At 36.9% G+C, this 72,089-nt stretch overlaps 3 protein-coding genes across 5 annotated transcripts; all 3 read right to left on the bottom strand.

Moving 5' to 3' along the window:
• Nucleotides 1–16,241: 16,241 nt before the first annotated feature.
• LOC18995734 (putative WRKY transcription factor 9) lies at nt 16,242–19,197 on the bottom strand. The gene is made up of 5 exons (XM_020668643.2): nt 18,747–19,197; nt 18,433–18,597; nt 18,006–18,329; nt 17,784–17,897; nt 16,242–17,037 (listed from the first exon to the last, which is right to left on the bottom strand). The coding sequence occupies exons 1-5, from the start codon at nt 18,945–18,947 to the stop codon at nt 16,561–16,563; spliced, it is 1,281 nt and encodes a 426-aa protein (XP_020524302.1). The 5' UTR covers nt 18,948–19,197; the 3' UTR covers nt 16,242–16,560.
• Nucleotides 19,198–30,334: 11,137 nt separating this feature from the next.
• On the bottom strand, nt 30,335–32,829 carry LOC105420821 (pentatricopeptide repeat-containing protein At4g21065). Its single transcript, XM_011625948.3, has one exon. The coding sequence runs from the start codon at nt 32,257–32,259 to the stop codon at nt 30,439–30,441; it is 1,821 nt and encodes a 606-aa protein (XP_011624250.2). The 5' UTR covers nt 32,260–32,829; the 3' UTR covers nt 30,335–30,438.
• Nucleotides 32,830–34,690: 1,861 nt separating this feature from the next.
• LOC18995729 (uncharacterized) lies at nt 34,691–60,833 on the bottom strand. 3 transcript variants are annotated; one of them, XM_006846553.4, is made up of 11 exons: nt 58,870–60,833; nt 58,589–58,766; nt 49,574–49,657; nt 49,354–49,458; nt 48,473–49,230; nt 48,281–48,329; nt 48,078–48,203; nt 41,826–41,930; nt 41,619–41,710; nt 41,377–41,530; nt 34,691–35,154 (listed from the first exon to the last, which is right to left on the bottom strand). In XM_006846553.4, exons 1-11 carry the CDS (start codon nt 59,184–59,186, stop codon nt 34,885–34,887), a joined length of 2,238 nt encoding a protein of 745 aa, XP_006846616.2. In that variant the 5' UTR covers nt 59,187–60,833; the 3' UTR covers nt 34,691–34,884. The 3 variants fall into 3 exon arrangements, with proteins under 3 accessions (XP_006846616.2, XP_088721462.1, XP_088721463.1); XM_088865336.1 differs by lacking the exon at nt 49,574–49,657; XM_088865337.1 differs by lacking the exons at nt 49,354–49,458; nt 49,574–49,657.
• Nucleotides 60,834–72,089: the final 11,256 nt, after the last annotated feature.

Genomic DNA, 72,089 nt, shown 5'->3' with positions numbered 1-72,089 from the left:
ATTTTACAAGTTCTATCATCACCAATATAGACAAGCCACCATCCACGTTTATGTAGGATGAAAATATGATATTTCTGAAAAAAAAATGAAATGAAGCACTGGACTACAATACCTAACTATCTTTATTAGACAGTGTTGTACAAGCAATACTAAAAGTGACACCATCTTCACCATCATATATCGTACTTGCTTCGACATGACCATCCTTGCCCTTGGCCTTCTGCTTTTCCTTCAAAGCATAACAATCTTTTCTTGTAAGACCAGGTTTCTTGCAATACCAGCAAGTAACTTGCTTGCCCTGTGACTTGAATTTGACTCTGCTATGAGATTTACCCTTATTAAATTTATAGGGTTATCTCTATGTTGGGTTCTTCCTCTATCTCCTGCTGCCAATGCTTCATTTGATTCAACAAGCATTTGTGTGGATATCTTTCTAGTCTCTTCATTTAATAATGAAGCAATAACATCTTTCAAATTAAATTTTTTACCCATTATATTTGTCACAGTGGCAACCAAGGTATCCTAATTAGTAGGTAAAAAACTCAGCAAAAGCAAACATAAAACTTCTTCATCTAAATTCACATTCAGAGACCTCAATTGTTCCCAAATAGAATTAAATTTATTCACATGCGATCTAATTGTAACACATTTTTTCATTTTTAAAAGAAATAACTTTTTTATCGCATGCATTTTATTAGCCTTAGGGTTGCTTAAAAGATTGTTCTAAAGATTGCCAAAGCTCTGCAGATGTCTTACATTGACAAACATCAAATAAAATTGATGGTAAAATACATGGTCTAATAGCTGCTAAACATTTTCGATCAAGAATATCTCATTCTCGATCTCCCATTCCATCAGGCATAGCCTCTTTTCCTCGAAGTGGACAATCAAGTTCTTTCACAATAAGATAATCTTCCATATTAGCCAATTACTTTGATTTAGTTTTTCAAATTCTATTTTAAGGAAAATACAAGAAATAGCTACAATAACAAAAAATCACTTTATTCACAAACACAAAGAATAGCAAACCCTAGGTACCGATACCTTGCGATCGATTGATATGAAATCAACAGGGATTTATAACATTGATAGCCATTATGCATTCATATCAATATAAACAAGCAATGTAAATAACATGACATCAAAAGAACATCATGGAATAAAAAATACAGCAGCATACGATTCACAGAGCACAAAGATTTAACGTGATTCAATCACAAAACATGACCTACATCTAGGACAGAATGGTGCGAGACTTTACTCAATAATTTCGGAAGATTACAAGAAAGATCGTGTTTCAAAGCTCCAATTTCCAGCAACTTTATTTCTCTCTAAACAGGGCCCAAAATAGGGTCCAAATACAATACAAAAGTGTACTTTCTCTCTCTAAAATAGGGCCTACAACAAGGTCCCGAAAACACCCAAGTGGTTGCCCAAAAATCTCCACTTTCTCTCGCTACAAAGTGGGGAAAAACCACGGCCAGCAGTAAACCCTACATGTGCTCTCCTTTTTTTTCCTTCTCTCTTTCTTTTCTCTCTCTCTCTCTCTAAAACAAGAAGCAAAAGTCCCTTTAAAGATGAAAGTTCCTACAGCCTCACAATCTTTGGATTAGAAGCTAATTCAATGGTTTAGAATATAAAGCCCAAAACTTACATGTGTGATTTGCCTTCACACATAACAAATACATGGTCAAAAAATGGGCCATACAATTCTCAAAATAGAACTAATACCTTAATGAAAGACGACGTTCTTCTCCCTTTTCATTGCACCTTGTTACTCAATGAATTGATAGCACAATTCATTGAGCTAATCAATGTGTGAATATGTGTTCAGTCTCTTTAGTAGTAGGCTGACTATACCTAAAACCCATTGAGCTCGTGAACTACTTCGAAGCTTGAAATCCCCAATGTTTCTCGGGACACGCTGATCGAGCCACGTTTCTTAACCCATGCCTTAGTTTTTTAGGGCCAGGCTGATCAGGCAGGGTCACCCGTTGCCACCCCTAGGCTCAACTACTAAATAAATATCATTAAGGATGAGTTTAACAAATAAATATAGGTGAAATTCAAGCTTCAAATTGCGACCGTAGTTTGTGTTTGAAGAGACGCAGCATAGTCCAGGAGTTTGTAATATAAAAGAGCAATGAAGGTGTAAGTGTAGAGAGAACAACTGAAGTTTCCCTAAGACAAGAGGTCAGTAAGAACTAAGAAATCATAAAGAACTCGATTAGAGTGGGAACAAGGAAAAAGTAAGAGATTTGGTGAGGAAAAACTCCGATAGGTATACCGATCGGGTTTACTTTATTCATGTTTACTGAGAGGTCAGTAGTTGATCGGTTAGCCAAATTCAGAATATCTTTATCTTTTTTGTCTATTTTTTATGCTTTGATTCCAATTGTGTAATATGATGCTAATTCAACATTCTTTCAATAAAAGTTTGTCAAATAAAAAAAAAAAAAAAAAAAAAAAAACTTTGATAGGTATATGACTTGGAGAGAAATTGTGGATCCTTGCAAAAACGGTGGAGAGACCTTAAAACAGGGGAGGAAATTTTTGGGTCTAAAGGGTTGTTGACTTTGAGAGAGTATGAGGCAATATAAAGAGAACACTAAAAATGTCGATGCCCTAATTAGGGAATGCCATAACTAGAAAATAGACTTTCAATATTGACATTTATCGTGAAAGAAAAAATAATCTTTTAATTTAAGAGCCTTTTTTTTTTGTCTAAATTGTCTTGTCATATGGACTTGCACAATACATGAAGACCGAAGGTAATATCAACATTCAGTTCAACTAGGGGTGGCAATGGACTCGGACTTACCCTTACCCGTTGGGTATACCCGACTCATACCCGCTGGGTATTCCTGACACAGATCCGGGTATGGGTCCAAGTTATAGACATCCGGGTTCAATAAAGGATACCGGATTATCCCGAGTCGGGGTACGGGTACGGGTCCTGTTATATCCGACCCGACGGATACCCAAACCTGAATTTTTAGTTTACGCAAAGTCCAAAGTCCCAACCCTAAAATCATTTCAGTACTTTTGGTCTTTCATGGTTCTCCAAGTGGCCAAACTCCATAGCCATCCTCCCTCTCTCAATTTCATGGAGATATAGCTCTCTCTCTAGATCTCGAATGTCTCTCTATCTCTCTCTCTCTCTCTCTCTCTCAAAATGCCGATCCCTCAAAAATCGGTTATTAATTTTTACCATTGTAGGCTACAAAAAAAGAAACTCATAGTGAGGGTGGCAATGGACCACCCGGGACCCGACGGGTGCAGGTATGGTCAAACTTTTAGACCCGATGGGGTTGGGTCCGGATCCAAAACTTGGACCAGAATATATTCGGGTTTGGGTCGGGGTCCTGGTCCGGGTCCAGCTCTTGCTGGACCTGACCCATACCCGACCCGTTGCCCCCCTATATTCAACTAATTAATCGATAAAGACAAGGTCAACAATTAAGGAAAGAACGTAAGATCATTTTTGTTTGGGGTAAATTTGCTAGGAAAGAGTCCCCTGCTCATTTTCATTAATAATAATAATAGAGATTTACATCAAGTACACTGTGAAGCCCTTAGGAGGGGATCTTCGCAACATTAGAAATTGGATGGGTTTTCTATGAGTCAGCAAACTCATATGTACACGTGCTAAAGATGGATTTTTGATCCAAAATTTTAGGGGTTCATCATCTAAGCCAAGCTGATTATAAATATGATAATTTTTATTTTTTAAACTTTACATTTGTTTTTTGGTTTTTGTTTTTGGAATGTTTTTGGCACCGTCCATATCTAATTTGACCCCGTGCGATGTCTATCTTTAAAGATGGGCATTAAAGAGTCAGCAGGATCTTGCACCCGCTAACTCATAGGACAATTTTCCTTAGAAATTAAAAGAAAGTTTTAAAAATCAGGCCATCTGACACGCCGAACTATAGTCATTGAGGACCAAGGTCCATTAGTGACCTGGTTACCTTCTCAATATACATGCTTGATGGACCATTGGTACTCATAGAGACACCATAAATAGTTATGATGAGCATATCTTTGAAATTAAACATGTGTTTCCTGCAATCTAGGCATATTTGAAGAAGGTTATCACCAACAAGGAGAGCTCTTCCACATCTAAGGTCGGTGGATTTCCAAAGGATTGGTATAGTTATAGGCCAGCATCAAGTGATTTACTGATTCCTCTTGGCTCAAACAAAGTGGGCATCTGGAAACCAAATTCAGCCCCAAGATTGAAGCAACTTAGTTGCAGGAAGTCTTCCATGAAGTGCAAGCTATGTGTACCAATCGGCTCGATGATGCACATGCGGTTTTGATACCACCCTCAAACCAGGCCTAATGGCCCCTTTGTGCTCATGAATTGGCATGCATCTTTAATAGAGAATGTCCCAAAATGAGAATGGAGCCCAATAAGATGGTCTTACATAGGTAAGGTTGGAAGATTGTACAATCTTATAGCATTCCTTATTTGTAAGAGTGACCCAAAGTTTGGGGTGCGTAACGCACATAATTGAGGGGATACTTGAATGAAGGTTTCAACTTTTATGTTTGAATTTAGTTCTATTTCTCTATGTAGATTAAGTCTAGGACATCCCATGAGCTTCCCTCTGAAAACTAAGGATCCGACGAAAAGTCCACGAATTTACCATTACCAATTATCTATTGGATGTGTATGGCCTTTCAGGGCCTTCACACCTTGGACTCCTACTCGTAGTGGACTTTAAGCTCCAGTGGGAGCACAAGCTCCTTAAGGGGATGAAGTTGGATGTAGCGGTAGGCTATGGGTTCATCTGATATAGTGGACTCACCGGTGGCGGACTAGGCCATAAAAATGGTGTCTTTAGGTCACAAAACCTGTGATCATGGGTATGGGAATGTGGTGTGTGAGAGTAAGGTTGTTCTATGATCGAGGTGTAAGATACCCATGGTGTTGGCCAAAAGATAGTGTGTGTTTGCTCTTGCATGGGGAGGCAACTCTGTGAGGATAAGGCCAAAGTCTCCATACATGTCATGTGCATATAACAACCGCATTTAGAAAAGCTATCTTTCTTAGATGATGCCCATTGAAAGATGTGTATGTGATTGAAGAGGAACCCCCGCACCCTTAAATTGGTGCTCTGTGGACTTATCCTTCGGGTGCACCTGGAATTCACTAGACTCAAGACTCTATTGCTTCTTGGTTAGCTTTGATAGGCTAATTATGAATTCAAAGATGAGATTATGTGTTATGGGTTTTGGTAGGTCACTTTGAGAGTGTGGTTGAGACACAGAGTACCCTACCATCGAGAGTTCCAAACCATATGGTACCTAGTTTCTCTTTAAAAAATTTTAATAGTTCAAATTATTTTAATTTAGTAAAATAAAGTGAAAAATAAATTTTAATGCGCGGTACTTGCCGGTGGAGTGATTAGGCAGGCAACCCATCCCTAGGGATCCTGGTAAATGGGAGCTGGGGGAGAGGTCTAGTAGGCATGTTCACTCACGGAACAAGAGTTGAGTCAGCAGATCACAGGTGGTGAGCCGGACCAATGTGGTGGGTTGCCTTCAAGGGAGTACGTGGAGTGGTATGGTCAAGTATCTAAATCGAGCGTTCATAACCCTGCATTGGAGTAATCGGATGTTCATAACCCTGCATTTTTGGTTTATGTTTTGAGCAATTTACATACGCACACAAAAAAGAAAAAGAAAAATATGAAATGGGCTAATTTTGGGAGAAAATTAGGTGAAAGATTGGTTAACCCGTGTTTTTTATTTTTTCAAAATTGCCCAAATCAGTTAAGGATGTCATCTTCGGACTACTTTTTATTTATTTATTTTTGTTAGTAAGGTAGTGCCCTAGTGTGAGGGGTAGAGCGCAGTCCAAAAGGCAATCTTAGGTTGGCATCCTTGGACTGCCTTATTTCTTAGCTAACAATGAGCTAATGCAATCAGAGAATTCTAACATTGGACCGCCCTGAAGAGCACTAAAGAAGGCAGTCGGAGAATGGGTAGCTCAGACCACCTCTGAATACAAAGTCAATCTTTGTAGTGCGAGGATGCCAACCTCATACCGCTTTGAAGAACACCACAAAAGGTAGTTTGATGATGCTAACATCCGATCGACTGGGCACTGCCCCAAATGTTAGGGCACAACCCTAACATAAAAAAAAACTCAAAAAACAATAATTTGAAATGCAGACTGAGGATGGCATCATTGGACTGAGGGGCTTGTTGAAAAAAATAAAAAATCTCAGGTTGACTGACCTTCCGCTTAATTTGAACCCAATTGACTCATTTTATATTTTAGTGTTTGCTTTTGTGTCAGTATATAATTCACACTTATTTTTTTTCTATTATATCTAGACAAGAAACAAATATTTTTCCTTAACTTGATTGTTTCAGAATACAATGACCATTGGAATACAAAAAACAGGTGGTTGAAAAATGTTGGTCTTACTCAAGGTGCAGAAGAACGTGATTGGGGATGCAATTTTGGTTCTCTCACTCTCCCCCTTTCCAATAATCTCTATACAAGAAGCAATTATTTTGCCTTAAGCTGATATTTTTGGACTATGATGATTCTTGGAACACAAGAAATATGTGGTTGTAATATGTTGGTCTTTATTGATTTCACGTTGCATTGTAAATTACAAGATGGTTGTGAAATGTTGGTCTTACACAAATAGTTGTAATTTAATCATCCATGTCCTTTTTTCTAACTGATTTCTTGCTAGTCCTTTAATGGAGTCTTGTTGGAGGATAGCTTCACATGGTTCACTTCGTATGGTTCCTTTTTCTGATTGATGTCTTACTAGTCCTTCAATGGAGTCTTCTTTGTGAATTTATTCTATCTCAATTTTCTCTCAATTTGTGAATTTAGTTAGATTAGTCCTCATATTTAGAGATAAATAAAAGGGAAAGCTTCCTATGTTCCCCTACAACAGAGAAGTTCGGTCCTCCCCCTTATCTAACCGTCCATTTTTTAATGAAAGGCTAAGATTGCTCCAATCACAATGTCACGTCTCTACACTATTTTATTTTTAATTTTTTTTATAAACTATTTTGACACCAAATTTTGGACGTCCGTTCCTCTATTAAACTTGCACTAATGAAAATGTAAAAAAAATATTTTCATTACTTTTCAAGAGGTATTTTGGTCATTACTTTTTATCGAAAAATTATTGTTAATATTTTTTATAGGTGCGTCCCAATGAGAAGATGACATGTACCAAATTTCATATTCAGAAAATTTGTATTAAAAAAACTAAAAATAAAATACTTTGAAATGTCGGATCTAACATCAAACGGTGAGTAGCTCTCTTGATAAAAATGGGCGGCTGGATGATAGGGGGAGGATAGAACTTCTATGTAATAGGGGGAGCATAGATGAAAATACGGTCCAATTTCTCAAACTCAGATCAATCTTTGGATTGTGAGTAAGCATCATGATGAAAATGTGTTGCATATGGCCTACCATTGATTGAACATCATCTTACGAGGATCAGCCTTTTACCTTGGCAACATACGTAGATATGAAGAGAACTTCAAATGGTCTTGAAAATATACTGAGCTCACCTATTTAACTATTGCATCTGGCACAAAGAAGATGTAAAGAAAGTCGGATGCCATAATACTGGAATAATCTGCTTCTCAATTAGTGTAACAATGTCACACTAGCCCAAGACTCACAACCAAATAGAAAGAAGAAGAAGAACCAAGATGAGGTGGAAGAAAAACATTCATTAAAGAAAAACATGGGATACACAAAGGCATTACAATCTTGACACCCAATATTAACCTTAAACATGTGTCCCCTGGGTACACAAAGGCATTGCAATCTTGATACCCAAGACTAAACTTAAAACATATGACCCCATTTTCTCACCACACACCTCTCTTTAAATAGAGGTTTTTTACAACCATATTTACTACGAAAACTACCCACTTGCAACAACAACTACTAACCACTTAGTAGTTTCGTAACTTCATACTATACAAACTTACAAGTACAACCTCACTACATCACTCATAATAAACTAACATAAAAACTAATATACTTTCTAAAAAATACACTTTAACAATTTTAACAGAGGACACAACTTTGCAAAATGGCCACATACATAGCATTGTTCTATAAGGAGTATCCCTCTTTATTGGTTGTTCTACCATTAAATATAAAGACCAAAAGAGCAAGATAAATAGAGGAAGAGAATGCATCAATATGTGCTATTTTCAAGTTCTTTTTATTTATGTGTCTAAAGAGTATAAGAAGCAACCAATGCATTGATACCATTGTAATGAGAGTTTATCTTAAGGAAAATTGTTTCATGCGAGCTGGATCGCATTTCTACATATGCCGTCTAGAAAGTGTAAAGCATCCATATTAAATATGGATGCAAGTAGGTGTTCCATCTAAAAACAATGGAAACTAAAGGTCCAAATGTTTTCTTATTAGAATTATTATTTTTAGTTTTTAAAATTTATTTATTTATTCATATTCATGATCTCCATGTTAAAGATTACACGTCCTTAAAAATTAAGACTTAAAATTCATCTAAAAAATCGATTTATTAAGAAGCCCGCATTTCTACATATGTGGCTTGGCCGCATAGAAACCCGGTCCTTTTATTAAAGGCACTAGATTCACAAAACGTTGCAGTCCAAGGTCTTGAACCTTGAATCTATCCTTGGACTATGAATTCACAATCTAGAGATTGGTATGGGGTTTATGACCTCAGGGCGCAAGGCTCTCAGGATTCTCACGTGAGCCATGTTGTTTGAGGTTTAGGAACTTGTATCATCCCCTAGACCATTATATTCATGGTTTAGGAAGGAGTCTGAGGTCTTAAAACTTGGACTAGTCTCTGGACTGAAAATTGACGGTTCAGAGACTAATCCAAGGTTTGAGACCTCAAATCACAAGGCTCGCATGATTATCTTGCGTTTGTGGTCTAAGGTCTGGAACCTCAAACTGCTCGCCGAATGGTGATATTCAAAATCTAGGGAGCTCTCTAAGGTCAGTGAACTAGGACCATGACGGTTGTGTGAGAAGCCTATGAGCCTTGCAATCCAAGGTCTTGAACCATGGACTAGTCTCTGGATTGTGAATGGTCCAGGAAGTGGTCCAAGGTTCGAGACCTCGAATCGCGAGTCTATTGTGAGAAACTTGCTACCCTTATAGTGCAAGGTCGTGAACCTTGGCCTGGTCTCTGGACTGGAAAGCCATGTCTAGAGACCTATACCAGACATCAAACTTCAATGCTTGTAAAATTATCATGTGAGTGTCACAGTTCGAAGTCACATACCTCAGACTGCTCCCTAAGCTGTGAATTTCACAGTCCAGGGAGTGGTATGAGGTTCTAGAATTTGGACTGCACGGTGTACAAGTTAATCCAGCAAGCCTTGTGGTCTGATGTCTAGAACCTTGAATCGGTCCCTAGATTGTGAATTTCTAGTCTAGAGAGCAGTCTGAGGTTCACAACCTCGTATCGTGAGACTGGCAGGCTTCTCACACGAGCCTTGTGGCCCGAGGTCTAATTCACACTCTAGAGATTAGTCTGACGTTCGAGACATGAAAATTCAAGATTTGTGTGAGAAGCATGTGGGCCTCACGGTCCGAGATCGTAAACGCTAGAATGCTCTTTGGATTGTGACCTGTATGAGGTTCTAGATCTCAAACAACCTAGACCTCCTTAACCCTAAGAAAAAAAAAGTGGCTACTTGCCTTTTAGATTAGTAATTTTTTTCCATCATTATCATCAGATCTTTTTTCCACCTCATGGGGGTTGAATACACAAATCCTGATCCGTCATTCTAAACTATCAAGGGTCATACCCTCAGTGAGGCCATAAGTCACCATATTTTTTCTTACTACTTCTAATTGTGTTCTTTTGGACCTACCCCCTGTCTTTTTTTACCTTTCTACTTGAACTAACTCGCACCTCCTAATAACTGTTGTACTGGGTATGCGCTACACATAACTGGCCCACTTAAGTCTACTTTATCTCATCTTATTACCAATTGATACCATACTAAATTTTTCTGAATGTGTTCATTAGTAATTTGTTTCTACAGTTATTATAAAAATTAAAATACTAACCTTCATCATCTTGATTTGCTTTCACTAAAAGATGTATATAAAGACTCGGAAACACTAACCTGTGATACATTAAAAGAAATTGCATTATATTTTCCATAGCTTTATAAATGCACTTAATTACATACATTAATCTAGAGCTTCCAATCCAAGGAACCACAAATTAAATAAGTTTGAATGTCTTGCCACATTTTAAAAAATACAAGAATATAGGCAAAGGCTTGTAAAAAATATTAAGACCGTGATTTAATACACAAACATGACTTTGAAGTCTTATTCGCACTACGAACTACTCTTGACAGATGCCTCGGACCACTTACTTGGGAAGCTGTTTCTGGCCTCCTACCAAGAATTGGTTCTTTGCATGTCTTTTTATTGTGGCCCTTTACCCCACAATGCTGATAGAAGTAAGTTTATCTGTCTCTTACTTTTATCCGTTTATGCTACTTTTGTCATTCAAGGACTCACACTATCTTTAGGGGTAGCACCATCCTGTTGAACCCTCCATTCAAAGGTATATAGTTCGATGTAGAGAGGAAGGAAATTGAATGAAACATCTTAAATATTCAACATTGAAATACGGCCGACAAAAGTTGGTTTCTTGAACGCGACTGCGGTTATAGGAATGTTGTATGATTACAAGGCAACTCACTATGTTTTCACACCATACATGTGCAAGTATAATGACTGAGATCTACAACATACCTCCTATCATCGAGGGTCTCACTTCTTGTCCATTGCTCACAAAACTTGGTGCAAATTGTGACTTCTCTATCCGCTCATTTATTATTTCTTATGGGTACGACACTAGAATGCCACTATACGTTTCTACCTTGTGCATTCTCTACAAATTTCTTCATCAGCTTTACTCTAATGCTTTCACATAATGCAATAATGGGCTTATCACGATCATTTAATATCCAGTTGCTAAATGACTCTGCAATATTTAATGTGAGGTGAATGTATCTCATCCCTGAGAAAAAGGCATATGTTGAGAATTCTTGTGGGTGTTGCATTATCTATTCATATGCCTTTTCATCTGCTTCATGTGGTTTTGACATCTCTTCCCCAAAATCTTTTGCCTTTAGTACATGGGCAGCCTATTGGGTGAGCGTGGTCATTAAAGGTCTTATGAGTGTTTGTAATAAACATTTTGATATAATGGAACATGAATTCACTGAGAGTATGGTCCTTCATGGACCACACTAAGCGAATAACATTTGCTGATACTGAACTGAGCTTTACGAACTAGGCCCGACAGTTGGAAAAAAACCTACGTTACCTAGGCATAGAAAACTAATCGATAAGGGTTTTAATGGACCTTCCCTCGAAGAGGTCGGAGTACCCTTGATCTAAAAAATCATATAAATTTTAATTAATTTATTTTTGAATGGGAGGACCAATAAGCATATGGGCCCACTATTACAATGTGGGTGGGATCAAGTTTTTGTGAGATCAAGTTTTGGCTTGAAGATAAAGTTATGTGATGTTTTAGAAAAAGCCTTTGCCTTGAGGAAGCTTTGAATGGATTTTTGGAAAGCATGAGAAGACTTCTACATAATTTTGGTAAGCACAATATTATGATTGAAATTAATTTATTTAATTTCTATTGATAGAAAAATGATTTAGGAAGAATGGAGAGCTCAAATCTCTCACCCCACAAGTCACCCAAAATCAATTGTGCATATTCAATCTCACAAGAAGAGGCAAGCCATGGAAAACCCTAAAAAACCTTAATCCTATTTTTGCACTATAAATAGAGGACCCCGTGCCTATAAATCTCTATACCTAAATCTATCATCTCTCTCTAAATATTTCTCTCTTGTTGTTAAATTTAGGGGGCTTGCCCCAACCTAGAAGGTCTCTCTCTCTCTCTCTAGTTTTTGGTAAGGGGCACGCCCACTTAGATCATCTCTCTTTCTCTCTAAAGCTATCTTAGGGGGCACACCCCAACCTGAGTTGGTATTTATCTCTCTCTCTCTCTCTCTCTCTCTCTCTCTCATATTGTGTTATGTTGATCCTAAGGGTTGGGTAGAAGCAAGTAGATGCTATATCTCTTAAATTAGGTTTTATGGGTTGTACCTAAGTTTAAGATTTGTGATAAAGAGGAGTTCAAAGTTCCATTGGAGGGTTTGACCTAAACTTACTTTCTCCTTTAGTAGTTGATCATTTATCTCGTGCCATCAGATGGTGATGAACCAGTGTGGGGTGTAATAAGCCCGATTGAGGTAATCTTCGGCACTCTCTTTTTGTTTCTTATCATATTTAATTATATTGTCTTTATATTCTCAAGCATAAGAATTGTAGTTATTTTTTTTGTTTAAAGAAAATTGGTTTAGTGGCTTTAAGATTTTTAAGATCTTAGATTTGCTAGTTTTATTTTCTTTGAAGCAAAAGTTTATTGTAATAAGACTACTTATAAGTGAGCTTTGCCAAAAGAAAAAAAGAAAGAAAAAAATGGGTGAAAAAAAAGAAGAAAAGAAAAATAAATCTCCCAATAAGATCACATTAGTCTTTCTTTCATAGCCACCCAGAATATCCACATTAACACAGAGTTCCTCAGTTGCCTCTTGAACTTCCGGTCAATGGCACATGCAATACCTTGAATTACAGTTTGGGAATACATGTTCATGTACCCTTCCTGGGAGTCCAATATAATTATCAATGAGGCATGTATGTTGTTGATAGGACAACTCCTCTAAATTGCTCAAAAACCATATCCAAGTTTCTAGGCCTTTTTCTCCACCATGGCACTCACAAATTAGGAAAATGATAACATTAGCGTCTACACCAACAGTGCACAACAAGATCGCCATGTTTGTTTCTTCAAAGCGTCCCCATCTAAGCCTATGAGAGGTCCACACCGATACAAAGATCCTAGAGTAATGTTGGCATATGTAGAAAGAATCTGTTTGTATGTAGCTTACACTTCGGGGATTGGTGAGTTGTAGCTTCTCAAAGTATAAGGTACTCCTTATGTAGCCTCTGCATCACTTTTGCTGCAACTTTTTTGCCGCAACTTTTTTGCCTGCCACACTTGCATATATGATATGTTAGGATATAGATATTTTGGGTTCATATTGATATATATAATTATGAATGTATATGTATATATCTCTTGATAAGGTTAGGTATCTAGAAGATAGAGACCAAGTTACTTGGTCATCAAGTTATCATACCATATTTATCTCATGGAATTGTGTGATGTCCTCTATATATAGAGGTACTTATTGATGTAAACATTCATCCAAAATAATGAAGATGTCGCTAGTTAGGCTTTGGATTAGTGGACGTAAGGCTTCGGCCTAAACCACGTAAATGTTGTATTCTTTCTTCTTCTCTCTCTATTCTATGCTCTCACAAATTCTAACATGGTATCAGAGCCATAGACTCCTCGGCTCAAATATTGGGAAATTTCAAGACTATCTGCAACAACCGATCCTTGTTGATGTGTTGGTAGCATGACCTTTATTCTCCCATGGTGTCCGAGGATCGAGTTGGTAAAAAGAGGGAGAGAGACGTGTTGGTGATTCCAGGGTTGTGAACGATGGTAATGTGAAGCGATGGCGATGTGCAGGATGACGATGTGAAGCGAGTGCTGAATATTATCCATGGTCTCAAATTTCAACTGCAACCCTTGACCTCCAAATCATTAGCATGGATTAATTTGCTATAGTGGAAGATTTGGGTTTTCTTATTAAAGATTACTTACCTTGTAAGAATCTCATTCTTTCAATGAAAGAAGTCCTAGTCAAATTCCTTCAACGTAATACATGCTTTGAGGCTGTCTTGGAGCTTGTACCGATGAATCCTTACCATTGCATGCTTCTGCATCATCTTGCACAGATTTTTGTGTTAGCACTTGAATCTGTTGGTGAAGGAGATGATCGCCATTTAAATCTGGATTTAAATGATATTTTTTTTAAGATGTGGGCTTTTGTCTAGAAGCCCAATTTCATTGGCATTTTTTTTTGATATGGTTGTACTTAAAAGGAAAGAAGTTGTATTTTGCAAGTTGGGTTTTTCTTCGCATCCACACCCAACTTGAGGGGGAGAGTATAGGAGATATGAAGATGAGATGTATAGGAGATATGGAGATGAGATGAGTAGAGATGAAGTCAACATCTTTAATGTAACCGCTATGTGGACAAGAAAATCTAGATCCTGGATCAGTCCAATTACTATGCAAAGGGAAGTTATGGTTAGTGATCAAGAGTTCTATCTACAGATGAGGAGATGAAGATGATCGAATTTCACAGTCCTGGTTGTTGATCAAGAGTTCCGTCTCCAGATGAGGAGATGAAGATGATCGAATTTCACGATCTTGATTGATGATCAAGTTTTCTATTTCTTGATCTTGTTTGATGATAGAGTTTTTCGTTGCTCCATCTTGTGTGATAATCGTCGAGTTTTTCGTTACTCGATCTCGGATGTTCCGAAGAGAGAAAGAAAAATCATTTTCTTTTAGAGAGAGAAAGCCTCTAGAAATAAAAGAAGCCTCTAAAGAGAGAAATCTTCAAAGGGAGAGAAAGAAAAATATTTTTTTTTAGAGAGAGAAAGTCTCTAGAAAGAAGAGAAGCCTCTGAAGAGAGAGATCTTCAGAGAAGAAAGTAGAGAGCCCAAAAAAGGTTGTTTCTTGGAAGACCTTAGAGAGAGAGTCTCTAGAAGGAAGTAGAGAGCCTAAGAAAGTTTATTTCTTGGAAGACTATGGTAACATGTGATTTTTTTTTTTTTTTTTATGAGGTTAGGTATCTAGAAGATAGAGACCAAGTTACTTGGTCAAGTTATCATACCATATTTATCTCATGTAATTGTGTGATTGTCCTCTATATATAAATGTACTTATTGATGTAAACATTCATCCAAAATAATGAAGATGTTGCTAGTTAGGCTGTGGATCCGTAGACGTAAGGCTTCGGCCTGAACCACGTAAATGTTGTGTTCTCTCTTCTTCTCTCTCCATTCTATGCTCCCACAAATTCTAACATGATAAAGAGATATCATGCTCACGTTGAAACAAATGAACACTACCCAATTTCTAAGTGATTAGCATAGGTAAATTCTATATGGAAATTAGGATTTTCATTTGGATAAACATACCCTAAATATAAAGGAAAAAAAATCATAAAATAATGTCCCATATTCATATACAAAACCAACACCACAAAACCCACATCTCTATTTAGAATTATAGGAGCCACAGATAAGTAGAAAAAATCGGAATTAAATCCCAAAATAGGTTACCCATTTCCATGAAAACCATAAAATCGAAATAACCACAACAATGTCCATAACAGACATCAAAACAAAACCCATGGAGATCACACAACCAAATTCACATAAGTAATAATAGAAATCCTGAATCTCATGTTCAAGCATTAGAAATCAAAGTACACCACAGAGTGAATCACCTTTTCAATTGGATAGAAGATCTCAGAATAGAAAGGAAATCATCAAAACATAATAGCTCAGAATCACATAGAGAAAACACCACAAAACCCACCTCTACAATCAAGTAAGCCACATAGAAAATGAAAACAACTAGAAATAAAAAGACCTACCTGATCCTGAGAGCTTGCATAGAGTGAGACGGAGAGAGGGCTTGGGGGATGAGAATTCGGGGGTAGGGGAAGAAACAGAAGGGGGGGGGGGGAAGAGAGGACTGAGTGAGAGGTTAGGGTGCTTTGATATGGGGATTTTATGTTGCATATCGATTGCACCATCGGCGGTGAAAAAAAAGTTGCAAAACACCTATATGATGTCCCAAATATTGGAGTGCATTGTTTAGAAAAGCGTTCCGATGTTGAGAAAAGCGGACAGTATGAAAATGCAAATAAATAGTAAAGAGGTCGGTCCGATATTTCCAACATCGTACCGACTCAAAATAACAGATACAACGATGTCCATTGTGTCACACATCGAAATGGCCTACTTCATGGCTATTCGATGTCTGACATATTGGATCACCCCCATATAATCGCCCCCACTGAATCAATTGCTCTACAACTTTATTAAATTAAAAAAAGTAAAATTCAAAATCGATCAGAATATCAGATCATGTTTCGAATATCAGACTGAGGAGCAAAATTACAAAAAATATTTTAAAAAATCATTGTGGGGCTTAGAATCTAGACGTCAACGTAAAACAACCAATACCGTATTTTACTTGGGATATGGACGTCATTTTAATTTCTAGGGCACGGTGTTACATTTGGAATTCATGTCCTGCTCTACCGAGGATATGCCTCCCGCTTAAAAGCATAGGGACTATCGACTAGTATGATATCCCGCTTAAAAGCATAGGGACATACGCAAATGTAGAAATCACAACAACAATCGCAACAAATTTTAATCATCCTTAAAAAACACAGACGACGGACCTCATAGAGACCTCTCAAATGATGCTAGAGACATATTGGGCCTCTTGCTGTATTCCTTTCAATATACATCCATGCATGAACACCTTAAACGTGGCTCATCTACTCCAAACGCTGGGTCCGGGTTGGCTCAGCGAAGACCGGTTGGCCTGCTCGGTCCACCGGACTGCCTTGTTCCATGAAAGAAGAGAGCGCAGCAGCCAATGCAACCCTAAACTTGGGGTCCGAAGCCACTGCACTCACATTGTCCACTAAGCACTGGTCCATTGAACCCTGATAATGAACCGAGCTGAGATATGGGCTCGAGCCCATGTCAAAGTGGGGAGGCTGAGGCCTCGTTAGGTCAAGGACGATGCCTTCGGAAGATGAAGGAGGGATGGCGCCACGGTTAGAGTTAGGGTTTTGAGAGAGGAAGTTGTTTTGTGGTGGGTAGGGTTGAGCTTGGCTATTGAGGAGCATGAAAGTGGCGGCAGCGGCTGTGGTGGAGGCCATGGCAGTGGCGCCGACTGGTAGAGGGTGGTTGTGGGTGCCTTCATAGGTTGTTATGAGGATGGACATGTCTTCTAAGCATCTTTGTACCTGTTAGAGATATATGGAAATAATTATCAAAACGAAATAGGTAGATAAGGAAGAGACTGATGTGTGATTTGTAAGTTTTCTAGAGAGAGAGAGTGTGTGAGGTTCTTGTGAGAGAAGCTTTGCGGCGCCATGTTGCGGGCTTGACCTGGTAGGTGTTCTACTGTGAATGCGGGGCATGTTCCTTTGTTTCGACAGTTTGACAAAGCAATGAGTTAGAGAGAGAGAGAGCCTTGACAGTTTGACAAATCAATGAGTTAGAGAGAGAGAGAGAGAGTGTGTGTGTTCTCTCTGCAATCCCCAAAAGTAAACAAAGGTTCAGTTGCATGGATCGAGACATCGTTTTATTTACAAGCTTTCATTCACTGAATAATGAACAAATTATCCCCAAGTTGTAAGAAAATTTATTGTTCTCTCCCACGACGTTTTTTTTTTTTTTTTTTTTGTCCTTTCTCCCTCTCAGTGATCTTCCCTTTGAATACATGTTCCAATTCTCTAAAATACATTGTATCAATTCACAATTAAAGGTAGAAATACAGAAAAGGAAAATCAAGCATAAGAACTGCAATTGAAACATGTCTGTAATTCCAAAAAAAAAGAAAAACCACCCAAAAGTTTAGAGATTGAAACACGTCTTTAATTATGTGCAAAATATAGAATTTCAAGCCACAGCAAGGACAATAATGAATAATCACAGTAATAGATATTGCCTCTTTGTGAAGAAAAGGAAGTGGTTAGGGTTTTCGTACCTGTTTTCTCACTGGGCAGCCAGGTGCCACTGTGCAGCGATAGTAGGCTCTGGGGCATGGGTTCCCCTTGGCTATCTTCTGCCCATATTTCCTCCATTGACATCCATCATTCATCTGCAACCAATTTCATGAACATCTAAACATAACATCTCTCTCTCTCTCTCTCTCTCTCTCTCCCTCCCTCCCTCCCTCTCTCTCTCTCTCTCTCTCTCTCCTACTTACAGTGGGTGCCTGGCATCTTGCTCTAACTGAAACCCTGGATTTCCTAGGGGCCATTGGTGGTGCAACAAGCTCTGTAATCTCTCGCTGTTGAAGCTTATTAGGAAGAAGCCATCCATTCATCTGAAAATTCTCCTCGATCTCTTCGTCTTTGTCTCTCTCATTTTCTTCTCTCTTTTGCGTCTCTTTCTCAGAGCTTGGTATCCCGAGTGATAAGCTTAACTCTTCGCCACCTTTCAAATCTGATGACTCAATCGTGTTTATGTATTTGATTGAAGACTTCCGGTCGATTATCCCCCCAGGGCTAGTGTTTATAGGCAGCATTATCTGAAATAATTTGATTCCCGGTTTTCTTTATGATTTTCTTTCCACAATTGAAGAATGAAATTACAGTGAAGAAGCAAATCGAGATGAGAAATTGATAGTTTACTTGGGCCTTTTCTTCTTTAGGGGTCATATCTTCTCTTCTATTTTGTTGTATGCTTGCAAATTTCATCTGCAATTCTTGATAATCCTTGAAAGTTTGATCAACTGCCATTCTTAACACCCTGTTCTCCTCCTTCATGCGCACCATTTCGATCTGCAAAACAGATAGCTGAAAGAACCAGCCACTGGATTATCAATAAGAGGATCTCTTGATCATTTTCTCTCACTATATCCATATTGATATGTGGGTAGTGAGATAAAATGAACTATCAGGAAAACACTGAAATTGTTAGAAGTTCAAAGCCTCTAAGTTGATACCTGCTTTCTCTGTGAAATAGATTGCTTTTGATCTTCTTCTCCTCCATTTTCACTCTCGTCGAATTCTCCTCTCTCACCATCTTCTACTTCATGCCTTTCTTCTTCCTCCTCCTCCAATTTCAGAGAGAGATCGATTTCTCCAACCCTATCATCTCTATCGCTGAGAGAGGTGGAACTCCTGCCATTTCCCGGTCCTGCCATCTCAGAGATAGAGAGAGAGGAGAGAGAAACTAGAGAGAGAGACTAGATTTGGAGCAGCTAAAGTCAGATTATCCCATCTCTGTGCCGTATTAGAGAGAGGAGAAAGCATCACAGTTTGACTTTATTGTTGATAAAGAAAGAGAGAGAAGAAATAAAGAAAGGGTTGGATCTTTTGAATATTAGACCTATGCAAAATCCCGAAACCAGGCCTAGGGATCCTAGGGTTTTATGTCAACTGTGATCATAAAGCTTTAGGACGCCAGTTCATCTAAATCTAACTTTCAACATCGGTGTACCTGCTTCTTGGAACCACCAACAACAGTGGCAATAATAAATGGCCCTCTAATATGATACATGTATCACACCAACAGAATGGTACATGCCATATCCACCTTCCTTACTCCATGGAAGATCAACTATTCTTCCACTTGAGGGGACAATGACATATATATGGAGAAGACTCATCTCTACCATGGAATTGCAACATTTTATGAAAATTTGTGAGCCAAAGCAAGAAATCTGTGCAACTCAGTTCAGGGGCTTGCCACACGGACTCTCTCTCGATCTTTAATGATTAAAACAATCGCACCTCTAAACCCTGTCATAAGATGCAATTTCAGTGCCGAAATTTTTTTGTGATAGCCTAGATCGAATACATGCATAAATGTTTGATTATAGACCGGTCTAGATAATTTATATAAGACAACATCCTTCTTTGTTTTTTTTTTTTTTTTACGTCCGAACATATTGAGATCGAGAAGATCTAGTGGAAAATTTTCTAGCATGGAAACAAAACTTTGCAATGACTTTTTTGAGGTGTGTCTTACTTCTATAGTATGAGATTGATGCATAATATGAACTTTTTCCAATTCCTAATCCTTTGACTTAATCTACAAATAAGTAGGCTGAGTTTAGAGTCTAAGATTCCATTTTTTTCAATACGCAATCCAGTAGCAGATCTAGGAACCGCAGTAAATTTGCTTTTGTCTTTTCTGCATAACTGAACTAAAGATATGAAAAGTGTGCAAGACCATTTACCTATAACCCAATGTGGTCACAATTAATCTTGACCATTGGATGTGAAATTGAATAGTTGTATTTAATCCATTGACCGAGCTCAAACTTCAAAAGAAATTTTTTCAGATTTTGTCACACACCCAAGCTATCGTATTTCATATGAGATGGTTATAAGTAATTGTCACCTCCTTGTAAGTTAATTGGTCTCATTATATATAATCCTTAAATATAGGGAAAATTATAAGAACCCTCCATGACTCAACTTTCTTTACATGCTCCCCCAACCTACTTTTTTTTATCACAAATTTTACCCTAAAACTAACGTTTACAGCAAAGACCCCCAGTCAAAAAGTTAAAGGATGAAAATACTCTTGCCCGTATATAAAGCCATCACATTCTCGCAAACATTCACTCACCACAGACGATCCAGCACGTATTATTGCGGGACCAGAACCCATACCAAAAGTTATTAGACCGCCTTTTCAAAAGCAATATAATGAGTGTTCGGACTGTGGAACCCTTGTGCTGAACTGAGGGCCACTATTTCTAGACCGCTTGGTCAATGTGCCAGACTGCATTTACAGCATGTTGAACCGCTTGGTCTATGTGCTTGACCATTCGCTTTAAAAAGTGTCTTCCTGCCTCAGTGAGTTGCCAAACCGCCACAATTCAGTGCCAAACCACCACCATAAAGTGTTGGATTGTCTTTGGTGAGTGCGCGTTTGCGAGAATGTGACAGCTTCATGTACGGGCAAGGATATTTTCATCCTCAAAACTATGATTTTTGACTTGCCGGGTATTTGCTACAAAAGTTAATTTTGAGGTAAAATTTGCGATAAAAAAAGTGGGTATGGGGAGAATGTAAAGAAGGTTGAGTCTTTTTGTACCTTTTCTTTAAATATATTATTTTTATTTCATTAATAAATTTTCTTGTTCAATTAACCTGTGATTTTTTTTTTGGGTAATTCAATTGGGAAGACATGTCCCTATCCGTTGCTATAAAATTTCTTGTTCAATTAATTAGTAGTTCAATTAGGAATAGATATCACAATGTGGTAACTGGGTGAAGGGATACTACCACCACGACCCTAACCCAACCCCAACCCCAACCCCAACCCCTTTCCCGATTAACCTGTGATTTTTAAGTAAAATAGTACAAACTATAAATACTTATAAGTTGAGTAATCAACCTGACATGATTCAAAGCCATGCTAGAATGTGGTTGCCAAGGCCTAGGATTTCATATTTTAAGGCCCTAAGAAAGCGGAGGCTCGATCAACTAGGAAATGGTAATGATAGATACTATGGGATCATTTGGGCAATTAAAAATTATGTACCTTGTATTTAGACTTTGACCCAAGCTGTATATCATAATATTCACGTCTTCTTACGTGAGCCTACGCATCCCAAAGATTAAACAAAGTGGCCCACTTCATTTATTTAATCTATACTTGTCGGGCCCTTGATAGACGAATCGGGCTTGTCCTGTTCTTATTGCCGGATAAGAAGATTTTTTTGGATGAGGCTTCTATAAAACTTAGGCTTTACGAACACAAAATAGTGCCTCACCTCAAATTCTTGGTTGGAACGCACTTTCGACAACGAAAGTCTCTACGATGGCTCTAAAATCAATTTCTAGAACCGACAATGAAACTTGAAACTCAAAAAATATTACAGATTTTGTGGATTTATGAATCATATTTTTAGGGCGAAATGGACGACCAAGATAATTTGTTACAATACATTATTTTTAGAGCTTGAAATCCTATTTTTTTTTCACAATGATAATGTTCAAGCCAAGATGATTGATTTAAAGGTTTTCTAATGCTTGAGTTACAAATTTTGATGAGTTATGAGGTGAGGCCTTACTTGATAGGGTTGGAGCCGTATCAAACTATTTTCCAGTTGTTTTTACTTTTGGGTTGGGGCCTGTATAAGGTTGGGGCCTTGAACAAAGGCAAACTTTCAAATGATGCCAAAAGATGTTGTTTTAGAGTCAGAAATTATTGTGATGTCTAAACATTAATTTTCATTATTAATTGCAATGTTCAAAGCTTAAAAAATAGTGTAAATCGAACATATCTGCAAACACTGAAAATCTTGAAAATGGATGGTTCAAGTATTACATTAAAAGATGCACTATTTTATAGAATAGAAATCCTTTTTTCTTTTCGCATCCATATACCTCAAAATTGAGACTATTTGTTGAAGGATTTTATAATTTTTATTTTATTTTATTTCTTAATACCGGTTTTATTGTTCATCATTATTAATTCTTATAAGTTTTCTTGAGTATTTTCATACGTAACTGACTTTGAATATATGACCTATCGTTGAAATTTTGGGTTATATTTTAAAATTCTCTCTTTTAATTTACAAAAATGATAAAAAGTCGCCGAAAGAAATGGTTTTTAAGATGAGGAAGCCATATGTGAGCAGGCGGCGCCGCAGCCACTTCTATCGTTGTAACCATTAGAAACTTGTTTAAATAAATAAATTAAAGACCGAACTCCCCCTCCTATTCTTATTGTACTTCGTATTCATGTGTGCATAGCGACGAAATACCTACTAAATATAAGGAAAAAGACACCACATGTCAACCCCTTGTCCCCATTTAATTCCATTACCCCTGGCTGAGAAACTCGAACACTTCTTTTATTTTATAATTTCCCTAAAATTTGTAACTTAGAGGTGAAAGTAGAATCTTAGGTCATCCTAAAAAAAATTTACTTTAAAATGGATTGACCTCAAAATTTGATTGTGTATGGACCAGTGAATCGCAACTAGAAATACTAAATAAATAATTCAAAATAATAAGGATGACCAAAAGACCTCTATAAATATTTAACTAGAGTTGTTCTTATTATAAATTGAAAAAGTATAGGGAAAATATCTTTATATCCTATATTTTTAGGTTTTATTTCTTGATAAATTCAAGGTTTCAAAAGATATCTTCTAACCCCCTGACATCTTTATACTTATTTTTTAACCTAAACAAATGTAAGAAAGACATGCTCTTTCTAAACTCAGTGGTTACTCTCTCTTCATTTATATGCCCAAACTTCTCTCTTTCTCTCTCTTCTTATGTCTCTCACTCTCTCTCTCTCCTCCCGTGTTTCTCCAAATGCCTTTCTCTTCCTACCGATAACTTCTCATTTCCATGAAGCCCTTCTCTCTCTAGAAGTTTGAGACAATGGCTTTTAAAAAATTCATGTCTTTTTAGATTTGTTTGGCCTAAAAAGAGGTTTAAATTAACTCAGTGGGTAGAAGAAATAAAATCTACAATTTTTATGCTCCAAAATATCTTTTAAAATCTTGGATCTATCGTGAAATGAAATCTAAAAATCGGGGGTCAGGAGATATTTTCCTAAAAGTATAAAAGGATAGCATTTACTTTTGGTACAAGGAGGTCACAAGCTCGACATAAGAGTGACAGATTCAAAGTTCAAAAGAAAGTTCTAGAACTTTGTAATACATCCCAAGCCGTTCAATTTGATTAAATTTTGTAGCTATTTTTACATTATTTTTGGTTGGATGATGTTTCTCATCTTATAGGATTCTGATTTGTAAAAAAAATAGAAGTTCAAATACAATTGGATGACCGTGGCCATCCACTGGGCTTTTGACAGTAATGGACAGACGAAATTATTGTAGAATTACGCGAATAGGTGTTTTCGAGAGAGAGAGATTATAATACTTTGCAACTCTGACCTGTAAAAGGCATTCACACCTATCTCAATGCAAAAAATAAAACAAAACTTTAAGGGAAAACTATATCATCATTGAAATTTTTGGTGTAAGGAATTGCCATCGGCAGATTTGAAAATGGGTGGCTAAGGGTGTGCAGTTCACTAGTATGCTCACAGTTCCATCAATTTTTTTTTCAAATTTTGTGACACATCTCAAATTATTGGGTTTCACATTTGATGACTCGACATTATTTTGGCCTTCTCGCACCAATATTAAATAGCTTTATAGGATATGTTCAATTATCATATACCTCCCTGCTAACAATCGACGTATTAAAATAAGGGATTGTATGTATGTGACCATTTATCATTCTTACAAAGAGGTCACACTTACTCTTAGCCATTAGATGTGAAATTGGATGACTTGGGGTGTGTCATGAAATTCGAGAAATCTCATTTTTGAACTTCAAATCTGCTCAATGACTCACTTGTAATCATCCGATTTAAAATCTAAAGGACAAGAGTAATTGGCCTCCTTGTGGCAAAAATAATTGATCTCTTTGTATTCCTTTTTTTGCCATTACATAAGCTTATTTAGATTTTTTTTCTATCAAGAGCAATGTTGTCAGATTCACTTCGGAGTCTTCTTCGATTTGGTGAAAAAAATTAAGCAATTCGGTGTTTCTGCCTATTCAAGAGAAGACTTCAGATATTTTTTAATTTAATATAATAGGAAGAGCAATGATCCATCGAAGAATGTTGTAACCTTCAAATGTAGAATTACAGTTTATATAAGGTTGTAACCTTAAAATGTAGAATTACAGTTTATATAAGGTTGTAACCTTAAAATGTAGAATTATAGATGCACCTTAAAATTCCATCGGAGAATGTTGTTTAAATGTTGAAAAACCCTTTAATTGATCATCTCGACATGGAGATGTATGAATATGAAAAAAAAAAGAGACTATGAGTCTCATAAATAGTACATCTTGCAACACATATCTAAACCATCCATTTTCAAGATTTTCATATGTTAATAGATCTACCTGATTTTAACCATTTTTGGATTTTTAAAATTTTGTAATTAGATATTGAAACAGATTTTCAAATAATCCTAAGATTTTTTTACACCAAAATTACATGTTATAATAAAATTTGGAGGAGCGCCTTAATTGGATTGTTAAGGTTGCAACCTTAAAGAAACCACACCCTAATATAAATAAATTAGATATTTATATAAAATAGAAATACAAATTTTGAAAATAAAAACATAAAGAAAAAATACTTTTATATAGATATTTCTTTGCTTCACCCGAAGAGGCAGAGGTTAGGCCAAAGCTAACAGAAACGGCCCAAAGCTGACTGAATCGACAACACCAAGCTTAATGTCATTTCGGTCTAGGCCCAAAATCCGAAAGCTTCGACCTCTTCGACAAAAGCAAAGCGAATCCGACAACACTGATCGAAAAAGCATCCAATTTTCCCTCTTAAAAAAAAAAACTCACCAACCTCCTTTCGAGCAATTTGACCTCTTTACCTTTTCTTTCTTCCATCCAAAAAGTGACCCTGTTAATTTGCTATGTTCGACAGAAGTCCAAAAAGAAATGGTACAAGAGGGACGGAATACTAACATCAAGGAGAGAGAGAGAGAGAGTGATGAGCGAGATGAGGCCAATATTGGAGAGAGTAATTTGGGGTACAATGGTAAGTTTTAAATAGAAAGATTGCCAGGGCGTTAGCAAAATAATATGGGATTGTATACTTTATCTTTAGTACAAAAGGTCACAATTAATCCCAACCATTAAATGTTTAATTGGATGGTTTGGGATGTATAACGAAATTCAAGAAATTTTTTGTTGAGCTTTGAGTTTAATGAGAAGTATACTTATATCCATTTTATTAAAAATTTGATAGGCAAGAATCGCTTTGACTTCCTTGTACTAAAAGTAAATGACTCTAGGTATACGTCTCCAAAACAATGTTCACCAAGTTTGCATTCTATACACGTCACCAAGTGGTTAGGGCAGAACGAGAATGCCAGGGTAAAATCGCACATTATCCCTCTAAAGTTGAGCGATGAGGGTGGTTGAAGGGTAAGGAAGAAGAAATGCAATTGGAAAAACGGTCGTAAGGAAAAAAGAAAAAAAAAAGGGCTTATCTACAAAATACCATTTATCTTTTGTCAACATAGGTCATAATTATTAGTGTCTTTTAAATTTCAAAATGGGTGGTTGTAAGAGTGTCATTTAATAGACATAAAGTTCTCAAAAACCTTTTCTTGGACTTTACGACTTGCCATCCAATTTGACATCTAAATAGTGAGAATGATTGTGACCTCTATGTACAAAAGATAAATAGTCTCTTTATAGATAATTCCAAAACAAAAAATGAATAACAAAAAGAAAAAAAGTTATGCAGCGAGATAAAGAACAAAAGATTACCATGTTTGTTGAACTACAAGATTAATCTTATTATGAAAGCCCCATTAAAATAAGAGGACCAAACATCACCCACATGAAAGTGCGCTTATATTTTGATTATTTAGAGCCTCGGCTTTATATAAACCGCACCATATTATTAATACTTTGTTACTATTAGGGGTTAGGAGAGACAAATTGATTCAAGTGGAAAGCTCTAAATGGGAGGGCCTAAACGGATATGGATGTAAGTAGTGAGAAGATATATGGCGACTTACAATCTAATTGAGGATATGGCTCTTGATAGAGTAAAATAGTGAAACATAATTGGTTTAGCCGATTTACGCAGTATAAAATTTACCGGCAAATAACACCAGCAAAAATAATCGTGTTTAAGAGATAAATGAAATCACGAGGAAACACAAGAAAATAGAAAAAAAACGTGCAGATACGAACATTCCGACACGGACCAACAAGTAAAGGAGAAGAAGCAAAAATAAGCCCACAAGGAGGTCTCTTTCTCTCTCTCTCTACACTAAAAAAAAAAAAACTTCTGTTTTTCATTCCATCAAAATCCAATCTCTACTGCATGGTACGTCCTTTTTATACATTTAAACTTTGCTTTTAAAAACTCCCTTAGAAAAAAAGATGTCCTTCCTTATCCAATATAAGGAAAGGATTTATCCAAGCATCACAAAATAAAATTATAACAAAATACTTTGTTGCTAAAATAAAATAATAAAAAATTCTATCCATACTAATAAAAATAACAAAAATAAAAATAAAAATAAAAGTTGTAGCAACCAAATCTTGATCTGCGTCACCGACCCAAAATAGTTGGAATAATGCTCGGATGATGAAAACTAATACTTTGTTACTATTATGATATTTATTATTAATATTAGAATTAGAATATTACTATACTTATATTATTATTATATTAATAATATTAATAAAGACGTGGTTTCCATAAGGTTGCAACTTTAAAAATAACAATTAAGACGCACCTTCAAATTTTATCATAACATATAATTTTGTTGTAAAAAATCTTAGGAAAATTATTTTCATCCTTAATTATAAAATTTTAAACTTAAAAAATAGTTCAAATCAAGTAGATCTATAAAGAGATGCCAGTCTAAGAGTGCCAGTCTTAGGAGATATGAACATTACCTATTAAGAAAGATAGATCGATGCTCATAACTAAAATATATACATTAATGATAAAAAACCAAACTAAAATGAAGATTAGACTGATTAGGGCTCATAACTTCTATGAACTTAGCAAATTCATGTTGTTAGTTTTTGGGAAAAAAGGGCATGGGTGAAGTTGTAATGGGTGAAATTTTTGGATAATTTTGGATTCCCCTTGCCTTGAGGCGCTGCACTGTGCAGCTGGCTCGAAAGATAAACAACAAAGAAACCATTAAGATCGATGCTCAAAACCAAAATATATACATTAATGATAAAAAACCAAACTAAAATGAAGATTAGACTGATTTGGGCTCATAACTTCTACGAACTTAGCAAATTCATGTTGTTAGTTTTTGGAAAAAAGGGCATGGGTGAAGTTGTAATGGGTGAAAATTTTGGAAATTTTTGGATTTCCCTTGCCTTGAGGCGCTGCACTGTGCAGCTGGCTCGATCCATAACAATGCCACCCGATGAATCTTGCTTGGCCAACTGGCCAGGCAACCGCTCAGGTATCTGGTGTACATGAGCGACGTTGCACAATGGCTCCCGCCCAGTTAGCCCATACCAATTTATAGTATGACCGGAGCAAGCCTACAGGGACCCGCGTTGTCGCCTGTGTCTCGCTCTATTTAGCTTTAGTGGAACAAGCACGACATTCCAAACCCTTGCTGCGTGGGATATTGGGAACACAGAAGGTGGACCTAAACACCTCAATGCAGACAGGGTTTCATCTTGAGCCTCTTCCACCCTTCGGTCCTAAGGGCATCAATTATTCTTTCAACACTTCTAAATACCTCTTTATTCCAATGAACAAATGCCTCCTTAAGTACCCTTCATTTCTGAGTAACTCTGTAGATCAAGCGGCCATTGACTGCCAATTCCCACTGTTGCCTGATCAACTGTTCGTAATCTGGATGTTGCATCCACATTGCTTGGAATTGAAATGGTATGGGGTTTGTGTACTCATGTATTTAAAGAGAGATGACGAGGGGGTAGTGATTCGAGAATTTTTTCTCTAGCACTTCAATCTTTGTATCGGGAAACTCATCGAGCCATCTCCAGTCAGCCATTGCATTGTCAAGTCGTTCCTCCACTCTCATAGGTCCAACATGGCGATTGTCTCATGTTAAACTTCTACTCTTGGGTGTGTGTGGCCATTAAAGGCCTTATGGGTGTTTTACATGAACTTAATGGGAGTGTGGTTCTGTGTGGACCACACTCACAGGACCACACTAAGCAAACGATGTTTCCTAATACTAGATTGAGCTTTACAAGCTAGGCCAGTCTAGTTAGGAAAAAATTATGTTATCTGGGCATAGAGAATAAACCGATAAGAATTATAATAGGTAATCCCTTGATGAGGTCGGAGTATACCGGAAGAGTGAGCCAAGAGATTGTGTAACCCTTGTGTGTGATGAAAGCCTTTATAGATGGGGCTAAAGCCTCATCCGGGTACCATCATACAACATCCACAATGATAGCTGTTTTCGGGAAAGCGAACCACCTTTCAAGGTGAAGCTTGTGAATATGCGAGAGATAACCTCTATGCACCATAGAACAATGGATTGCATCAGGTCTAGGAGACCTTGATTTTATCTCTAGAAAAAAAAATCTGAAATTCATAGATTGGAACTGCAACCCCTAGCCCATTGACTAAACTTTGGTGACCCATTAATGAGCCCTTGCATAGACTGTGGGTCATGGGCAATATTGGGTCTGTTTGAGAAAGGAAGTATGGACCAAGGACCACAGTAAAAGGTGGAGTGCCCAAGTGTATATTTATTCCTAAACCACACGGATAATTTTGCCCATCAAAGTATTTAATTATGTTTATTTTAATGTTATATGATTTTTTGAATTTTTATTTGAATTTTTTTAAATCTCTAGATTTTTTTTTATCAAATTTAGATTTGTACAAATAGAAATATTGATTTTACATTGATTTAATTATTTAAATATGATTTTATGAATTTCTAAAATCATAATATTTTTTTAATATATTTTTATTGCATGGGAGGCCTAGTAATATATATGGGCCCACCATGACAATTGGGTGGGGCCCATAGAGTGCCCACCTAGGGTGGCACACCCCACCTTGAGGAGCCTTCTAATTTTTTGAGCTTAAGCTCATGGCTTGAGGGAAAAAATATCTTGTGTTTTGGAAAGCTTGTGCTCTGAGGAAGCTTTGAATAAAATTTTAACATGTGTGAGAAGGCTTATGTATAAAATAAGAAAGCACAATACTATTATATATTATTGCTTATTTAAATTAATTGATAGGAAAATAGTTTAGGAAATGGGGGATAATAGTTCTAGCACGTTCCATATGATCTTGATGGCCCATTTATAGAATTGATGGCTCATATCTCTCACCCCACAAGTCACCCAAGATCAATGGTACATATTCAATCTCACAAGAAGAGGCAAATCATGGAAAACCCTAAAAAATCGTAAAACCCTTTGAAACACTATAAAAAAAGGATGGACCATACCTAATATTCTCTACACCATATGTTGTCTCTCTCTTATGAAAAGCCCTCTCTCATAAGCCCACATAGGGGGCATGCCTCTCTCTCTCTCGAAAACTTTTTCTCTCATTTTGCTAAACAAAGGGGCACATCCCACTCTTGGTCTCTTGGATCCCTCTCTCCCATCTTATGATTTAAAGCTAAGGGTTTAGGGTGTAGTAAAGGAGATGTTATCTCTCTCAACTAGGTTATCAAGGGGTTCTACCTAAGCTTGAGATTTGATTGAAAAATGAGTTCTTGTTTTATTGGAGGGTTGCGTAAATTACTTTCCCATGATTGAGATTGAAGGGTGATCATTGATCCCGTGTCATTGGAAGGTGGTGACTCAGTGTATCTTTTGTTTCTTGCATATTTACTTCTTGTGTCTTTATTATTTCCAAACATAGTTTGTCTTTCTTTTGGTTATTGAAAAAAAAGTTTTATATGGCATCAAGTTTTGAGATTCTATATTTATTTCTTTTATTTTATTTGAACTTGCTAAATCAAACATTTTATTGCCAGTGAGAAATTTTGAAACAAGCCAAAATTGTAATTGGGCTAAGAAATTGCATGATGCCCAAATGTTTGGATTTCAGACAAGCATCGAGTGTTACATCATAATGTTCATGAGCCAGATATATACAAGTTTAATCCCTACTCTAAGAAGCGATCACCAATAGTCCTTACAAGAGCACAATCCCTCTCTGAACTGGTGGAAACGATTGCAGTCTCGAACCACTATGTCACGACCAAAAACCTTTGACACCAACTTCATAAAGTGATGGCAATCCCTGCATATGCGAAGGTTCTTAGCTATTCTAATGACTCCATGGGAGCTCGTACTCAACAGCCCAAATGCAAGAGCCAATCTCTCACTATGGTGAGGGAGAGTGAGCTCCTCCCTCTCCTCACCCTTCCCAATTATTTCTTCTTCATACCTTTCAGCCTGTAACCTCTTCATGATTTGCCCTAGGGTTTCATGAATTTCATTAGACTGGCTATGTGATGTGTCTCCCATGACAAACTCATGAACTTCATAACCTATCTCAATCCAACTGCAACCCGATGGCTTTTTAGCCCCTCCAGCCCCTACCTTGACCCTGACCTTCGCCATCTCATCCCACCTTCCAGCCTTGGAGTATAAGTTTGACATGAGAACATAATGGCTGTCATGGGATGGCTCTAATTCGATTAATCGATCCATGGCATGCTCTGCAATCTCCACATTTCCATGGATATGGCACCCGCTAAGTAACGCTCCCCAAACAACAGCATTAGGCCTCAAGGGCATCTTATTTATAAGCTTTAGAGCATCATTCAACAACCCTGCACGCCCAAGCGTGTCGACCACACACCCATAGTGCCTAATATTTGGCTCAATTTTGTATTTGCTTGCCATTGAATTGAAATAAAACCAGCCTTCGTTCACCAAACCACCATGGCTGCATGCACACAAAAGAGCTACAAATGTCACCTGATTGGGTTGCTGCCCACTCTCCCCCATCTCCTCAAAAAGCTTGAGAGCCTCACTACTCAACCCATGTATGGCAAGGCCGTGAAGCATGGAATTCCATGACTGCACATTCTGATTTTGCATGCCATGAAAGACTGTGAGGGCCTCTTCCACACTCCCACACTTGCAATACATGTCTATTAGTGCAGTTCCCATGTATACGTTAGCCACGAGACCATTCCTTTTCACAAAAGAATGGACCCATCGACCGAGTTCCAAAGCACCAAGGGAGGAGCACATGGAGAGTAGGCTCACAATGGTGAACTGATCAGGTTTCACCCCAGCCCCTTGCATCTCTCTAAAGAGCCTTAAACCCATGGTTACATATCCTGCCTTTGCATATCCATCAATCATAGCGGTCCACGAGACGACGCTCCTTACAGGCATCCTTTCAAACATTTGGCTCGCCAAAGCCAGCACACCGTGAGCTAAGTACAAACTCAGAATAGCGGTTTGAACAAAAAGATTGAGACCCAAGTTGCGTTTGATTGCCTGACCATGAATTTGCTCGCCTTCAAAAAGCGCAAAAGCCTTAGAGCAAGATTTAAGAACAGAAGGGAGAGTGAGTTCATAGCCATCATTGTTACTCCCTCGAAGCTCAAGCATTTGCCTAAACAGAGAGATAGCATCCTTCCGGTTGGTCCCATGATCTGCAAAGCCTCTGATTATGGTGTTCCACGACCGTGGGCTCGGGTCTACGAAGCTGTTGAAGATACACAGAGCATAGTCCAGGTTACTAGGGGAATGGCAAGAGATGCAGGCGGCTAACAGCTTGGCTGCAATGAGGGTCCCTCTGTGCTGCAAACCAGATTTGATGATCGATGCATGGGCTTGCCTTAGTTGGGTCAATGTGTTACATTGCTCAATTAAAAGGAAGCATCGTTTTTCTTGCGAAATTGGAGAGGAGTGATCTGGTGGGCGAGTAGTTGGAGATAATTTTACATGGGTTGTGCAAGCTTTTGCTAGAAGGATCACCATGGCAACTTACATGAGATAAATTGGTTTTCAACAAACAAAAAGTATCCGATATTAGAAGCGAGCCTTGATCATTGTCTTATAGATTAGGGAGTTTAGAGGGGGGTCTTCAAGATAGAACCGGTGAGGAATTACCAAAGCCTATAATGGAAAGGAAAATGTTTTAATAGAGCTGCAACACTGCCAAAAGAAATAGAGCCTCACTTCAAAACGCAAAACTTATCCAAGAGATAGATGAAAAAACCTTAGCCAAGACCTATACCCTAATTTCCTATTAGTGGCAATTCATAATAATGTCCAGCCCGCATGAAACAATTGTTCTTTCATGAATTTGAGTTGCCAAACAGGTAGTGTGCCTCAAAACACCTCCCAGCCCATAAAACTAAACCATCACGATATTTTTCATGAATTTGAGTTGATAAACAGTTAGTGTGCCTCACAGTACCTCTCGGCCATGGAACTAAACCATCGCAATTGTTTCCACACGCATCCATGCACACACCCTCACACACTCAATGTAGCCGTCAGATGCTTTGCATGCCTCACATTTGCTTTGTCTCATTCTATGAACACAAATGGAGTGAGGGCTTCTTGATATATATATTTGACTCTCATTCCAATTGCCAAGCCTCACATTTGCTTTGTCTCATTCCATGAACACAAATGGAGTGAGGGCTTCTTGATATATATATTTGACTCTCATTCCAATTGCCAATGTGGGACTAGAAGCACATCACTCTTCCTAGTGAACGAGCCAAAAGTACACTTTGCAAAACTAAAGCATTTGTACTTTTTTTTTTTTTTTGGGTTGATCCGTGGAGAATGCAAGCCCCTACCCATTTTTGAAAATAATTACCAGTTTTCAAATGCGTCAATGGGAATGAAAACCTAGATCGGTAGCTAAGATTCAAGTGGTGCTACCAGCACGACCTCAACCCCATTCCCAGCATTTGTAATTATATTATTTTGAAATAATGTAAACTATTTGTCTATACACAATCATTTGTTCAAGCAAGCATTATTTCCTATAGCCTATGAGACTATGGTGTACTTCTCCCCATAAGATGCATGAGATACCAAAATGAGGTTGTTTCCATTTGAACGCTTTATGATCCACACAAATATCAAAAGCAAAAACTGGAAAAGAAGAGAACAAGAAAATTTTTCAAAATTGAAATTTGCCACGGGACCGGCTCCATCTTCACAAGAAGCCCCAAAAAGCCTAAAGGTCTCAATATGGCCTCAAGCAGACGCAAAACCAGGCATCGGATTAAAACTTCACCACTATTACTCACACGGGACTTGGACCATTGAACAAGGCAGCCCTGATAAATTTGCTCAAAATTTGATGGGTTTGGGCAACTCGATTCATCTTAAGACTCGCCTGAATCAAACTGAAACAGATAAATGGGTCTGTTCTCCAAAACACGGCTACTGAGGAGAGACTCTTTTCTTTTTCAATAAACTAAACATGAATCGGCCAAAACAGCACAGTTCAAATTCACTACAACTTGGTAACTAAAGGACAGGCAAATCAGTTAGTTTTCATTAACGGTACAGAATTCAGCAAATCAGGCAGCTTGCATGATATCTTCTTCTGCATTCCACAAACCTTCAGTAAGTTTGCCCATTTTGCAATTACTGTATGGGCCAAACCAGTCATTGAGCTTTCACAAGGCTAAACCTTTGTCCAAAGACTTTGATTGTGCTTAGAGCACAGCAAACATACCACTGACCTCCACCAGCCAAGTAGGCACAATGCATGTAATTTGACTACCGCACAATGTCACATTTCCAACATTTTGATCAGAGATAGTAATCATCTGTATGGTTGTATTTTTAATCCGACATTTCCCAGGCATCGATCTAGATGCCTGGAGATGCGTCCCATATATCCCAAAAGCAAACAAAATATGTACTTTGAAGGATATAATCAACAATTTTTGAAGGAATTCCAACCTAATAAATAACCAGTTCTCTTTGCCAACATCACTAAAAATCCCCACAACCTCAACTAAGGACGCATACAAGTTCCAAAGCTTGGTGCTTCCTCAAATGTGATCAAGCCACTGATGTGGAACTCCAAGATATCCAAGTCGTACGACACCTAAGAGAAGGGACCCAATCACAAGAAGTCCTAACCAAGCAGAATAATCTGTCAATGCATAAGCTGCGATTATCCGCACAAAACTGATTAACTTCTCTGGGGGTGGTAGCAGATTAATTTCAAAGCTCTAATAGCACTTACTAAAAAATCCAGTCATTGGCACACTGTCTGCCTCTTGGAGCTGTTCCTAGAGCAGCCTACTACAAAAATAAACATGAAAAACTATTGACCACGCTCGGGCCAAGGCACTGGCATAAATCACCAAGTTCTGTAATTGTTGTTGCCCCCAAGCACCCATAGGAATTCACAAAACATCAAAAAGAAATCAGTCACAAAACAATGTAGTATGTTTATAAAGTATAATGACGCAGAAGTACCCACAAGGTTTGAATTACACAACCCAATCGTAAAAGTAATCCATGCTATTGGATTACATTATTTTACCAACAGTTTAATAACGAGATTATAGCCATAAATAAGGTATGCAAATGATCGCCATTGCCTGATATCCAGGAACAGAATCACTGCTCAACCTTCACCAGAATGCTCGAACCCTCAAGATGGTCAGAAACTTTCTTAGAGAGATCAGTTAGTAACACGTCACCACTATCTTCATATCCAAACATTAGCAGCCTCCCAATTTTGAACTTCCACTCTGAGCTGTCCTCCTCACTTTTTTTATCATGTACAACCCTGGCGCAGTAATTGAGCAATGAGCCCAATCCAGTGTTTGGAACCCAACCATATTCTTCCAGCACATGAGCCTCAGCCTCTGACAAATCTTCTCCAACCTGAAATGTGTAAATAAAAAAATAATATATTAATAAAAAATTGAAACTAAAAAAAAAGAAGAAGATGGAAACCATTGGAAAGTTTGAATATATTGTTTAAAAACTCAACAAACTGACTCGGGACTCACCTGAGTCAGCTTGTCTCGGGACCTTGGTAGCCCCAGGCTAGTAACTCAAGACTCACCCGAATCTAATCTTTTTCTAGTCCTTCTGTTAATTACTTATAGACTTGGATGAGTCTTGTTGAAGATTCGCTGAGTTGAATCAGCTAACTTGGCCTCAAGACCCCCTAGAGAGTCCCGACTCTAGTCCAGGTTCTTAAAAACACTGGAAGTATAAATTAACTTTAAATTCTTAATTGCAAAGCTAGATTAAGCTCTTCCTCTTTTTCTACATCCTTCTTCTACTAGCTATACATAAAGGGGGCTAGCATAATTATAGGTAGCAAGAGGAAAGTCTGGGTAGGCAAGTAGCTAGCTATAGATAGGCAAGGAGCTATAGGTAGCTTTAGCTTTGAGTCTTGTTTATAATTAAAGCTAAAACGATGCTTTAATATTTATATTGAATCATCAATTCTTTGTGACTTGGGAAGTTTGCAGAGGTTCATGGCAATTAATTGGAGGTCAATCAAGGGGCACAATCTTTTAGTATTCCACCTGTGCATGGAAACGAGCCGGAGGGTGTGCATGGAAACAAGCCAGGGGGTGCCCCCGACATAGCTTGACATTGGAAGTATCAGAGTTATTCAGCAACAAACTGGGCAAGGAATAATATGAGGGGTCCATGGTCCATTCGAAAGGCAAAGTGTCAACAAAAGTCAAGAACTAATTTGACGTCCCTCTTGGTGGTGCCAGATTCACATCGCTTAACAACCAAGTCATGATGACAATCCTGGACAGGTTTTTCTGACACAAGTAGAAAGTCCACTTCCATTTAGGGACCATATCCCCATTTGGTTGGGTGCACCTTTGGCTGGAAGGCCCATCTCGAGAATCTTTCATCTTAGTAAGCACAGAGACTACACCTCTAAGAAAGAGAAAGTGAAGAAGATCCACGAGGAATAGCCTGAGGATCACCATAGGAACGTCAATCATGGTGGCAGAAACACCAAAACCGTAAAGGAATCCATGATTAAAAGCACATTATGGTAGCAAAAGTGCCTCAAGAATGCAAGATTACAACTAAAAATACAAGTTTAAGAACAACTGTCAAAGACTCACAGAGGTTCCAGGATTGGAATGAGGCGTAGTGGTTTACTAAGGATCAGAGATGAAGAAAAATGCAAAATGGGGAATAAAGTCCACTGGCTTAAGGGGAACCCAATGTATGAAATAGATCCCTTTCGCTTCTTGAGAATGAAAAAAGGTCATTGCACTATAAAAATTCACAATAATAAAGGATTAAACTATAATTCTAACAAAGAGGAGAAAGCAGGATGTGTCTAAAGTTTGTTGGCACCAAAAATCCAAAGGAAATTGTCCAAGAGAGGGCTTGTAATACAAAAATCTTCTGGAAAAATGCAAGTACTGGGAGGTGAAGCAATAATCTTTGCATAAATATTGGGGTGAATAGGATGTCATTAAGGAGAGGTTCTCAATGTGATTGTGAAGTTTCTAATGGAGATATAATAAAAAGGGAGCAAGCTAAGATATCTGGATACTTTTCAGTTTTTCTTTTTTTGAAATACGACATCTGGATACTTGAATATGTTTGGTTTTCTCCCTAAAGCAAGGTTAACAAGATGTTCACAACTTGTTGAGAGCTACCCTAAACCCTATAAAGAATATGGACCCCATGTTCACCAACAGCCATGAAATATATTTATTAACAAACATGTGAATGACCCCTTATTCCCTAATATTCTGCTGAAACATCCTCTGAATGTTATGATAATATTTACTTGAAGTAGTTTTTGAGAGTTCTAATTAGTTTGCATTCTAGGTCTTTGGTTCGTGATGCACTTATCTGGTTTTTATTACTAATTAGCATAGAGTGCAACATGTTAACTAGCTGGTCGTGATTTTTACAAGTTAGCTGTTATGTCTGTAATTGCTAACTTGCGTTTATTATTCTTATATACAGTGTGTTTCATCATTAACTGCTGTTTATTGCTCTCCACATAGCATGTTTATATGGGATCTCATTGTTTAAATATTTTGAATCGTGTCTCATTGTTAAATGGTGTGTATAATTCTTTCAAATGGCACCACATAGCTGATCAGGAGTCAACAGCTCATCGAAATTCTCTGATACTTGCATGTTTTCAAAATTATCTTTTTATGTACATGATCAGCTATGTAATTAACTATGCCATGTAAGAGAATTATACACACCATTTAATGATAAGACAATTCAAAGCAATTAGATCCCATTCCTAGACAAACATGCTATGTGCAAGAACAATAAACACAAGTTGATGATGAAACATGTTGTATAGGAGTAATAAACACTAGTTTTTCTTATACTGTCAACATTGTATTAATGAAAAGGAAGTCACAATACGACCCCGAGAAGCTAACATAAAACATCACCAGGGGGGTGACAAACAAACAAACAAAAGGCAAAAAAAAAAGAGGCCCCCTAGGAAATTTGAAAATAAAGAAAACAACCAAAAAACAGTTGCATGTGTAATAAACACTAGCTAACGATGAAACATTCTGCACATGTTAATTTGCATGTTTAATTTGGATTTCATTGTTGAATTATAATTACTTGTGTATAATATGCAATGAGCATGTATCAAATTCATTCCATATTAATTTTGTCCATGTATAATTTGTTTTTCATTCCTAAATGGTTTAGATAACTCTGAGGTTAGGGAGCACACTGACACCTAATCTATAAAAGTCACAATCATCACCAAAGAGACAAAAATGAACATCCATAGTTTGGAATGATTTTGAATTAATCATAGTTAATCGGATTGAAAATGCAAAATGTAAACATGGAGGTGGGAATTTAGGATGTCAAGGCGAAGATGGAACAAGCCAAGTAGACACTTGAAGTCAAGATGCCTGTAATAGGTCTTTAGGGATAAAAATCAACAAGTTTTGTAATTTAATCAAACTGCATGGAAGAGAGGATGGAAAATCTAACTTCAAATTTAACCTAGAAAGGAGTTGTTAGGAGCTCATGTTTATGATTATTATGCATTAGTATCCCCTTCTAGCGACACACACAAAGGATTTTGAAGATCTACTAGAAATATCCAACTGCTATTCAAGATGGTTTCTCAAACAATTATCACAAAGGCTTTCATAAATATATATGAGAAGGAAAAACATAATTTTAAAGAGTTGTTGAGGAATTCAAGTGTGGAGATTATTTCATATCCGATATGTGGACGTCCATTCAAACTCCTGATTATATTGCACTTACAATGCATTGCATTGAATAATGATTGATTGGTAATAATAAAAGGAGTAATTAATTTTTGCATGATACTTTCACCAAATACAGGGCATGCATTCACAAATGTTATTTAAAGCGTCTCAAATTGGAGCGTTGAGAGGAAAATATTTTGTATTACTTTGGATAATTATTCAGTCAATGATTCTATAAGCACAGGCCAGAGAGAACACTTCTCTGAGATGGGCGCACTTCTTACAGTTCAGTTATCCATATGTGTTGTGGTATTCACATCCTCAATCTCATGGTGCAGGATGGATTGAACGAAATAAAATGATCATTGATAAGACCTTTAGGAGTGTAAAAGATGCCAAAGCATCCCAAGGTCGAGAACAAATAATGAGCTTGTACAGCAAATGCAAATTCGAAGTAACACAGGCACGTCCTTAAATGTTCAGAAATAAGGAGTAACACACGCTAGAGTTTGCCTTTGTATATAAGCACGTCCTCCCCACTTAGTAAAAAAGTCATTCAAACTTTAATGAAGCCCCAACAACAAAGGGTGAATTAAGGATGAATTCTTGTCATTTTCTAAAGGAAAAAGTTTATATAAGGACGCAACCTTATAATGTAGAACTACGGAGCACCTCAAAAATACATCGGAAAAGGTAGTTTTAATGTTGAAAAACCCTTTGATTGATCATCTTGACATCGAGATGTATGACCATGAAAAATAAAAAGATTTCAAGTCTCAGAAATAGTGCATTTTACAACATATTATCTACACCGTCCATTTTCAAGATTTTCATATGTTTATAGATCTACTTGATTTTAACCATTTTTTAAATTTAAAATTTTATAATTAAATATAAAAATAGATTTTGAGATAATCCTAAGAACATTTTACATCAAAATTATATACCATGATAAAATTTGAAGGTGCACCTTACCTCTACAGCTACGGATGCATCCGTATGCTAACTGCACCCTTTTCTAAAAGCCTTCCATGAATAGACACTTTTTTTTTGAATGTTTTTATTTCTTTTTTTCTGTACTGAGTATTGGATGTCTCCTAGGAGAATCCTATGAATAGACACTTGGCATTTCAAGATCAAAAAGCCAACTGCAAAACTCCACTTTGGTGAGGTTTGGAGGATCCAAATGCTTCTAGCTAACAAGGCAACGGATTCAAACACCATCATGAGCACTATGGCCATCGTAGTAGTGTTGGATCCATAATTCAAGTTGAAGTGCATAGAGTTTTAAGTTTGCTGCTCAAAGTACTCCTAGATTGGGTTACTCAAGTGAATGGAGGAAATGCTCCTGGGAGATTGCAGAATATTTTGACTTCAATTTTTTATGCCCTACATATAGTGTATATGAGGAATAAATCATATATAATTAGTTAATAAGATTGAGCCTTATTTTGCCTATCAAGTATTGTTTCCCAGATTCTAACGATTTCTTCACTATAAAGTCAATGGGAAACTTTTGTAAATAACCTTTATTTTTTATGGCACTTAAAAAATCCCCCCCATTCTTCATATTTAATGCTCATGTCCCTTGACTTTCGCTTTTTTTCCTCCCAAAATATCCCCATTTCGGAACTGGGGGATTTTTTTTCTCCCATCGTTCAAGTTCCGAACCAAATTGTTCATAAACAAATCGGTTCCAAACTTCAAGTTTCGAACTAGTATTCACTATGAAATCATACAAGTGATCTGGTTTAGGACTTGGAGATCTGAACCAGCTTGTACAATTTTAGAGTAAACACCAGTACAAAACTTTCTGAACGGATTTGTTTACGAAAAAGTTGGTTCCAAACTTCAAGTTCTGAATCAATCCCTTGCTCCAAAAAAAAAATCCCAGTGCAAAACTTGTATTCTGAACCAGGGGTGCATTGGAGAAAACATAAAAATACGAAAAAAGGGACACAAGCAATAAATAAATAACATAATGCACCTAAATACAATATAATTGTTAAAATATGTAATACATTTTAATATCACTTACTAAATACCATAATATTCTCCACACAAAAAAGGAGACTGTATCATAATTTTGTACCACATGTATCATACAATCTTGCATAGTTATATCTACATGGATAACTGTTATATACTTATATCATGTATATAACATTTACATTATGTATATTATATATATCATTATAATATATGCATCAATATCCTGGATAGGATATTCATATCTCCATGTATGTTCTAGGCTTCGGAAAAGGACAAGATATATTCCCATCCCCACACAAATGTCTGTATATGTGTCCATTTTCAGAATCTTAGGGACAACAGTGGAGATTTCCTTAAGTTATAGCTCTCTACATTTCTTCTAACAGTTTAAAAGTTTTCTCAAATTGGGGAAAATCATCCAATGACACTCACCAAATCCATATTGATCATAAGTAGATCCAATTGTATAGCAGGAGAACAATTTAGACGAAAAAATACTCAGGATAAGGTCCAATGAGGTCATCTTGACAAAACTCACAGAAGATGTCCAGCGAAGGCAACAAATAAGTAATGCAGATTAGGAAACAGAATCTAATAGGTAAAAACTGAATAGATATACTGAGAGGATATGGTCCAATGCGCCAGCTCAAAAGAACAAGAACGACAAAAACCAAAGTTAAAATGTCCACAGATGGAACAACGGCATCAAAAAGCGAAAAAAGGGGGAAAAAGAAAACAACCCAACATTCCTTTTTTGCCCAATAACAAGCATAAAATAGAGGATAGAAATATGTACAAGAAACCATCAAAGGAAACACAAATCTTCAAAAGATATTGATCATAGATAGAGGGCTCAGATACGATATCACCAACTATAGAAAGCAAGCAAATAGCAAGACGTCCTTACATGCAGTGATTTGTTTTCAATTAATGATGTTCGGCTATAGTTATTAAGCTTCATCCCAACAATCAGCCGGCGAACTTGCCACTGAATAGGTAGAGACGGAACAAGCTCAAAGAAGTACGTTGCATACCCATATTCTGGACGTTCCAAAACGATCCTGTACCAAGGAGCAAGTTAAGTGAATTATACAATAAAATAGAACCGAGATGTGAGAAATGTAACCCAAAAACAAAGCATCACAACACCTGTTGTGCCTTTCAAAGACAAATATAAAGGATTGAAGTTCCCGACACCATCCCCATTCAGCAGGCCAATTACGAAAATGCAGATGTCTAGTCTGCAGAATTTGAATGAAGAGAATTATGGTTTAATGGAAACTACTGAGCACAAGAAGCAAGCAATATTCATTAGAGTGTGATCTAAGCAACTAAAGCCATGAGGAAAGTTGTTACCTGCTCAATCAGTGACATGAGGCAACCCAAGCAATAGGTGGTTTTGGCTCCCTTTGTAGGACGTAGTAGCCGAGGTAGTTTCAAAATGGAGCGGCTAGAAAATACCTGAATAATCAACATTCTTACATTGAGAGCATGCTGAGGAAATGAATGGTTATAACCGAAAGTCATTAGACAGTAGCATTCACTTCACTATTTTCCTATCCCTCAGAAACAAAAAGCACTCTGAATGGCATTGTGGCAACATAGAAGCATAAGACAAATCCGGGAACATATCACACAAACCAACATCATGTATGCCAATGCAGACAACAAACCATCGTGGATCGAGGCAAAGCAATCTAGACGACAAAACAGTGCAAATCTCGAGAACAAGATACCGCTAGCCCTTTTCAAACTAACTCACAAGGACATGGATATGAGAATTTGTCTGAATAGGATTTGAAGAATCCAACTCACCTACTTGTATTCTACCAAGTCCAGTATGACATGTCCATATAACACATACATGTCTATATATATATATGGAAGATACTACAAAATACCTATAGGTGAAAATGAACAGTGATTTCGCCTACCCTCATCACCGTCCAAAGTTCAACGATCACAATTATCCGGTAGTGTTTCATTTTTCATTTTTTTTTTTCTACAAATCAAAATGACCTGAAATTTGGAACGTGGGTTCATAAAAAATAAGCGAATCTAAAAAAAATATCAAAAAAATATTTTACATGAAAAAAATTAAGCGGGAGTATTTTTGTCAATTTTATTTTTTGCAAATTATTTTTTTTATATTTTGCGTAGATTCGCCTATTTTTTATGAACACATGCTCCAAATTTCAGGTCATTCCGATTTGTAGAAAAAATAGAAAAATAAAACACTACTGGACAATCGTGACCGTGCGATGAACTGCTGACGGTGATGAGAGTAGGCGAAATCATTGTTCATTTTCGCCTATAGGCGTTGGGAAGACTTTTCCTATATATACATATATAATTTGTGATTTTCAATAATAACATTAACTAGAAAAGTAAAAAATGTGGGCCCCAATCAAAGAGATACATGTCAAACCATAAATGCATGCATCCAATAGTCGGGAAGCACACGACTTTCCACACACTACTTACAACACAGACACATGTATCCTACAATGCGGACATGCGTGTCTTACAAAATTTCACATGTGACTTGTTTGTCCAATATGTGAACTTGTGTGTCCGCATTGCAAACACACCATGTCTGTGGATCCAAAAAAATGAAAATTTCCAGACAAGCACGTCAACACAAATTTCTGTTTGTATGTGGGGTGACATGCGTGCCTAGTGCATTGCAATGTCAGATTCTCTTAAATGCACGTGCCATGTATATCGATGTAACGTAATTTTTCAACTTTAGTATGTACAGTTCACTAGGGCCATTAGGGCAATTATGTTGAGGGAGTGGAGTGTGTATGACTGTGCTTATGCCACGCCTGTGAGATAGAAAAAGGAAGAAAATAATGAATATTAATAAAAACATAATTACATAACTGAGTCATAGTGGCGCATCATTTCTTTTCACATCCATACTTCTCCATCGCTCAACCAAGATCACACAGTGCCCTCAAATTCCTAAGATCATTCTCCTAAAGGCCCTCTCTCATCAATCGTTCTCAGGGATCTAAACCTGATTCCAACTTGCATGTGGGATTTACATAAACTCCCATCCAACAAGTAAATATATATATCACTCATTGATCCCCCTACATAGAGCAACCCTCTTGATCACACATATAAGGGACTGTGATGATGGCAAGCAATACTAATAAGGAAGCTTTTTAGTTCAGAAAGAGGGTTTGGCTCTTCGATAATTGTAGTTTTTGTGCTACCAAAGGGTTTTCCTCAGTTTATTAGGGTATCCAGACACTTATCGAGAAACTCCTCAAGTCCACATTGCATCCTATCAATGAACTCTTCAAAGTATTGCACCAAACAGCATAGAATTGCATTTTCTGGGGCTAATTCTCAGACCTAACACAGACACATGGCATGTCAATTACAATCCCAGTTCTCATCTTGACTCAGACATTCATTATAGAAGATCTATATTTAATCTGAAAGCTACAATAATAGAACCTCATCAAGATCTGAGCACAATCCTAGTAATAAGACCTAGGTTGACTACATTATAAATTAAAAGATTCAATGCTTTAGAATAATGGTACAATAAGGGAGAAATCGAGATACCAATGCCTAAGATATCAGGAGCTCCAGGAAAAGCCTCCAGGAAACAGCTTAGCAGAATTGAGACCAAAAACTATGTAATTACCCCATCAACCTTGGACGTCAGCATACCCAAGACACTACAGTCGACATGGTCGTAGGCTTCTCCATGTTCTACAGTTGTAGTAATACTCAGGCCACCCCTTGCTAAATCTTGTGCCTAGACATTCATGGTGACAAAGCTAGCTAGGACTTCTACAAGATCTTGTACGGCTGCCCTACTGTGATGATAGGTGGAAATCAAACAATATTCATCCTACCATCTTAGGATTTTAAATAACAAAGCAGATCTTGGGATGAAATTCCATGTAATCACCTACTGCAATATACATAAAAACTAGAGCATAACCCCTTTCAAAACCTTTTACAAAATTGTTAAAGATTGCATTTAGTTAACAATCTGGACACATTCTATGTCTGTGCATAGACCACACATTTACTTTCTTAATTGCCATCACCATGAAAAGGCTGTATATTAAATGACTTAAGATAATCTGAGATAAAAAAGTACATTGCAACACCAATGAAGCCCTTACAAGGTAAGAAAGAAAAACAAGAAATGCCTTAATGCCTCAATAAGTACCAAAACATACAAAAGGCACCATGAGATGATGATAGATATTCAATCGCTTTTCAGCTAATATTCGCTTTCGAATGAAAGCACGGGACAAGATTGCCTTCTGGTCGGATAATTGGATTGTACATGCTCCCCTTAGGGATTCTTTCCCCTCTCTCTTCTGCTTGGCTCGCAACCCCCAATCTTCAGTTGCTGAGAATTTCGGACCCTCAGCCCTTGGGAGGGTATGGTCCCCAAACTTTAGAAGGCCCCCTATCGACCTTGAACTGCCTACTTTTTTAGAGCTGCAGGCTCTACTCCACTCCTTCCTCCCCCTTTCGGGCCTGGATAAGATTATTTGGACCCCCGCCCCTTCATGTGTCTTCTCTGTCTCCTCCTCCTACAACACTCTCCTGAGGCCCTCCCAGGAAGCAACCACCTATCCAAACTCAGTGAGCAAAGTGTGGTTATCTCTTGTTCCCCCAAGAATACAGTTCTTCAATTGGGTCACAATCCACGAGAGGGTATTGACAGAAGAGCAACTACAAAGGAGGGGAATGCAATTTCCAACTGGTGCACCATGTGCCGTAGCAATGCCGAATCCAACGCCCACCTCTTCCTGCACTGCAAGCTCACCTTCAAACTCTGGGGCTCTATCCTTCGTCTTTTTGGGTGGTATTGGGCCACCCCACAGTCTGTCCCCCAACTGTTCTCCTCTTGTCTGTCCCCCCCTGGGCTAAATCAGGCATTCTCTTATAGAGAGTTACTGTTGCTCCATCTTTCGGTTCCTCTGGCTGGAAAGGAACCAAATAACCTAAATCAGGCATTCTCTTATAGAGAGTTACTGTTGCTGCCGCCCTTCGGTTCCTCTGGCTGGAAAGGAACCAAAGAACCTTTGGTGGACAGTATACCCATACCAAGACACTATTGGAGAAGGTGCGGTAACTGTCATCTTTTGGGCGACCAACCACAAAGATTTTAATCACCTCTTGCTCGTGGACTTCAATCAAAATTGGCAGGCCTTACTTTTCCTTAAGCCCTCCCAAATCCCTCAGGCCTCTCTTTGGTCTCCCCCTGCCAGCGGACAATTAAGTTTAACTTTGATGGATGCTTCTTGGGCAATCCAGGCCGGTCGGGCATTGGGGGGATTTTCCGCGACAGTGTCGGCCGCACCTTATTCTCCTTTCACATTTCTTAGGCCTCCCCGGCTCAAATTTGGGAGAGGCAACAGCCCTCCTTAGATACTTTAATAGTTCCTGGGGCAATTCTTTGATAATGGGTCCCTTGCCCTTGGAGGCTTAATCACATTTTTTATGAGATTTTTTTACCGAAGTAGGGATTTACATATTGTCTAGGGGGATAATTGAAGGGAGGCAAACTCCATTGCGGATGCCCTCGCTAACGAGGGAGCAAATGATTCCAACCCCCAGGGGACCCTTTCGATAGCCTCTTGAACTGTCTCAACGAGCCCACACCTCGGTTTGATTGTTTCTTAAACACCTTTTTGCCCTTATGGTCTGCGTATAACTCTTGTATAGTTTTTTGCACCCATAAGGGTTTTTGGCATCGAGCACCCAACTTGTGAGTGGCTGATTTTTTTTGTATACTCTTCTTACTCAATACAACAGTTAACATTCTCAAAAATAAAAAAAGATAAGTATAAAATATTGAGAAAATGCAATAACCAATTCATCAAAAAGCCTTCTCAAAAAAAAAAAGATGAAGGATACATATCTTAGTAAACTATTCTCAAAAAAGAAAAAAAGAAAAAAAAAAGTCTAAAGTTAGGCATGCTTGCGCAACGATGGTATTGGGATTAGTAACATCATTGAAGCCATTGTCCTGCAAGAACAATAACCAACTAAAAAAGATAAAAGAAGAACATAAAAATAAAGGAAGAGTTGCTTGATCTGAAGGTTCATGAATATGAAAATACAATCCCATTGGATCTACAAACCATCGAAGGTCTTTCTTGGCTATTGAACGTCCTCTCTCCTGATATGACAAATGAATCCACGTTTCAAATTTTACATGTTAAATAAAAAGGTAACCAAGTTGAAGTTCGAGTTCTTAACTGTATTTTAGTGGAAATGGGTTCACATTTTCAGTCACCAACAAACAAGCCCATAGTGTAAAAGAAAGTAATAGAGGCCTCTTTCTAGAATAGAAGAATTGTGAAAATAAACCTATAAAACCATAGGTGCAGACAGTACAATTTTCAAAGTTCAAACTACGTTTATCTTGTCAAATTATAGAAATAGCATACAGCACGTTACGAGAGGCGGGGGGCCCTCAAGAGAGATTTGGAAGTGACAGATCAAGTGGGGAAAGAGAAGAGGTACTCAACCAAGACTCTTCTTGATGAAAACCTTCCTCCAAAAAAGCAGCTGGGTCATTGACCTCTAAATGTACACAATAAATAGATAGCAAAAATATCCCCTAAGTTGCACCATAAATAAGCCTCACTAGGCCAATATATATATATATATATATATATATATATATATATATATATATATATATATATATATATATATATATATATATATATATATATATATATATATATATATATATATATATTAATGGATCTTCTGAAATTGAAGGCTTTATGAATAAGGTTGAATTTCCTATGACATCAAAATAACCATGTGGTAAATCTAGAACATGCAGTTAATGTGCATAAATTCCTCAGAAATAGTCTCCTTTATTTCCATGCATCAATGTAAAACCAAAGACTAATATTGTAGAAAAGAAAAGAGAGATAGAGAACAAATATTCTTTTCATGCAATAATCTCCAAACTATCCCTTGAGAGCATCATTCATCAAGATTAACCTAAAAGTGATACCAGATATCATTCAATACCTTGCATTGTCATTCAAATTGAACTTTAAGACTGTAGTCCATATATACTAAAAATATTGAAATTTGAAGCTATTTTCATTCAATGAGGCTGCTGAAAGCAGGCATAAGACTCTTTCCAATGGCTGTCTTCATTGAATTGTTGTACCACTCGTAAAACATAATTTACACTCATTCAACCGAAGTTAACCTTTTGATGGTATCAACAGAAGTAACTTATCACAGTAAAAGATACTGAGCATCTAATAATCAGGTAGGCAAAGGTGCAGGTGTCAATCAACTTAGGGAATCAGAACATGATATGCAAATACTACAAGTAACAAAACCAGTACAAGAAACAACAACATCACAGACATGCTGAAAATCATTTTTATTAAAGAGAAAAGATATGTTACTAATAATAACGAGTGAATGCCAACACTTATGGTAGAGATATATAGGCATCTTTAGATGATAAGCAGAAAGTGGTAACGACAAAAAAACAGCCCTGAATGTGCGAAAAAATATCCAAAGCTAATGGTTAGTGGACTGACAAGTACAGGGTCTAATATGAAATGGCAAATAACTTACATTAGAAATTACATTTTCATGATCTCTAAAATTCTCCACATCAGTAGTCAGCTTTATGGCATCTTCATTCTCAGTATGCCCAAAAAGCTTCAGTTCATCAATTTTTAGTCCTTTTTCGACTAAAGCCTGTAATTGTTTCAAAAGAGCAATCTCAGTACCTTTCCCTCAATGTATCTCAATGCATAATAACATGTGCATCATACCTGCAGTAAACCAGGAGCATCTTCCTCAAGTGCAACTTCAACAGAGCATCTACAAAATCCCATCCAAAATTCAGTCTCAAACTAATTGCCAAACTAACTGCTATAAATCAATCAAGAAAAGAATTAAAAAAATAAACAAGCAGGGGAAATAGACATGCAGAAACAGCAAAGTTCAGGGAAAGTAATAATTACGTCACAGTTTTTCTCCTTTTCCTTTTCAAGGGGATGTGGCTAACTTTGTCGTTAAGGGAATCAACAGAGTCAAAATAATCAGATTTCTTGTCACATGGCTGATTTGCTTCTAAGCATGCAGTGTTACTAATATCATCCATCGCAGAAAGCTCACTTGACAATGAGATTTTAATCCTGTCCAGCAATGGAACATGATCTAACTCATCTATATCAGAATCACCATTAATTTTTCCATCTATCATATTCACTGCTGGCATATTGGCGCTCAAAGAGCCATCAGTCTCATTTTCCCTCTTCATCTTATCCACTGCTTGCACATTTGCCACCTGACTCTTTGAAGGACTAGTTTGACTGTATTCAATGTTCTCAGCCTTGATTTTGAATTTCAAGCGGGGCAAAGAAGGGTTTGGCAGTTGATTACTTGCCATAACATCCATTTCTTTCTCTTTGGAAGAAGTAGAGGAAGCTTCAGGTAGAGGTGGCTGACGTGCCTCTTTAAAACAAAATGCATTAGCTATTTCATTGTCAATATCACTAAAGCTACCAGCGTTTGGAATGCAGGTATCAACAGTGCCTGAACATCCTATAATTACATCTTTTGGAAGACTATAATTTGGACCTTCATGGAAATCATCAATACTTCCCACAGCAACTGTGCCACTCTGACTTCCTTTTGATAATCGAGAACCTAAATGCTTCTTTCTCTTAACAGGGCCGTTCTTACAAATTTTGGAAGTGTGAGCATCAGCAGATGATGCCTGCAAGTAACACAACTTTCATCACTTGAAAATATACAGCAGATCAAATATTAGAAATTTTATCCAATTAATGTTGAACACAAAAACAGTTCATTCTTACAGAGTGCTCAAACTTATGAATACCTGAAGTGCAAGAACTGCATTCAATTGCCTAACAGGTTTTTTACTAGCTTTCACTGAAGCACCATTATGGTTAAGAGAATCTTGGGCCAAGACATCTGATTCCATCTAAAAATAGCATTGGAGCTATAAGTAAGAAGATATATTTTTTTTGTTGTATAAAGTAAGGAAATATATACATGCAACGCAAGAAAATAATAGGTCAGCCACTTCAAGAACAAACCTCAGGAAAGATAGAGTTCATCTGCAATGATTTCTTCATAGTCTGACTTTTATTGGCAACAAGATCAGACTCATGAAAAGCATCCTGCAAGTTCCCATGATGAAAAATAATGCCACAATCCATTCCGAAGCTAAAGAAAAGGAAGCACCTACAAGTTTTTGTTGCTCAAGAAAAATAATAATATGTAGATCAGATATTGGTGGCACTAGCCTTGGAACTAGGATAGGGACCCACTCCAATAGCAATGGAGTTAGAGACACAAGGATATTGATCCAGCATATCAAAATAATAGGTAAGCCACTTCAAGAACCCACCTTAGGAAAATCAAAGTTCATCTGCAATGATTTCTTCCAACACAGAATGGACTTTTATTGAAAATATATTCAGGTTTATGTAAAATATCCTGCTATTTCCCCTGTTAAAAATCATTTTCGTTTAGCAAAGTGAAAAATAGGCATAAAGAGATCCAAGACAAATTTTGGTTGCTCAAAAATAAAATGACAATATGTCACTATGGAGATCAGATGTTGGTTAGAGAAGCCCCACAACTAGGATAGGGCATCAATAGAATTGCAGTTGCAGAAGTATGGGCATTAAAAAATGCAGCATAAGATAATGATATGTCATTAACTTCAGAACAGACCTCCGGAAAAGTAGAGTTCATCTGCATTGTTTTCTTCCCAACACAAAACTGACTTTTATTAGCAACAGATCCAGACTCATGTAAAAAATCATGTGATGTCCAATGACAAAAATAAACCCATTATCTATTCTGAAGCAAAGGACAATTAAGCATTTTAATGAAGCAAAAAAAATCAAGCATAAAGAGATCCAAGGAAAATTTTGGTTGCTTAGGAAAAATTGACAATACACTACTATGGAGATCTGATGTTGGTTGCACTAAGCCACAACTTGGATGGGACAACCACTCCAACAGTTAGATATCAATATGAATACTGAACTTCCCATAAGACGAGGAACCATCATATCCTTTCTCCTCAAATAGCAATTAGATTTAGTACATAAACACAATTCTCAAGTATCTAGAGTCGAAGAAAGCATACCATTCATCAAAACAAAATTGCAATAGCTATCTCAAGAAACTCTTATAGAAAAAGCATAGGCATCACATAAGCATTTCCGGTAACTAAGTCCAATTCTTTTTCAGGGTGTTCCTAAAACTAGACTGAGAAATTTGCCAGAAAAACTCTTCTCAAAGTACCCGTTCCAAATTATAAAAGTGGTACTTACACATCAATTGAGGATAATCCAATGCCAAAAATACCAAAATTGACATTTATTTTGATGTTAGATGTAATCTTAGATGAAACCCCTTATTTTGGGAAAAAAAATGCCTTCACTATTTAATAGATACAGTTTTCTTGGTGAACGTGTGCCCACATCCATTTGTTATGGGCATGATAAAAAGTTATATAAAGGTAACGGACATGTGTAGTGATGTTATCTCAGCATGGGGAACAACAGAAATTTTTAAAACTTGCAAGGGCATGGTACAGGCAATATTAATGTGATATCACCTAGTAAATGCCCTTTCCCTTAGCATAAACTAGTAGTCAATGGCTATGCAATGCATGGGAGATACTTTTAGCATATCACGTCTTCCAAACAATTGATCTATCTATTTAAACAAATGTATATTAATACAGACACGCACAAGCACAGAAAAAGATCTAATCTCCCTAGGGTGGACCGCCACAGTGTCCCCCTAACTTAGAACTCAAGAACCACGCTAGAGGGGTCCTATGGATCCGAAACCTAGCCATCCAAGACACTGATCTCAAAATCAAAAGCTAGATTCGCATCCTAAAAGTGACTAAAACGCCCCACCTAATCATCGATTTTTGGACAGTCAGATCTAGGTCTCAAAGAACCTAAGACCTTTTTCTTTATATTGCTCATCATGATTACACCATCCACACAAGGGTCAAATAACTATCCCAGAGGCCTAGATCTAGCTATTCATTAAGCTGGAAGGCTGGCGGTTACCTGTATTTTCTCTCCCCCCAAAAAACCGCTAGGTTTTATATTCAAATCTTTTCATGAGTTTGTTTACGGGATTCATGAAAGTGCGTATGCAAAATCAAAGGTGAAGCAAATGGCTCTAACATGGATATTTTTGAGCTAGGGCGGTGATTGTAGTAGTCCACCCAAGGGTGACCAAAACCATATATATATATATATATATATATATATATATATATATATATGGAAAAAGCCCACTATCTCACAAGAAAAAATGAGCCCAACGGCCCAGCTTGAATCTGGGCCGATCTGACAATCACAGATGTACGGATGTCCGCTAGTGTTTGAATTTTTATTTTTTTTCTACAAATCCAAATCACTTGAAATTTTAGACGTGTGTTCTTCTCATCAAGCCGCACCTACTAAAAATATTAAAATAATAATTCGCAAAAAAAAAATGGACCAAAATACCCTGAAACTTTTTGGGGGGTATTTTGGTCCATTTATTTCATGTAAAATATTTTTTTGATATTTTTTGAAGATTCACCTATTTTTAATATACACACGCTCCAAATTTCAAGTGATTTGGATTTGTAGAAAAAAAAATTAAAATTCAGACACTGCGGGACATCCGTGATCGTCAAATCGGCCCAGATTCAATCTGGGCCTTTGGGCTCATTTTTTTCTGTGAGCTAGTGGACTCACTCAAGCTTTTTCCTATATATATATATATATATATATATATATATATGACACCATCCTAATAGGGATTAAGAAACCTTTACTCCAAAAATTTTGACAATAGGTTTCCCTTATATTTATTAAAATTGCCATACTTTTTTCCTTCCTATCAAAGTGGTGGAGGGCATTGAGTATAATTGCAAATAATCTCAAAGTTCAAATTTTCAAAACCCTCTCATTGGATGGTTGGGATTGTGTGGATTTGTATTTTTTTGTTCTATAGATCAGATTCATCTAAAATTTGAGGCATGTGCACATCACATCATCATGCACCAAAAAAAAAAAATTTACAAAAAAAAGAATCATCAAACAAAAGCAACCAAAATACCCCTGAAATATGTGGGGCTATGTGGGTCATGTTTACTGTTTGAATTATTCTTTTGCAACCTTTTAGGTGTGCCTTATTAAGGCACACACACCATCAAAATTTCAGTAAAATCCGATATGCAAAAAATAATCAATTTTTATATTGAAATTTAAAATTTTGGAACATTCACAATTACACTTCACGCCCTGTCTCTCCTTTGATTAGATAAGGAAAATATATGGGTAATTTTAGCTCATATAAGGCAACTTATTGTCAAATATTTTGGAGTAGAAGTTTATAAAATAACCATTAGGATGGTATTCTAGAATAAGTGTATATGTGTGTGTGTGTGTTGGAAAACTCGGGAAAGTCCACTCAGACCAGCCCAAGTCAATCAGGCTCGATACCATACCAAGCTTGAAACGAAACATATGGGAACTAGCCCGTACGGACATTCCTAATGATTTATTAATTTATTGTTCAACCTCAACCAAGTCACTGACAAACTCAGCCAAGTTTGTCAGACTTGACTTGGGCCCAAGACCTAGCTAGTTTCAATATGAGTCCTTGCTTGTCTCACTAATATACATAAAAATAACCATATATAGTGAATAACTTTTGAAGCATCACTAGCACAATGCCCCAAATTGAATATGGGCTGATATGATAGCCAGTGTGGTGGCTATGTGTTTGAATGTTAATTTTACTTTTATAAATCCAATAGATCTGAACTTTAGGGATGTGCTACATCAAGGAACACCAGAAATGCCCTCAACCCTATCAGTGAATGTAGCAAGGTAATTTTGGTCATTTTAGCTTTTTCATATTATTTTTTATTATTTTGTTTCGGTGCACTTAGTTAAGCTCATGTGTCCTAAGAAAGCTCAGGCTAACCAGATCTGTAGAACAAAACATTGCCCATATCCATTTGTCGGATCAGACAAGATGGTATCTAGGCCATTGGGGCTACTATTGTTTGGTTGGCACTTCATAATCAGACAAAGATTGGCTCACTATCTTGATGGGACTTTTGAAAAATGTATGGACATTCAAGTCAGTTTTGTGCGTACTTCGAAAGAAGCATAGGACTTAGCTGTCTCACTAGCTAAAGAGGAACACATAGGCAAGAGTTGTTTATAGTGCACTCCTCGTTATAGGCCAACTTTTTGTATAGCTTGAGTTAACATTGACAATTGTTACAATTTTGTATATGATAATCTCATTCTTCATTAAGTCAAGTTACCAATCAAGAAAAGAAAGATGTTATATCATATTCTCCCTAAATTAATAATGTGGAAAATAAACAATTAAATCCTACTATCAAAACATTATTAAAATCACCAAGTTCCATTATTAATACAAAAATTCGAACTTGATATAAGCTAACCCAAATTTTGCAATGAAAACTGAAAATTAAAAGACTCGATAAGAGAAAAAGAGAGAGAGACTACAGTGTATTGATTAAAAGATGTTTATAATTGATTAAATGAAAGCACATACTTACTAGTTATATCATCCGCAATCACCTGAATCTCGAGACACTCCTCAAACCAATCATATAAAAAGAATATGGAGAGGGCCCCATCCAATGGGAAATTAAAACAGCTTCGGTGATATTATCAAGTGTGGGGTTTGTTTGGAATGTGGGTTGCATGGATTGGAAGGCTTAAAAAAGTAAAGACGACAATAAATATATAAGGTGTGGGAGCGGGAAATGGTGCCGAAGCAAGGAAACAATAAATATATAACTAAAAAAGGGTAAACTTAGGAACTCATAAATAATTACTTACAAATAGATTGACCTATATGTCGATGTGCACCACAAAATCCAATAAGAAAAAATCATAAAATTGAAATGCCTTCTCTCGTCATTTTCACGATCTTCACTACAACTATAATTATTAGGATAAGAATTTATTGGGATATTATTGGATCGGTCTTTTTTGTCAGGAATATATTGAAATTTTGTTAGAAGTTTAACATATTAAATCAACTAATCAAGATATATTATTTTTATAAAAAAAAAAAATCATTCAAGAATTATTTGTACAAAATCAATAAACACAGTGAAAAATAGAAATATGTTAAAATAGTGTGAATAATGAAGAATGAATTGAAAATTATAGAATAATCTTGACAAACACATCTTTTAAAAATTATTTGAATTTTAAAATTTAAGATCATTGAACTTTAAAAGTTAAGATCCCCTATAGTTAACATTCTCAAAAAAAAAAGTCAAGATCCCTTCAAAGTAAGTTGCTAGGTGCAATGCACATAAAGCCAAGTTTCAAGCGGAAGAACAATCCTATAACTTGCTCTCTTAGGGAAATTTATATATCCAGTACAAATTGTTATTATTTTAGGCAAGTTTCGTGCAGTTAGCCTTACTTGGCTTTTCAAGCAACTGTTATGTAAGAGAGATTTCTATCAAAAATTCATATATATCTGAGATTGTATAGTATGAGACCATTTATCTTTGTTACAAGGAGGTCACAATTGTTACTAGCCATTAGATACCAAATTGGATGGCTTGGGGTGTATCCGAAAGTTCGAGAATCTTTTTTTTTTGAACTTGGAGTCTAGTTAATACACACTTACAACCACCCGATTTGAAATCTAGCATACAAGAGTGTTTGTGACTTGTAGCAAAAGTAAATAGTCTCTCTGTATACTTTTCCTACACACACACTACGTTATTACACCCAAGCTAGGGGGGTGGACATGTGTAGCAAGAATATGAAGGGACCCTCTCTCTAGAGAGATTATAGGGTAGGTGTTTTTAAAATAGGATACACCACCCTTGCACAAAAGACATCTCCCTACAATTCCAGGACACACAATAATGACTCTAATTGCTAACTCAACACTCATTAATTATGATTTATACATGGGTACCCTTTCTATGGTGACTCTTCACTTATTAGTTATAAGAGAGAGGGCATAATCTGATGGTGCATATTATCAATGGTGCTCACTCATACACTATTTATGATTATTTAAAGGGTGTGGTTTCTATAAAGTTACAACCTTAACCAATCCAATTAAGGTGCACCTCCAAATTTAATCAGAACATGTAATTTGATGTAAAAAATTCTTAGGATTATCTGAAAAAATATTTTCAGACCTAATTATAAAAACTTAAACTCCAAAAATGATTAAAATCAAGTTGATCTATGAACATATGAAAATCTTGAAAATGGATGGTCTAGATAATGTGTTGTAAGATGTACTATTTCCAGGACTCAAAATCTTTTCTTTTTTCATATTCATACAATTCGATGTCGAGATAATCAATTAGAGGTTTCTTTAACATTCAAACAACAGTTTATGATGGATTTTTGAAATGCATCTGTAATTCTACATTTTAAGATTGCAACTTTATATAAACTAAACTTTTTTCTTATTTAAATCATTACAATTAATTATTTTGATTACAATAATTATTAGTTTTATTAATTACTAAAAAATGTGATTGATATAAGTAATATTAATTATACTAGCAACATAGCTGTAATATTCTAATGAATATTATAACAATTGCAAAAATAAGAACAATCCTAATTAAATATTATGAATATATTACAAGACTTTAATTAGACAAGGATGATGATGATGGTGATAATAATGCATATTATATTGATTATAACACTAACAATTATACTAGGAATCCTGAACTTATGATGATGATGACAACAATAACAATTGTATAAAGTAACTAGTTTATTCTAAGATTACTAAATATAGTTATATTTACGAACTCAATAATATTCTCTTGAGGTTATTTGATGTATCATATTTTATTTGCTATGTTTAAATAACATACAACATTTACTCATTTGGCTAAGGACATGTCCAATATGCTATAAAGAGAGACATAGTCATTTTCTCATTCACCGTATTGATTGTTATATTATTTACATAACCTTTTGATAGGACCCGCAAAGCAGATGCATCTTACTAGCATATCGCATCTTACTAGTATATATAGACACACACTTATGTGACAGATTTCCTACAAAATTCAAGCTGTAACATGCAGATACAGTGTTTTTTAGATAAGAGAGATATTTTTCCAACATGTTGCTTTCAAATTGCTATCCCCTTAGAGTAGAAACAAGCTCAGGATCCCACTTTCCGTGGGATCACGATCCCATGTAGGAGGGATTGCATCCCCTATGGCAGATGAACACCTGGAGCATGGACAGCAGCTATGGAGATGGGCAATTGTGGAAACTATGCATTTGGACATTGCAAAAACTGTAGATGCATTACATGGTCTTTCTTCATGCCACTTTGTGATGAAGCCACTTAAATAATTGTTTTCGATGTAGGGCCAAAAAGCATTGGGCACCTCATTAGAGATATTCCCATGTGACTGCAAGAATTCACATATGCATTGCGTAGTGGACAAACTGTGCAACACATTCCTTACACCTAATGCCTATGGGAATTGTTAACAGAGAACATAAGAAAAGATAAGTGAATAAAGTTGAGTCCTCAACAAAATTGGAGACCAACCATACTCTTGTATGAGACAGTGTATAGAACCATGCAGAAAAGAACATATTGAACAATAACACACTTCAAGTTTCTCTGTGTTAATCACGAAACATGAACAAACTTATTTAGTTTGCAACATTTTATAGGACAAAAGACGGCCCAAGATCAGTGTTCTTGCTTGTCTAAAAACAGAAATGGGAATATCGCAACTGAAACAGATCCCAGTTCCCAATTTCGGTCATAACTGGAAAGGTATCCCATCAAGGTATTCCATATGGAGGCCACGACAGTATTTCTTAACAAAGAAGAACTGAAACTTAATTTCTGAAAAGGCCTGAGGAGGTCAAACAGACAAATAAATAAAATTCCATGAAGCATGACGTAGGTGTCTATGGGAATATTAATTTTGGTAACAACGACACCACCTACATCCAAGATACAGCCCGATTAGAGAATTTAAATCCACATGGTACTGTAGGAAGAAATTGGTGTACCAAAATTGCTCTTGATCAGGCTCTAATACATTTACACAACAGAGAACACTCTCATATCATCAAAGCATTTAGCATAAACACATGATCCTACTCTCGTAGAATCATTAAGATGCAACTTGCTGCAGACACGCACGAGGAAATGGGAAAAACGTAAAAGAAAGAGAGCTCTCCCTTGCAACTTCGAATTGATGTAGCATGCACATCAAGGAAGCATGCTGCATCAAAATGGTAGTTGAAAAGAAGCTTTCAATCTCAAATGCTCTGTTTCTTCTTCGTTGTGGGTGTGTGCTGCCAATTGTGGACGTATTATTGCTATGCAATTGAATAATGGTGTCGCCAATGAGAAAATGGTGCTGCTAACTGGAAAATAGTGTCGTTAATGCGGACATCACAATTCTTGTAACTCTTGGGGCTGGAAACAATCCACTTGAATGGATCTTGATTCTTGATTATTGTCCAACTCATCATCATTCCAACTCCCTAAAGAAAATGCCTTTCACCATCCTAACTCCAAATTGATAAGTTCAGATCGTAATAGCCATGCAGGTAAAGGTTTTTTCCAAATTCATTCATATAGTTTAGCTAGTTATTAGCTTAAAAGGGTTATAGATGTTATGATCCCAAAGCCAAGAAATCACATACTATGCTCTTTTATATAAATATATTTTGCATACAAATGATTGCATTTTGTCATATAAATATAACAGCATTGTATGATAAGGAAATATAAGAATTTCTAGGAAGCCCATGGAATTCATACGGTTTTAAGTACTCCTATGGGCATGCAACCAATAAGAACTCAAAAACATCATTGTGGCCATACATTTTTATCTGATGCACGTGTTTCCCACCAAATCAATAGACCAGAGATCAAGTCAGCTTCATGCACCATTAAAATATCACTAGCTTTAACCAATAAAGAGTAACTGTGATTTTCAGTAAAAACAGCAAAGACCAGATAACATTCTAAAGGTAAATTGAAGCCAATACCTTTCCATCAGACAGCTTCCCATCCAATTGATTTATCAATGAAAAATACTTCTCTTTATAAAATGAAGCTTCCCGCTTCTGCTCTTCGAGCTCAGTCATGAAGGAATCCATAAACTGTTCCCATTCCCAAACAGCACGTTCCCTTCTTGAAATATCTTCCTCCTTCGTTGACAGAAACCTGCATGCCCAGCAAAACAAGTTCAGTTTCCAAAAATAGAAAAGAGTTACAGAAACCCTACACAAAACCAGTTCAGAAAACCTAGAAATCAAAGAAAGCCTACCTTTCACGGGAAACGAGGAACTCATCTAACTGTTTAAATAGAAAATGGAAATAATCACGATTTATCCTAAATTGTTTTGCAGTTGCAGATTCTTCGAAAGCAGGTTGAAAGGTGGGAGACCTCCATTGATTGTTTCGAGAAGCAGATGGTGCTGGAGGCATGGAAGCGGACTGAGGTGGAACAGATGAAAAACTGTAACGAGAAGCAGATGGTGCTGGAGGCACGGAAGCGGACTGAGGTGGAGCAGATGAAATATTGTAACGCACATAGGGGCGCTTTCTCCATCTCGGTCCCTTTCTCAGGTCATCTTCCTCCATTTTTAGAAATACAAACCAGCCCGCCCTCTCTCTCTCTCTTTGAACTCTGAACTCTGAACTCTCAATGCCCTACTTCTCTCTCTCTCTCTCTCTCAATGCCCTAATTCTCTCTCTTATGCACTGTCTCTCTCTCAATGGAAATTGGCAAATCCCGCCATGCCTGCAAAATCTTCCATATTAGGCATGAAAGACTTTCTCTTCTTCCTTCTTGGGAAGATCAAGATTAAATAGAGAGTAAAAAGATTGGGAATATCCATTTATAGAATAGGCGTGGCTGTCAAAGGTGAGGAAGTTCTATTATAGGACGACGGGTTGCATCCCAGATGCAATGCATGTAAAGTGAAATAGACATTTGGGCGAGGAGCCTGGCTTCAAGGTTACCAGATGATATGCAGATTAGGAGCCTCCCGTGTTCGAATCAGATTAACACCGGTTTTAAACAGATTTAAAAACAGAGGTGACCTATCAATACTTGGAAATCTTGAACATTATTTTTAAGATTTGAATTTTTTTTTTTCTTTATATTCATACATTGGATGTCAAGATGATCAATTAAAAAGCTTCCAACTCGAAAACACCTTTTTCTAGTAAAGTTTTGAAGTACGCCTTACATTTTAGAGTATAAAATTGGAATCTTATATCAAATTTTTCCTTTTTATTTTGGTTAATTATAAATCGTTACTAGAGGTGCAGTTGGATGTTTAAAAAAAAAAAATGTCTACTACTATTACTGTGTAAGTACATAAAATTCCTTTTTTGCCACTAAAAACTTATTGAAGCAGGAAGATGGGTTTAAACAAATTATACAACTTGGATGAGCATGAAACCTATTGTAACGACCTAGATTTTTCAGGCCGAATAGGGTGCACGGCGATAGAGCACATGGCGAGAGAGCGTGTGGTGAAGGAAGAGAGAGCGCGACGATAGTGTAGGGCGTGCGAAGATAGGGCGCACGGTGAAGGAAGAGAGTGTGCGGCGATGGTGTACGGCGCTGGGTGATAGGGCGGCGTCAAAGGAAGAGAGTGCATGGCAATGGTGTAGGGCACGCGGGGAAGGAAGAGAGCGTGCGGCGATGGTGTAGGGCACACGGTGAAAGAAGAGAGCGCGTGGCGATGGTGTAGGGCGACGAAGAAAGAGAGAGCGCGGTGATGGTGTAGGACGAGCGGTAGTGGAGAGCGCAACGCCGCGAGTGGACGAGGGGCATTGACGTGTGCGTAACGCCGATTGCGGCACTGCCGTGCATAGTTGATGTTCACCACTTGTCTAGCTGCATGGAAGCTTGTTGCCACCCATCAGTTTAGGGCTGCCACCTGCCAAGAGGACGTACTTAAGGCCTCTCTTCTCCCTCACGTCCCTCACTCTTCACTCCTCCATTTCTCTCTCTCTAAGAAAAGCTTTGGGGAAGCTCTCACCCTCACCTAGGAGCAACCATTGTTAGAGTTAAGGTATTGTAGTAAAAGGAATGGAGTACACCATTGTTGTTTAGGTAAGTGGATTTCTACCCCTTGTATCAAGTTATATAAAGCATGAATTTAAGCATGTATGAAAGCAAGATTTAGAGAGTTTAAGCATGAGATGAGACATGAGGTTGTATAAAAATTGGGTAAAAGAATAAGATAGCATGAATGTATTTGTGCTCTGGTTTTCCAAAAACTTGGCTTTCTTTGTATGAATTGTTAGGCATTGTTATCATTTCTGTTGAGCCTAAAAATTTGTGGGTTGATGCTCTGGTTAGTTTAGTTTATGCTAGAGTTGGTTTCATGTTGTTATCTTAGATAGATTTGCAGTTATTGAATAGTTTTTGGAACATGTCATTCTTGCACTGTGATTTTTCAGAGAATTTACCTACTGTTGTGATGAGATTTTGACTCAGTAAATGATATCCAATTGACCTCAAATTACCACCCTTAGAAAGGTATATGAATCTATTTTGAGTTTGGTGTTTATTACTAGTTAAGATTCTTGATAGTTTGGAAGATATGCTTTGTTTTATACATATATGTCACTGTTAGCAAACTGTGATAATTTTCAAGAATATTATTTCTGTTGAACTGAGAGTTTGACTAAGCAATTGAAGTCCAAATGATGCCAAACTATAGCCATTGGAAAGATTTTTGAGTCTCTTTCAATGTTCATGGTTTTATCTTTTCTGATTCTTCATGTATGTAAAGTTATAGTTTGAAATATGCCAGTAGGTCACTGTAGACAGTTTTAGTAAAAACACAGAATCGATGTCTCTGATGACACGGATTTTGACTGACCAAAATGTGTCCATTTTCTTCCAACCATTGCCATTTGAACGGCACATGAGTAAGCTTCAATTTAGATATTGAACACTTTTGAAATCTCTTCTTGATTTCGAGTTATGGATTAAGTTTTAAGGACATGTCACTACCTTCATTGCACAATAGATTTCAAATTTAATGTCTCTATTATCTTATACTTTTGAGGGGGCAAACAAGATTCAATTTCTTTCAAACTACACCTATTTGAAAGATGGTTATGTCTAGCACAAAATTGATTTTGGAACTATCTTTAAATTTCAAGTGAATTGAAAGTTATGACCCTATTTGTAACTAGATGTCACAGCTTGAAATTGCAGTTGTAACACTTATGGACGTTGTTACTATTATTCTGTGACACCGACATCGAGGTTAGGTGACTCTGATAATGTTCTCATGCGATACCGATACCGCCACCCTGTGTTTGTGATACCGGGTTTCTGTTATATGAATACTGATATCTGACTGTTACGCAATTGGTCCTCCAATGGTAGTAGACCTTCTGTGTCTATTATATGAAGACTGATATCTGACTGCTATGCAATGAGTCCTCCATTAGTAGTAAACCTTATATTTCTGTTATATGGATACTAATATCTGACTGCTACGCAATGGGTCCTCCATTGGTAGTAGACCTTATGTTTCTGTTATACAGATACTGATATCTGACTGCTACGTAACGGGTCCTCCATTGGTAGTAAACTTTATGTTTCTGTTATATAAATACTGATATCTGACTGCTGCGCAATGGGTCCTCTATTGGTAGTGGGGTATACTGTACATTGACTCTTATGATAGGAGTGGAGTCAAGATGTAACTGTAATTAACTGGGTGGGTCGCGGCACCCCGATTTGTCATGGGCACTACGCATTGGGTCCTTCAATGGTAGTGTAGCGTCCTCTCGCCTGAGGGTACAAGAGAGGGTCGTGTCTTGCAAAGCCTTAGCTTATCAAAAACCCCAAAGTTCGCTGGGGATGTGTGCGTGAGTGAAGATATTACGAAGTGGGACCTCCACTTATTATTATCTCCCTCCTGAATAAGGGTAGAAATCCCAAGTTTCAGGGTTAGCTTGACCTGATTGATGTGACTTCTACTTCGAGAGTAACTTGTTTTGTTCTACTGATCTGAATTCATATGTTTTAGTTATTTGAATTCGGTATTCTATATGAACTTCTGACTGTATTTATATTATTTACAAAGGTTGATGTCCTCTTGAGAACAATAAATGCTCTGTTAATTGAATTTTACCATCTTTATACAGCATTCATACATACTCTGATACATACTTTGATGTGTGACCATACTCTGTGAGACAAATGTGATTTCTGACAAACCATGGACATGTTATTATGTATTTATTGATAGTCAGAAATGCAAGGGCAGTGATATACTTACTAAGCTTATTGCTCACTTCGCTTATTTCATCTGTGTAGAGCGTTAGTGCCTGACCGCGTGTGGCGAGCAGCGGACTGATGATAGCAGGTGTTAGGAATTCAAACCGGTTCACGATTTCTTCTTGACTTTGTAGGTGTCTAGTGGCGTTGCTACATGTTATTTCTTTTTTATGTAATATTTCTTAGATGAATGTTAGGCTTGTAAGCCTCAAACCATATTATAAAGACTTTTGGAGATGAATGAAGTTAATGGTTTTAATTTATTCAGTTTCATGTCACTTGATGAATGAGTTTTATCTTCTTATCGTGGTTTACTTTGATTCCGTACTTTTAATATGTGTTGATGCCACTCTCACCTAACTGACGTACACGACCTCTGGTCGCGATTCCGTACTCTGTCGCCCTCCGGTGGGGTTAGGGGGCGGGGTCGTGATAGTTATGGTATCAGAGCAGTCAGGTTAAGGTTCTTGGCCTAGGGAGTTAGAAGTATCTTTAAAATAGATTTGGGTAGATTAGTAACTGAGTGTTTGTGTCTTAAGTTGGAGATACCGAGGACACGAGCTAATAACACAAGCTCTAGTAACAAAAACACTAATGCCCTCGAAAAGTTTGTCAAGACTTTAGGAGCCATGACACAGATGATGAAGGAAGCTATACCAGCCCCATCTACCCCTACCCCGGACTCGAATGATAGTAGCTTGATAGAGAAGTTTAAGAGGTTGACTCTTCCGACCTTCTTAGGGCCTAGGGGAATAGAAAAGGCTGAGAGATGGAAAAGATAGGTGGAAAAGATATTTGAAGTTTTAAACTGCACTGATGAGCAGAAAGTAAGGCTAGGCACTTTCATGCTTGAAGGAGACGCTGAGTACTAGTGGGGCTCAGTGAAACAAATCTTGTGAAGAGTCCGGGACAGATGCGAGCTAGGAAAATTTTCTAGTAGCCTTTAATGAATCAGGGAAATTTAAGTATGAGGGGGCGGGGTCGTGATAAGTATGAGAAGTATGAGAAGTACTTTCTTGAGAAGTACAAGAAATACTTCTCTATTTCAGTTTGAGAAGTACTTTCTTGAAGCCTTCTAGTAGCCTTCAATGAATTCAAGCTGCAACAGGGAAATTTAACTGTGGAACAATATGCTACCAAGTTTGCTGAGTTGTCAAGGTATGCGCCACACATCATCAATACTAAGGCACGGAAAGTAAATAAGTTTGAGAGGGGCCTTAGGTCAGAAATAAAGGGGAAGGTGATATCAGCGAATCTGAAGGTTTTCTCCCCTATGGTGGATTTAGCCATGAAAATCGAGAGGGACTGCAAAGAGTCTCGGGTTAGGGGAAACTAGAAGATGAGATCAGCCTAGTTTGGAAACTTGGGAAGAAAAGCTCGACCACCACCGAAGAGGAACTTTAGGGTGGGGGGAGAGAATTAGAGAGGCAAGAAGATTCAGAGAACATTGACGAGCAATGTTAGAGAGAGTCGGTACCCGACGTGCCCACACTGTGGGAAAGATAATCACTCAGTGGCTTATTGCTGAAGGAAGACTGGGGCATGCTTTAGATGTGGCAAGCCGGGCCACCAAATTAGAGATTGCCCAGTAGGGGGACCTGAGAACCGACCAAAGACTCAAGGTTGGGTGTTTGCTCTCACTGAGCAGGAAGCTAAGGCATCAACTTCAGTTATCAGATGTATGCTCTCCGTTTGTGGCATTGAAGCTAAAATTCTGGTTAATCCTGGATCTACACACTCTTTTGTTGCACCTCACTTTGTATGCCACATAAATGTTAGACCTTCCTTGCTTGAGGACATTGGTAGGGTGTACACCTATGAGGGAATATATAGAAACTGATATTGTTTATAAACTTGTGGAGTTTTGCTTGAAGGGTGTGTACTACCTATAAATTTGATATTGTTAGATATCCAAGACTTTGACGTTATTTTGGGCATGGATTGGCTATCAACACACCATGCTATTGTGGATTGTCGTTGGAAGACTGTAACCCTTAGACACCCAAACCAGCTTGAGTTAAACTTTATTGGCATCAAGGATGCTTCCCCTCTGCATTTTATTTCAGCTATTCGGGCTTCCCAATTACTGGCTAAAATATGTATTGGGTATCTAGCTTATGTAGTGGAAAATCGGGATGCCCGATTTAAGTTAGAAGAAATATCGATGGTGAGATAATATCAAGAGGTTTTTTTTAAAAGAGTTAACCTATCTGCCCCCAGTTAGAGAAATAAAATTTGAGATAGATGTAGTCCTTGACACTATCCCCATCTCTACAACCCCTTATAGGATGGCCCCAGCTGAACTGAAGGAGTTAAAAGAACAACTACAAGAGTTACTGGAGAAGGGTTTCATTCGACCTAGTGTGTTGCCTGAGGTGCACCTGTCCTATTTGTGAAAAAGAAAGATGGGTCTTTGAGGTTATGTATAGACTATCGACAGCTGAAATTATCTGAGGTGATTATATAAGAGACTAAGATTAAGTTGCATATAACCACTCCTACTCTAACACATGCTTTTTCTTAGTTGATTATAGAAGAGACTAAGATTGAGTCTCTTGGTACTATTTTCAACAGAAGAAACAACTTTTGCTATAACTTGACATTCAGAATGCAAACGTTAACAAAAATGTACCAAAGGGTCTCAATAGAATTCTTCGCATGTACCATGTTAGGATATGCCTTTTGTTAAATGCAATTACAGTAAGGAACTTGGCATATGATGTTCACATTCCCGAACAAGAAGAAGACACCCGTTGTTGCAATTGCTATCGAGTCAAGCCAACCTTTAGAGGGATGCATTCCTGATCAATCTGCCATGCCTACTGGTACTCAAGCAATTGGTGTAATAACACAGGCTATTGGCGCTAATTTTTCATTAGCCACTCTTACAATGGAATAGCTTCAGCCATTGCTCTCGTAATCCTAATTGTCCAATGAATTTACATATGCTTTTCATGTAAAATTGTTTTAGCTTTCTAGTTAATAAACCATGGTGTCTCTCATCGTATGATGGCCAATGAGTCTATTCGTGTTGGCGTAAACTTCTTTCTAATACTATTCATACTACTAATATTGCCACTATGAATTTTCTAAAGTTGACTCATTTACTACATCCTCTAATCCTTTGGTGCATTGGATGTTTTTGGTGTTTATCATGTTCTCTCCATTACTATGAATCTACTTTCTTTTGGTCAGATTACCCATTTCAATTGCAATATTGTTTTCTCTCCCTTCAGATATTATGCATGGGACAAGTAGTCAAGAAAGCTGATTGGAAATGGGTATAAAGTTAGTGACCTCTACTTCTAGGACCATCTTCATTTGGAGACTCCTACTGAAACCTTTGCCTATGGTGTAATGTCTTCTAAAACCCTTTCTATAATTAAATGTTGTGAGTTGTTTAAACTCTCTAAAATGCATGTGCTGCCATTCAATCATAGTAGTTCTATTTTCACTTCTATGCTTGATGTAGTGCATATTGATGCTTGGGGACTGGCTCGTCTTGTATTCGATGGTTTGGGAATTATTATATCATTTTTATTGTTGATCGTACTAGATATATTTGGGTTTTCTTTGTGAATAACCATAGTGAAATATATGATAGCATTATCCAATTTTATTCTTACATTGAATACTTAGTTTTCTACTAAAATCAAAGTCGTAAGATCAGACTCTAGTGGGGAATATATTAGTTAGATGTTTCAAAAGTTTCTTTGTGATATAAACATTCAACATAAAAATATTTAGCTCTAAAATCCTGAATAAAATGGCATCGCTGAATGCAAAACTTGCCACATCATGCGAGAATTCTTCTCTTCTCAACCTCGGTTCTAAAAGCCTTTTGGGAAAATGATGTTACACAACAATTATCTGATTAATATTATGCCTTCTGCTATTTTTTCTAGACATTTCCCTTTTGAACAATTGTTCACTCAACTATTGGTTTATTATGATCTTTATGTATTTGGTTGCTCATGCTTTGTTCTTTTGCCAGCATCTGAACTGGACAAATTATTACCCAAAGTAGTTAAATGCCTTGGTTATTTTAACCACCAAAAGGGATATAGGTGTTATGATTATGTGACAAAGAAACTTTGAGTGCCCCAACATGTGGTATTTTTTTAACATATTCCCTTCCATTCCCCTCTACTTGTTGTTTGACTCCTCTTCTACTACTTTTGTTTTTCCATTCTCTGATGATGTTTCTTCTATGTTTGCGACCTCACCTACACCTCCTATGAACAGTCCAATTGTAACACACTTAGTATTGTTGATGGAGCACTTCAAGCACTTGCATCTATTGTCCATGTACAGACCCGTTCTATTTGTCGTAGTACTCGTGTTTCTACTTTTACCTGCCCATTTTGTTGAGCGTGAAATTTTTTTACCTCAACTTAGAGCCTTTCTTGCTTCGTTCTTACTTTGAGCCACAAGCCCACAAGGAAGCTACGGAACAGATTGAGTGGCAAGATGCTATGGAAAAATAATTAACTACCTTTGATAGAATGCATACTTGAGATCTTGTTCCTCTTCCTAAAGATAAGAGTGCCATTGGCTTTGATGGGAGTGCAAGATCAAAACTAAAGCCAATGCCACTATTGAGTGTTATAAGGCCTAACTTGTAGCCAAATGTTATGATCAATAATTTGAGATTGATTTGTTGAATCCTTTGCTCTTGTTGGCCACATGACTCGCACCATGATTTCTATAGTTGCAATTCACCAATAGCCTCTATATCAACTTGATGTTAAAAATGTAATTCCTTAACGAAGGAAGTTTATATGTATTTATCTCTTGGGAGTTTAATCTTAATAGTAGAGTCTGTCGACTATACTGTGTACTCGACGGGCTTAAACAAACTCTCTATGCTTGGTTCAAAAATTTATTTTTTGGGAATGGTGATGTTTGTTGTGGAACGGTTGGGAAAACTTTAAGCAAAATTTCACAAGTTAGTTTTTGAGCATCTAATCTTGATCAGACGCCTAACAATATTTTCTCTTTTATTTTTTTAAAATCATTTTATGGTGAAAGTTGGGAGTGTGCACTTTCATTGTGGTGCACTTCACAAAAATAAGGAAAACAATATTTTTGATAGAATAATGACCAAAATGCCACTAGAACTTGTAAGGGTATTTTGGTGTTTGATTCAAAACAACTTTTTTTTTTCTTGGTGGGTTGAATAAAGTGGGGTACTCCTTATACTTCATACAAAACATATTGTAGAAAAACATTAAAAATAGAATAAAGTTTAGGCATAATATTTTAACTAAAGCTATTCCAATTATTCATCCAAATAAGATGTCATATATAGGTAGCGCCAACATGTAATATATTTTAATAAATAAATAGCCTTCTACCAACGAAACCAAGAAGTTTTGGGTCTTTATCATTTGGAAGGCTCAGTCCCACACTCTGACCTCAATGGTGGGAGCAACTTCTGCACTCCCGGCGCTCCAATGAACAACAGTTCTCCGCCTTACTAAATTGAGAATAGTGATTGATCCCAATGAAGGTAGTGCAGGCAACGAGCTTTGGTAGTGGTATCCAAGTCTTGTCAAAGCCTTCTTCCACTTTTTTTTTGCAACAACAAACTCTTGAATGAGGCCTTTGACAAGACTTAGAAAACCCACCCTTTCAAACGTGGGTTTTGACAAGACGTAGCAACATAAAAGCACTCCTTGTTGAGGGCTTTTGCTCTTGCGAAGCACAAGTTTGAGAGTGCTTTGCTTAACATAAAAGCAAAAAATAATTAAAATATTTAAATGTACTGACTTGAGATAGAAAATGTGAAGTAAATAGTGGCTCCTAATATTAAGGGGTGCAGTTGGCATACGAATGCATCCGTAGCTGTAGAGGTAAGGTGCACCTTCAAATTTTATCATAGAATATAATTTTGATGTAAAATGTTCTTAGGATTATCTCAAAATCTATTTTTATATCTAATTATAAAATTTTAAATTTCAAAAATGGTTAAAATCAAGTAGATCTATAAACATATAAAAATTTTGAAGGTGGACGGTGTAGATAATATATTGTAAAATGCAATATTTTTGAGGCTTAAAATATTTTTATTTTTCTTGGTTATACATCTTGATGTCGAGATGATCAATCAAAAGGTTTTTCAATATTAAAATGATCTTTTCCGATGGATTTTTTCGGTTCATCGGTAGTTCTACATTATATGGTTGCATCCTTATATAAACTTTTTCCAATATAGAGTATGCCAGCAAAAAAGAGAATCCAAAGTATTGTGCTAGTCATGCGTGAGCCGACCTGTCGTGTTTGTACTTATCCAATTTAATTTAATATCTAATAGAGGAAGTATAAGATAAGACTCTTAACTTTTAAAGTGACACCATATAAATGTAGGGATTACTGTCTAATTGAGGAAGATTCTTTTGTTTAGTGTTACCCAAGGGTAATTTAAATGTAGTAGGAAAATATGAATTAATGGCTTCCAATATAGGAAATTACGGAGAATTCGAGGTGGTGTCTACCCATGCGTGACTCCACAAGTCTTCCTTGTACTTATCTAATTTCATGGCCTCCATAAATGGACCTCTCGTATAAGAAAATTCTAGAAGAGGAAGTACTAAGTGAGATTATTTGTTTTTCCAATAGGATAATATCATATTTACCAAGACCATACGAGGCCACTTGGTTTAACCGGTGGGATGGCCTGCTGGTGTCTTAGTTGGTTTAGTCTAGCACATAATTTATTTTGATAAAAAAAGATGTCAAAATTAGTATTTAATGAGTTGGTTATCCGATCTTGACCGGTTTGACCAACTAAACAAAATTAATAAGTACTTTTCTAAAGAGATTGTGTATAATAAGACAATTTCCTTTTGATACAAGAAATTCATAATTCTTTGCAACCACTCGATGTGAAATCTAATAGCTTGAGTGGTCACAAATTTCGAGAAAATTTATTTTGAAGTTTGACATTGTCCAATAGAATAAATGCAGCCATCTACTTTCACATCTAATGGTCAAGATTAATTGTCACGACCTTGTACCATAAATAAATGGTGCCATTGTATACTTTTCCTTTTCTAAGTATATTTAATTTCCCATTTTGATTAGATAAGATCCCTTACGAGTTTGGTACCTAATCTTATCTTAGTAACTATAAACCACAAAAATCTTCTCATAGTATACAATCTCTTTAAAATTAATGTCTTTGTTTAGAGTTACCTAAGGCCATTTTAAATAGGGTGCAGTTGGCATACAGATGCATTCGTACCTGTAGAGGTAAAGTGTACTCATGGTATATAATTTTGATATAAAATGTTTTTCGGATTATCTCAAAATCTATTTTTATATCTACTTATAAAATTTTTAATTTTTAAAATGGTTAAAATCAAGTAGATTTATAAATATATGAAAATCTTGAAAATGGACATTGTAGATAATATGTTGTAAAATGCACTATTTCTGAGACTTAAAATCTTTTTTTTTCATGGCCATACATCTCGATGTTGAGATGATCAATCAAAAGGTTTTTCAACATTACAACTACCCCTTACGATGGATTTTTTAGGTACATCTGTAGTTCTATATTATAAAGTTGCATCCTCATATAAACTTTTTCCTTTTAAATATCAAAGAAAATATCGATTAATGGTAGCACCTATATATGGTGTACATGCACTTTGGGAAAGACAAAGGATCTAAGGTATCTCACTTACCATATACTCTCCTTTAAAAATTAATGCCTATTTTAAATGGGTTCTTTTGTTTAGTATTACCTAAGGTTAATTTTAAATAAAAAAAATTATAGATACCCCTCTAGACTATACTTTCTCCACCCGGATAGTTATCAAACCATACCATTCACCCCAAGTACTATTGATTTTTACATCTACCCTAAAGTAATAAAAAGCTTTTTTAAGATGAAAATACCCTATGTATTAAAATATTTTCCCAATCTAAAGACTTGCAATTTAAAATTTTCGAAGGAGAAACTATCTAAAAAAACTTAGCAAAGGAAACTATCTCAAATTTAAAATTTTAGAGAGAGAAGCTATTTCACAAATTCTAAATTAAGAAAATATCTCAAATTTTAAGTTTTAAAGAGAAACTATCTCAAATTTCAAGTTTTAGAGAAAAACGATTTCAACTTTTTAGAAGAGAGAAATTATCTAAAATTCTCTCTCTAATATTTGAAATTTGAGATAGTTTTTCTCTATTTGAGATAATTTCTCTCTCTACAGATTTTGAAATAGTCTTTGTCTAAAATTTTAAATTTGAGATAATTTCTCTCTCTAAATTTTTTTGAGATAGGTTGTCTCTTTAAATTTTTTTGAGATAGTTTCTCTCTTTATCTTAAATACATATGGGGTATTTGTTTATTAAAAAGGCTACTTTTTTATTTGGGAGTTGGACACAAAAATAAATAATATTAAGGTTAATGGTGTGGTTTAAAGAGTATTATGATGAGGCATGCCTAGAAAGTATGGTCTGGGGGTGTCTCTATAATTTTTCCATTCAAATATACAGCTTGAGATAGAAATTCTCATTCAGTGATGGCATCTATATTGAGGATACCATGCATTATTGGGAAAGATAAAGAATCTAAGGGCACGTTAGATAACTTTCTGTGTAATTTTCCCTGCTGCCAATGTTTCTAAAATCTAAGAGATAATGAACTTTGGTAACCTGACAGCTGGGAACCCTGTTTGGTAAACTGTGGTGCTTTTACTTTCTCTTGTTTAGTAAAGTTGATGTTGGGAAAATACAAATCTGCATGTTTAATTTCTCAATATTTATTACCATGATTTAGTTCGAGTAATGTATATGTTTGAATAAAATTTTCTTGCTACTACCTATATAATGTATTTCTTACAATGTATGGTCAATATTGAAATTTAATCCCACATCTATGTGGTCGGGCCTGGATTTACCTCGCTCGAGCTACCTTGGGGTTATGGGCTCGATGAACCACTTGACCTCGCGAGTGCGTGTACGCCTTGCGTGCCATGTACGAATAGGTATTTCTAACGTTGAGAGGATTTTAAAGTGATAAGGAGGTGGACTCGAACACCTACCACACCGTGGTTGAGTTTGTGGGATACGCTTGGGCTACTACCTTCTTAAATCAATGATGAAAGCCCTCTGGTTGTCTAACAGTGTGGTTTGAATTCGCCTCCCCTCTGAAATCAACACCTCACCTAGAGTCTCACAAAAAGACTGGTAATGGAATCCACTTATGATGTTTTGGGGGT

This window comes from Amborella trichopoda, chromosome 4 (assembly GCF_054954075.1).
Source record: "Amborella trichopoda isolate Santa Cruz 75 chromosome 4, AtrichopodaSantaCruz75HAP2 v2.0, whole genome shotgun sequence".
NCBI lineage: Eukaryota > Viridiplantae > Streptophyta > Magnoliopsida > Amborellales > Amborellaceae > Amborella > Amborella trichopoda.
The sequence above is the reverse complement of the archived record's forward strand: the minus strand, read 5'-3'. Positions and strand labels throughout refer to the sequence as shown.

Excerpts from the sequence above, each read along its gene's own strand:
- LOC18995729 (XM_006846553.4), bottom strand. The coding sequence starts at position 59,186 with ATGGAGGAAGATGACCTGAGAAAGGGACCGAGATGGAGAAAGCGCCCC. Across the intron at positions 48,330-48,472 it reads AAAAGGAGAAAAACTGTGAC|ATGCTCTGTTGAAGTTGCAC; the intron begins GTAATTATTACT and ends GGGATTTTGTAG. Across the intron at positions 41,711-41,825 it reads TCATGTCACTGATTGAGCAG|ACTAGACATCTGCATTTTCG; the intron begins GTAACAACTTTC and ends CAAATTCTGCAG.
- LOC18995734 (XM_020668643.2), bottom strand. The coding sequence starts at position 18,947 with ATGGCAGGACCGGGAAATGGCAGGAGTTCCACCTCTCTCAGCGATAGA. Across the intron at positions 18,598-18,746 it reads CTATTTCACAGAGAAAGCAG|CTATCTGTTTTGCAGATCGA; the intron begins GTATCAACTTAG and ends TGGTTCTTTCAG. Across the intron at positions 17,898-18,005 it reads CAAGATGCCAGGCACCCACT|ATGAATGATGGATGTCAATG; the intron begins GTAAGTAGGAGA and ends AATTGGTTGCAG.
- LOC105420821 (XM_011625948.3), bottom strand. The coding sequence starts at position 32,259 with ATGGTGATCCTTCTAGCAAAAGCTTGCACAACCCATGTAAAATTATCT.